This window comes from Podarcis pityusensis (genome assembly GCF_964106645.2).
Source record: "Podarcis pityusensis genome assembly, chromosome: 10".
Classification (NCBI taxonomy): Eukaryota; Metazoa; Chordata; class Lepidosauria; order Squamata; family Lacertidae; genus Podarcis; species Podarcis pityusensis.
Genome location: NC_138035.1, coordinates 50,368,339 through 50,439,893, shown reverse-complemented (window position 1 = coordinate 50,439,893; position 71,555 = coordinate 50,368,339). Strand labels below are relative to the sequence as shown.

Below are 71,555 nucleotides of genomic sequence, written 5' to 3'. Positions count from 1 at the left end.
AAGGAGTCTCAAAACGGCTAACATTCTCCTTTCCCTTCCTCCCCCACAACAAACACTCTGTGAGGTGAGTGGGGCTGAGAGACTTCAAAGAAGTGTGACTAGCCCAAGGTCACGCAGCAGCTGCATGTGGAGGAGTGGAGACGCGAACTCGGTTCACCAGATTACGAATCTACTGACTTAACCACTACACCACACTGGCAGAGCAATACCTTTGGCACCAGCTTGGCTGCAGCAGTTGCCAGAAGGGTTTTACCTACTGGCATATGACAGACAGAACAAATGGGATGCAATTTAGCAACAAGAAGCATAATAATAATAATAATAATAATAATAATAATAATAATAATACCCCACCCATTTGGGTAGCTTACAGCATATACAAAAACATAGTAAAACACCAAACATAAAAAACCTTCCTGATACAGGACTGCCTTCAGATGTCTTCTGAAAGTGGGGTACTTCTTTATCTTCTTGACCTCTAAAGAGACGGTGTTACACAGCGAGGGTGCCACTGCCGAGAAGGCCCTCTGCTTGGCTCCCTGTAACTTCGCTTCTCACAGTGAGGGAACCAGCAGAAGACTCTTGGAGGAGGACCTCAGTGTCTGGGCTGAGCGAAGGAAGCTCCTTCACACAGGCTGTGAAATTTGGGTCACACCAGGATAGGTAAAACCAGGCTGAGTAAAAATTGCCCACCTGCGCACCCACACTGTGTTGAAGGAACATATAGTCACAAGCCACCCCAGTCTCCAAGCCCTGCGAGATTCCAGGGATTCCAGGCAGTTACCTAGGGTTCACATTTCCTTCCCCCATAGCTGCAGCCTTGGATTCAAACAGAAATCAAGCATTGTTCTCTCTCCCTTTCTCCAGCTTGCTGCTTTGCTTCTAGCCTCTAGCTCACATCACTCAACTCTCAGCTCCCAACTCTTGTCTTTGTCCTTCTAACTACCTCGAATTGAGTGAGGCAGCCCTTCCCATTTGCCATCTCACACAGAGCCCCTTCCTTTGTTCTCTTAACGACCCATTACCTCACCAGGAAGCTAGCTTGGCTATTCCAAGAATTAGAAGGGGGCTTAGGCATTCAGCCTAACCCCACTTTTCCTCTCCCCCCCTCACCAAAAAACCCCCCTCATAACAATATGATGACGGGTTCTCTGGCAGGTTTTTTTAAATTATTATTAGCTATGAGCACAAAAGCAAATAGCTGAGGACAGTCATATTGGTGTTCACATGCCCACCCCCACCCAACCTCTTATTTGGATATACTAGCCAAAGAAAGGACAAACAAAACCCCACACCTGTTTTCAAAAGACAAAGGGTTTGGTTTCCAGGACTGCTAAACCACCTTGTATGCTGACAGATCCATTTTAAGTGTGCATAGTATGATACATTTCCCTTTGTTATCTGTTCCCTATAGTCATGGCAGGAACAGCTTGTACCAAAACTGTCAGTTTTCGAACAAAAAACTGTCAACGTGCAACACATTTCCTGTGCAAATATGTCACCGTGCATTTTCCTGATACGCACGTCATGCTTTTTTTTTTTCATCAATCATTTATGGTTAGAAGAAAGTGGGGAAATAAAGTTATTATTTTCAGGTGGGGGGGGGGGAAGAAGCAAGGATTTAGTTGGCATTCCACATTCCTCCAGGAATACAGGCTGTTGTTTTAAGACTGTCTTAGTCGTTTAATATACATTATGCATTTCATGCGGCTGTCTAAAATTTGGTTAAGGTATTACATTATCAAACGTCAAGTGACACATTTCTGGAACTGTCTACCCAACAAAGCACTGCATCCGAAAATGAAATAACTCCATGCAAAAAGGGCCTTAAGGCTATAATCTTAAAACACTTATCACTTGGTGTGGCGGTGGTGGCACTGACCGTTCATTTAATACGAATTGCTCTGCGGGAGTGGGACACATAAAAATGGGGGCCGAGGAGGGTGAGTTGGGGGAGAGTGAGAAATGTCCCTCTTTTCATCTGAGGAATGTTGGAGGAGATGATATTCTAGGGCAATGGTTTTCAACCAGAGTGCTGTGGCACCCTGGGGTGACTTGAATGATGGCCAGGGGTGCTGTGGGCAACACTGGCCTCTGTCCCTGATTCCTTCCCTCCCTCTTCTGATGCCCTCTTGTGTCCTCCCCTCCCAAAGTCCTGCTCAGCTTTTTGTTGCAGCAGTCCTGGCTACATTCCCTAGGTGAATGACACCTCTCTTGGGGCAGCAAGGGTTGCAGCTCAGAGACCAGGGATGGTAGCAGCAGCCGCTGGGAAGACTCCCAAGGAGAGGGGAGAGGAGGCTGAGGGAACGCTTCACAAGGAGGGGTGTTCAAAAAAGTGTGAGGGGCTGTGTGGCGATCACACAGGGTCCCCGGATGTTTGACGGTCTATTGATCCCTGTGCCACCACTGTGCTCGCTTCCCCACTGCCACCAACACGTTACTCTCGGGTACACACTGAGTCCAGACAGTTATTAAAATTGAACCAAATAAACAAGTTTATTTTATAAGCGTTAACAAGTTTATGGTTTCTCAGATAATATTCTTGTCAGTTTCTTAACTTTAGTTTCTTTACCGGCCTATACCTTCCTAATACCTTCTGACTGATTATATCAACTGTTTGACTGACTCCTCTTAACAGATTCTCTCACTCTCTCACATCAGTCTAGCCCAACCCACAGACTTATCCTCTCTGTCTCTTCTCTAACTCCAGACTGACTTCTTAACAACTCTAACTTTAACTCCTTCCCTTGGGTTCCTATTGGTTAGTCATTTTACACCAGAAGGTCAGCGGTTCGAATCCCAGCAACGGGGTGAGCTCCGTCCCAGCTCCTGCCAACCTAGCAGTTCAAAAGCACGTCAAAGTGCAAGTAGATAAATAGGTACCACTCCGGTGGGAAGGTAAACGGCGTATCCATGCGCTGCTCTGGTTTGCCAGAAGTGGCTTAGTCTGCTGGCCACATGACGCTGTATGCTGGCTCCCTCGGCCAATAAAGCGAGATGAGCGCCGCAACCCCAGAGTCGGTCACAACTGGACCTAATGGTCAGGGGTCCCTTTACCTTTACCGTAACCCTTTCCTTATGACCCAGTATGATGTCACACACCTAGGAGGGCAAACGCCATAGGTTGTCAGCTCTACAAGCAAGGAGTGACATAACTGGGCTCCTGAGCCCCACAGGAGTGCCACAGAAAGAATGTAGTTAGTTAAGGGAGCAGTAGACTCAAAAAGGTTGAAAACCTCTGTTCTAGGGCACATGTGGGTTGACTGAGCAGATGTTTGGGGCTTCCTTGTTGTCTTGTTTGAACGGAAGGTATATCTAGAAGACCCAACACACTCCTGCCCCTTCACTTTGCAAAGGAACATCGAGAGTGGCACAGGCAAGCTATCTTTCCACCAAGCGCATTCATCACGTACCGCTTAACCAGGAACTTCTGACAAAACCGTCTAACAGCTTGAAAGCCACCATCTGAAATGTGTGAGGTGCAAGAGGAAGATTCTGTGTTTCATTTGTTTACAATTTGCAAGCACTTGGGGGGGATTGGCTGGCACATTTTTTAGACATACAGGTTTCAAAACCTTTTTTAATGCCAGCAGTATATATTTTTTAATGTATTCAGTTTGGGCAGGATAAGCACCGGTATATATGATCCCTGTTAATCTCTGCATCCTGACCACCAGCATCTTTGCAAACACCTTTCCTTCTGCATCTGAAAGGTGTCGCCTTTCCAGGTGTTAAGCACAAATCATCATCTCTGTCTGCTCTCCAAGTCCTCTTCTTTTTCATCACGAAGAAAGCCCATGTTGGCGATATAATAAAGTACCAATCCTAATTTTGTACAGTACATTGAATCAATTGCCTTTTGGGGAGTAATAAAGTAATGGAAAGGAAATCTTGGTTTGCAGAAATCCCCCCAGGGAAGGGGAACAAAGCCTAAAGCTCTCACCTATAAGCCAGTGGCTGTGAATGGGACTATCTTAGTTCCATTCACTTCAGTGGGAATAAGCCACATTAATGGAAAATAACTCTGGAAATGTGGTGCAGGGGTGACCTCAGGACTGAATTATTGCAAAGCTCAATCAGTAGAGCATGAGATTCTTAATCTCAGGGCCGTGGATTTGAGCCCCATGGACAAAATATTGCAAGGGTTAGACTAGATGACCCTCGGGGTCCCTTCCAGCTCTACAGTTCAATGATTCTGTGAAATGTTCTCTGTGTGGAGCTACCCTCAGGCCTACTTTGGTGCAAAATATTGTGGCTAGATTGTGGGTGGGGACTGATCACTTCCAACACATAGCTCCAGCACTTAAAAGCTGGCACTAGCTGCCCATCTAGAAATATAGCCTTATTGGAATTCACCTATTGGGTCTGCGTTGCTCTGGGACAGGAGAAAGGAAGTCAAATGACACCAAGGTTGGTTCAAAGAAAGAGTTTATTCTGCTCTCCGGATAGCAGAAGGCACTTGCGTGATCAAGTCCACAGCAAGTCCAAAGAAATGAGAAGTTTCATGCAGTATATATATCCTCCAGGCACCCTCTCCCTCCTTCCCCAGGAATCCAACCACGTCAGCCTATGTACGCAGGTTGACATCACGTATGTTCTTGCTTTGGTATTCTTAACCATAAAAGGGAATTCCTTCCTGTACTTCTGACCATAAAAGGATCTTCCTCTTCCTACTCTTATCTTGGAGGAAGAGGTCATCATCTCAGAAGACACGCTTCTGGCGTTGTTCCCGGACTTAGGTCTGTGTGTCTTTTGTGGTCAGGACATAAGATAAGCTACTGACGTGTCTTCTCTGTTCTACTGGTGCAGTCAGGGTCATCCCTGCTGTCACAAACTGATAAAGGAGAGGGCTCTGAGCACAGATGGCTTTTTGTTTATACATTGACTCAGAGCTCAAGTTGGTGGATTTTAGCTAAGTAAAAATAGGGATTTTGGTGCAGTTTCAAACTGCCTGCACAGTCAGTTTTGGGTTTGGGAAACCCATTCCTTCAGTCAGAGGGCAAATTCAAGCTCTCCTAAAAAGTGAGAGACTTAAGAACGAAAAGCCTTCTGCGGAAAAATGGGATAGTTATAGACGATATGTTCAAAAATACAATAATAGTTTTCACTACGTGCTAGCATTCGAGTGATAAAGGAACTAAAAGGAGGTGGCCAACAATTAAGGATTTATTATGTTTTCAGAATGTATTGGAAAATGTATATAGAAAGGTTTATTGTTTTGTGTACATTCGATTGTAAGATAAAATATGTTGAAAGGGACTTGACAGGAAGTCAAAGTTGAAGAAAATCCTTTGTAAAATAAAAGGGGGGAAATAATTATTTTCATTATTATCATTTTGTGTGTGTGTGTCTGTACATATGTGTGTTTTTGTATGGAATGTTTGGGAGGAAATAAGACGGTAAATAACAAATAAACTAAATATTGATGTATGTAATTTTTATTTCTCAATTATATTTAGTGATAGTATGGTTGTAGTGTTTTTTGTAACATAAAATCATTCAATAAAAAATATTTTTTAACAAAGAAAAGAACGAAAAGCCTTCTTATGGAGTTGCTAATCCGTAGCTTTGTGATTGTTATGGGACTCCAACTCCCAGCGGCCCCAGCCAGCAGTTGCCATATTTTGAAGAGCAAAAAAGAAGACACATTTGCCGACTTCTACTTTTAACTATGGATCACTATGATGACTCTCATTTTACATACCCATGAAAAAGAGGACGTGTCCCGAAAAAGAGGACATATACTCGGCCTCGGCCCAGTATACCTGAAGGAGTGTCTCCACCCCCATCGTTCTGCCCGGACGCTGAGGTCCAGCGCCGAGGGCCTTCTGGCGGTTCCCTCATTGCGAGAACCAAAGCTACAGGGAACCAGGCAGAGGGCCTTCTCGGTAGTGGCGCCCGCCCTGTGGAACGCCCTCCCATCAGATGTCAAAGCGATAAACAACTACCCGACATTCAGAAGACATCTTAAGGCAGCCCTGTTCAGGGAAGTTTTTAATGTGTAATATTTTAGTGTATTTTTTGTTTCTATGGAAGCCGCCCAGAGTGGCTGGGGAAACCCAGCCAGATGGGCGGGGTACAAATAATAAATTATTATTATTATTATTATTATTATTATTATTATTAGGCAACCTTTAAATAGTCAGGAATTAATAGAGTTGTAGTCAACATCTGGAGGGCCACAGATTAGGCATCCCAGCTTTAAAGCATGAATGAACACAAGAAGGGGCCAGTGGGGACGAGCAGGCTAGCTCCACCCTCTTCGGCCGCCATGTTGTTTACCTACCAACTGGTGGAAGATGAGTTATTGTGGCAAACTCTCCCCAAGCGGGTTTTGTTAGTGGCACATCCAGTTGCAATTCAGGGCAGCAGTAGAGTCTTCACATGATCTGCTCACGCTGTAAGCAAATTGGTGGGGAAAGGGCGAGAAAATCTGACCGTGTTGAGGCTGTTATTTGCTGGATTTTTGTGTGTGCGTGTCCCACAGCCCTTCTCTTTTCGTACCATCTGTGACTTGAAAAGTGATCAATGATGCATGCTGCTCTAACAGGGACGGCATCTGATTATTTGTTTTATGGTGTTTGCTTACTGGGACTCACTGTGAAAATGCAATTGGCGAGAGCTCGAAAAGGTTACGTGAGCATATTTGGCAGCAGCTTTTACTAAGGTGATAAACATGGACCTTCTTAAAGTTTATCAGCTATAAACTCAAACGGAAATTCCTTATTCAGCTGATCCATGGATGTTCCAAGTACTGAGGCGGGTAAGAGATTTTAAAAAATGAGATTACCAACTGATTAAAGTACCTTACGGTCAAGGAACTCTACTGCTTCAACAGTTTTGTTTTTGCTGATAACATTGCTTCTGCAGAAGTGTCAATAAAACCACAGGAGTGATTTGACCATCCTCACTAAACTTCCACAGCTCTGTGTGTGAACATCTCAGGGGCTAGGTGGGAAGAAGACAGGGTAGGAGAATGTCTCTACTCATAGTACAGGGGTGGAATGACTTCTTATTGTAGTGGATGATCACTATGCTAATCTTCTATGCTGTTAGCATTTGTCTGTCTGGAAAGACAGTGGAGTGTACTTCTGGGGGGTGAAGTCAAACTACTGCAGAATCACAGCCAATTTATTAACCTGTGGCCCTAAAATTCAGGATCCCCCCCCCAACTGATGCCAAAGTTTTGTGCTAGTTTTGTGGCTTCCAAATGTTGGCATCAGATTGGGGGGGATCCTGAATTTCAGGGTCACAGGTTAATTAACCTAATTACTGTTAAATAGTGGGTAGACATAGCAGACGACGCGGCAATTTCTCCAAAGCAGCTCTTTATTTGTAAGCTGGAACAGAACTGCAGCCAGCCTTCTTTTATAGGCAGCCGGCTGTCAACATTGTAGCAACAACAACCCAGGGTTTCCCACCTAAAGTAACTGACGTGGACCTGAGTGAAAACTATATACAGTGGTACCTTGGGTTAAGTACTTAATTTGTTCCGGAGGTCCTTTCTTAACCTGAAACTGTTCTTAAGCTGAAGCACCACTTTAGCTAATGGGGCCTCCTGCTGCTGCCGTGCCGCTGGAGCACAATTTCTGTTCTCATCCTGAAGCAAAGTTCTTAACCTGAAGCACTATTTATGGGTTAGCGGAGTCTGTAACCTGAAGCATATGTAACCTGAAGCATCTGTAACCCAAGGTACCATTGTACACAATACTTCTGGTGGCCAGGGTGAGAACTTCAATACATAACAATTACAGCACCCACTGCGGCTGCAGAGACCGCATTGTAACTGCTGCCTCCCATGTTGTTTTTGCTGCATTAGCAGCATCAAAGTAACATCTCCAGGGTGCAAACCTGGGCAGGGTGTATGGAGGTCCTGGGGCTGCCCAGATGACAAGGTAGACCCCCCAGCCTCGCTGATTGTGGTCCAAAGGAAAGCAGAGCAATAGCTTTGTCAACAGCTTGGCTGTAGGAGTCACCAGAAGAAGATGTACATTATTATGGACTCCACTTTGGATTTGTGTAGGGTTGACACAGTAGCCTTTTCTTGTCTTGAAGATATGCCGCAAGACAGTGGGTATGGATTTTCCCTTGGGGTTTAGTCGCAAAGCCATTCTCACTGATGTGTTTTCCTTCTCCTAGGTCTGCCAGAGCCTGTCTTCGCATGCAGGGCAAGTCCCTAACTCACTTAAGGTTTGAGACCCATTGGCTACCCTCACCTGGTTTAGCCAGCCAGTCAAAGTCATTTCCCAGGATGTGACCACTGTCACATGCTGTCAGCATCTAGGAGCCACAAGTGATTGCTGAGTACAGGGTAGGGACCAAAGGTGGACAAACTACCCCAGGAGCATGATGTGTTCCCCACCAGAGGTACTACCCTGCCCCTAACACGCCATACACACTCCCCCAAAAAGCCTATGACACTCGATATTCCCAAGTGGTCTCCCATCCAAGTTCTAACCAGGCCTGACCCTGCTTAGCTTCCAGAGTGTTCAGGGTGGTATGGCCATAGACTACCTAGAATATACCACTTGCCTATTGTGACCTTGTATCCTGCTGTTGTTTCCATACCTAAGCATATGAAGACAATGCTTGAGATGAGTGAGGTACAAAAAGCTTATTTCAAGTCTCTTATTCTTTGAGGTGCCACAACAAGCACCTTGGACGTTTGGGTTGAATTATTGTTTACTGGCAATTTTCCATGTCTTGCAAGGAGGACCTACCTATCATTTGGATCATCATTAGTATAGTAGTAGGGGAAATTTATTGGTCGCTTGCCACATAAATAGTCTCCAAGTGACACGCAATGTTCTAAGAGCATAATACTTAAACATAAAATCAGAAAAAGAACAATACATTACAATAAAAGTCCTACAGTAACCTATAAAATAGACCAAATAAAACAGCAGCAAACAATTCGGCAACAAAAGCATGCCATCAACATGACAGCAAAATCATTTACATCCATTTTCTTCAAGCATCTGGAAGCGGCAAATACTGAAATATCGAAATTTCCTTATTGCAAATCATGACATATTCGCCTAACAGCTTATTGACTGTCCAGCTTAAATCTCGCTGCGAGTAAATAAGTGTACACAGTTTCCATTGAACTCAGTGGAACCTACTGTGTACACAGAGGGGCAGAGAAGTGTGTGCTTGATTGCAGCAGTATGTATTCTTCCATCTTTGACACCCGCTGATACATTTATATGGGAATTCTAGATTGTCACGGCTTTTCCTTTCTCACACTACTACTGTGAGCAATATTGCACCACAAAAATGTTCCTTCCAATATTTTTATAGGATCATAGAATTGTAAAGTTGGAAGAGATCCTGAGGCCCATCTAGTCCAATTCCCTGCCATGCAAAAATTTGCAGCTGTCCGATACAGGGATCAAACCTGCAACCTTGTCATTATCAGCACCACACTCTCATTTATTATTCTGAAGATGACTTTGAGGCATATATCCAGTGATTGAGGAGACCAATCTGTAAGTCAAGTACACACACACACACACACACACAGAGAGAGAGAGAGAGAGAGAGACAGAGAGAGAGAGAGAGAGAGAGAGAGAGAGAGAGAGAGAAGACTTTGATTATCCAGGATTTACCATAGTTTTGTGTACATTTCTAAAACAGGTGCTCCTCTCCTCCAGTATTTAAAGGGGTTCTGAAAAGCTCTTTTCAAATCAAGGGATGGGATTCCATTTCATAATTATTATCTAAAGGTTTACAGTGCCATCTTGTGGGAGAAATCCGATGTTAAAATTGTAGGTAACGTCATCTATGAAGGCTTTATGAGCAATGGCATGAAGGGAACAAAGTGAAGTTAGTAGAACAGTTTGAAACTAAATATCACAAACCTGGTATAATGCCCTATAAAATTATAATCCTTTGAAAGTATATTCTATGCAACATTTGGGCAAGCATTGGGACTATTAGTATTACTTATTACATTGACGTCACACCTTTCCTCTGAGGAGCTTAGGGTGGTAGACATACTTTCGCTCCCCAATTTACTCTCACAACAACCTGTGAGGTAGATTAGGCTGACTGGCCCAAGATCACCCCACAAACTTCTCAGCTGAGTGGGAACTTGACCAAGTTCCTTTTTAAATAAAATACCTGATTTTCCTCTCTTTCTTCACCTCAACAATCACCCACATAACAGGCTTTGTTTCTGGCCTGAAATCTTATCTTGGCTCCAATCCTTCTCATTGAGTTAGTGGATTTTCAGCTGCATTGAGAACTACTTCTTGAAGATAGGCTTTCACCTTTTAAGATTCATCCTGCAACACCTCCATTTTTACAGCTCTGGACACCAGTATCTTCTGGAGGACCTCTCCAGACCCTTCTGGAGGACCTACCTAGACCCTTAGATTTTCTTTTGAAGCCCTTTTCCAGGTCTCCAATCTGAGGAAGATTTGGAGAGCGGTGGCAAGAAAGGGTCTTTTCAGCTGTGGCTCCCCATCTGTGGAATGCTCTCCCCAGCCAGCGCCCTGGCAAGGCCTTAGCTCTCCTGACAGATGATTTAGTCTGGAACCACAGTGTGGAAATAAAGGATGAGATTGCCCACCAGATACCAAGCACTCTACTATTCAAATTAGGCCCCAGTGTTTTTCTTACAATCCCCTTCTCGATGTGCCTGATTTGAATTAATCCATTTTAGTCTAGCATGTAAATTCTCGAAACTTTCTTATTTTAACATTCAACCATTTTTGTAACATCTTGTTTGTTCTCAGTAACCAAAATTGCATTAGTAACATATACAAGCAGAAAAGTTATTCTCCCATTTTGTTGCTTTTTCCATGAGACATCAGTTGAATTGGACCACATATATCAGTATGAATAAGTTGCCAAGGCTCTGCTGAACTTTTCTCGCTTTCCTTCCCTAACAAACAACTTCCACATATTTCACTATTCAGGCCAACTTTACAAGGCTTCATTTCCATTCCTCTCACCAAACCTTTCTTTGGCCTACTTATAAATCCTGAAGCCTCTATGTCTAAACCTTCTGTGCCACAGATGAACACAGGTTGCACTTGAATTTTTCTTGACCATATTCACTTGTTCTTGACCTGTATCTAGCACAAAGACTCCATTATTTTCAAAACCTTGTGCATACAAAACTCCATCTTTGGTAACTGCACATTTGCTGTGATTAAAATTTACATTAAAACCATGCTTGGTCAGGGTTGGCACGCTCAGCAAACTGTCAATTCAGGCAAGTAAACTACATCTCTCACTTCATTACAAACAAAATAAAAAAAATCCTTCCAGTAGCACCTTTAAGACCAACTAAGTTAGTTCTTGGTATGAGCTTTCGTGTGCAAGCACCCTTCTTCAGATACACATTACAAACAGTTCATTACAAACAGTATTTCTACCTGCAACACACTTGAGCAAACCTGCTCCTTTTCCTTGCACAGATATTTTGTTGCCGTTTGCAACTGTACCTGTCTCTGATGAGTTTTCATTTAACACTCTGGAAAAATTAGCATCACACATCATGTGCATGGAAGCTGCTGAATCAATTAACCAACTAGAAGGGTTACTGTTAATACCACCAGTTTTCCTATAACTTGATATTGCTAGATAGTTAAGATAAACTGCAAAAGCATTTTTCATTTGCTTTCTGTTGCCACCCTGGAACGTTTCTTTATCAGTGCCACTTTGTTTTGTACAATTCCTTGCAAAATGTCTTATTTTTCCACATGAGAAGCATCTAGTTTTGTCATTTTTGTCTGTACCTTGAAAAGCGGTTTTATTTCTAAAGCGCAAGCCCCACCCACCAGATACCAAGCACTCTACTATTCATATTAGGCCCCAGTGTTTTTCTTACAGTAGCACCCTCAGGAGTGCCTCTTTTCATGCCCCCACCTCTGCCAGAGAAGCGGTACCAGTATAGGCGCTGATTTCCTGCTGGTTTTCTGCACGATCTTGTGGGATCTCATCAACATCTTGCAAGATATCAAGGAGAGCAAAAGATCTCAAGAGATTTGGGTGAGATCTTGAAAGCTCTTTCAGGGAATCGGCACCAAAGTCAGCATTTCAGCGCTGGTACAGCAGCCCCTCTAAGTGTCCCTGTTTTCCAGTGATGCACATGATTTAGAGAAGCTGTCCCAGTTTATGATTTCATCCCGGAATGTCCTGCTTTTCCTTAAAGGTAAAGGTAAAGGGACCCCTGACCATTAGGTCCAGTCGTGGCCGACTCTGGGGTTGCGGCGCTCATGTCGCTTTATTGGCCGAGGGAGCCGGCAAACCAGAACAGCGCATGGAAATGCCGTTTACCTTCCCGCCGGAGCGGTACCTATTTATCTACTTGCACTTTGACGTGCTTTCGAACTGCTAGGTTGGCAGGAGCAGGGACCAAGCAACCGGAGCTCACCCCGTCACGGGGATTCGAACCGCCGACCTTCTGATCGGCAAGTCCTAGGCTCTGTGGTTTAACCTACAGCGCCACCCGCGTCCCTGCTTTTCCTTAGGATGTCCCTATTTTCATTGGAGAAATGTTGGAGGGTATGGAGTTGTCTGACCCCCCCCCCCCAAGCGGTCTGAAGGCAATCTTGTATAGGGAAGTTTTTGGTTTTTTAAAGTGTTTTATTGTGTTTTTGTTGGAAGCTGCCCAGAGTGCTGGGGCAACCCAATAAGATATGTGGGTATAAGTAGTAAAATTATCATTATGCAATGGAATGTCCCTGTTTTCATCAGAGAAATGTTGGAGGGTATGGTACAGCTCAAGTGCCACCGGCAGATGGTGGTGAGTGTCCTATGGGTGGTGATGTGGCAGAGCAGGGTGGCAAAATGGGACCCCTGACCTCAGGATTCCAGAATTTACAGCTTACACTTCTGACAGAAGGCAGGCAAGGACCCACAGCGCAGGTGGGGCTTGTTAGCTTGGGGAGGAGGTGTGTGATTCCTCAGCTGGAGAAGGCTCCTCCAGCTTCTCCTCAGCTGGAGAAGGCTCAGGTGAGGGTCAGATGCCTTGTCAAGCCAGAAGGTATAGCAGGAAAGCCGTCCTGGCCAGGCCTGCATCTTCTGGTCAGGCCCCACAGGTAAATTATCTACCGAAGAAAATTCCATGAAGAAGGCACTCCCACCGGAAAGGTCCTGCCATTTGTCCCAGACTAGTTGCCCTGACATCAGATTACTTGGAAGAAAGAAAGAAAAAGGTATATCTGATTACTGTAGTTTACAGGTTGACTCACAGAATTGTAGAGTTGGAAGGGGCTTGCAAGGCTCATCTAATCCAACCCGCTGCAGAAATCTCAGCTAAAGTATCCATGACAGGTGATTCATATGGGAAGAGTATTATTTCCAATATAGACAAAAGTAGCAACTCGGACAGAATTAGGTCCTCACCTATCAAGGTCACTGGCAAAATGCCACATTCATAGCATTTCATTATCGTATCCGGGACCTTGGAAGTCCTTGAAAATAATAATCTCCCCCCAATCTACAGCAATCTACCATCATGAGAAGAGATGGTTGGATGCCTAGTCTCTCTATTTATATCAGGACCTTTAATAATAGCCCCATCATCTTTTTCTTCCACATCTGCAACCTTCTATCTGATTCTTTTGCTATTCGATACATATTAATATTATCATTCTCACCAGTAATTTCCTTAACCAGTGCCAGCATCAACACTTTTATTAAAATGTTCCACAGTCTGTCTCCCAAATTACATTTTAGCATCTCTTCCAACTCGTAACCAATCATCTGACCTCTGCTTTCTTAATCCTCCCAAAGGCTTCCAGTTTCAATGTTAAATGTAACCTTTTTATCTTTCTAGTATCGGTAGGAATACATAATTGGACTCGTCGGATTTGTTATGGCTGTGGCACCAGATTCTCAGAAATGATACCTTAATCTAAGATTTTTGAGGGAACAGGCACAGGGGCAAAGAGTGTTGATCCTTTCCATTTTTAAAAAATGCGAGTGTCATGAATCATTTATTGCAGATGGAAAGGACTCTGACCTACATGATGAAAATGCATTTTCCACTTCAAGATGAAATTTTGACTCGTGCCAAGAGATCCATCACCCAGAGAAAAATATATATGATGCTGTTTGTCTGCAGTGTAAGCCTGAAGGAATTTTATTTTGCACAGCCAAGTAGTAGAACAGTTTTCATTTAGAGGCAGAAACAACGTGAGTGGAACTTCTATCAGAGCAGGAAAACAAAAGACAACAATTAAGTAGTTGGTTGTAGTTCTGGTTCAGTAGTGATTGAAAATATTCTGGTTTAGCAGGCCACAATCGGTTCTGCAAATGAGCAATCAATCAATCAAATCAGTGAAATGGGTCTGGCATTCCTGAACTGATTCAGTTCAGGTTCATACGGGAACTGATGAGCATTTGTTGTTCTTTTCCATCTTACTTTCAAATAATTATTCAATCTCTATTCTGTTCCAGTTGAAATATATACGGATTCATCACTGTAAGCCTTTATGAGGGTTCTAGTAACCCACTTGTAAAAACCTGTATCCTATGTAAAACAGGATTCTATTGTGTTGCCACATGATAGGGTGTGTCTTAAATTGTAATTATGTACATGATTTCATTGATCTCACTGACTAAGGACTTATCCACACCTCCGTTTGCCCCACTGCTTTCCCTTGGGGAAACCCAATCTTTAGTGCTGCACTGGAACAAACAGCAACCAGGTTTTCTGCAGATTGCCATTTGTTCCAATATATTGCTAAAGAGTGGGTTTTCCAGGGGAAAGCTGTGGGACAAAGGCAAAACCGCCCCAGCCCATGCTTCTAGGCACAGGACAAGTGGAAGTGTGTACCACCTCTCGATATTGTTTGTGATCAGCATTATTCTGAGTTTTTTATTATTAATAATGCTATTGTTCATGGCATCTTAGGGCTTTAAATTGATTATTCTATACAGTGGAAGCTCAAGTTAAGTACTTAATTCGTTCCGAAGGTCCGTTCTTAACCTGAAACTGTTCTTAACCTGAAGCCGCCGCCGAAGCACGATTTCTGTTCTCATCCTGAAGCAAAGTTCTTAACTCGAGGTACTATTTCTGGGTTAGCGGAGTCTGTAACCTGAAGCGTATGTAACCTGAAGCATATGTAACCCGAGGTACCAATGTATTGTGAATGTGTATGTTGGATCCCACTTTCAGAGGATTAGGCCCTAAAAGCTAGCCTTTAAATAATGTAAATAATAAAATAACAGTAACTATTTATCCTTGGGTATCAGGTGACAAAAGATCACTATCCCTTTCTTTGCCTGTTAGCAAGTGCCTCTCTTGCTGTTTATTTCTGATTACTCTGCCCAAACAGATATGGACCCAGCTCTCTTCCAACAGTCCCATAACCATCAATTTCAAGCCACAGTGGATGCAAAAACCACCCACAAAGTATTGATTGGCCACTTGCCATGCTATGAGACCTGAGCTGCAAGGCTAAAGCTGTTTGCTCAAGGCACTCTTGTCTTCCGTGTAAGATCAATAGCCTCTTTGGGGTGTAATGTATTCAGCTGCCGAGATCTCTTCAATAAAGTGAGCCTCTGCATGCAAAACATAACATAGGAAGAAGCTCTGTAGTCCACACCCACTTTTCATTTGCCCCTGTTCTGCTTATAGCCCTGCTCTGATTGCTTTTTTCATTCTCACGCCATGTTCCAGTTCCTTCCTTATTCCCTTTGACTGAAATGCCAGCTTCTTAACTGTTAGGAGCTGCTGGACTTTGAACTGGAAGCCTTTGAGGTTTGATGACCCAATGAACTGCGTGTGGCAGTCTTTACACAGGTGGTTTAATATCCTCATGCCCTGAACTGTTGCTGCTCCACCAATGATGGTCGTCGGATCTTTGTCGACAAGAAGGGATATAAGAGGGCTTCCTGCTCGAGTTAAGTTTTGCTTAAGCAGCAGGATCTTCCTGAGTGCCGATATATTCCTGTATCCTTTGTCCTGATGGGGCAGAAGTGCAAGACTAGCCGTCTGGCAGTAGTGTGCGTCACTGCCACTTACCAAAAAGGGGTGAGGCAACAGAGAGGTCAAGGGGTTGAAGGTTTTGACTTGATATTCAGTCCTATCTATTGCAAATATTAATATTGCATCACTTGAAGCAACTGGGTACATAAAAAACAGACTCCTTTTGGAATAAAACATTGTCCAGACCCATCAGTGTCATTCAAAACTTTACTTCCAGAACTTTCTTCAAAACAGAACAAAAACATCAAAGATGCATCCAAATAATTCCATTAAAAAAGGTTAAGGTAAAGGACCACAGACAGTTAAGTCCAGTTGCTTTACTGGCTGAGGGAGCCGATGTTTGTCCGCAGACAGTTTTTCCGGGTCATGGTGGCCAGCATGACTAAGCCGCTTCTGGTGAAACCAGAGAAGTGCACAGAAACACCGTTTACCTTCCCGCCATTTATCTACTTGCTCTTTGACATGCTTTCTAACCACTAGGTTGGCAGGAGCTGGGACCAAACAATGGGAGCTCACCCCATCGCAGGATTCGAACGGCTGACCTTCTGATCGGCAAGCCCAAGGCTCAGTGGTTTACACCACAGTGCCACCATACCATATATGCATTGTGCATGTCCAGCACAGGTGCATGACAGAGCAGAGAACAACAACGGTTAATTATCAAGCCACCGAGATACTTAAAAGAGCTCTTCTTTAGCTTCAATGGAATCTTCCAATTAAACTCTTTCCGCAGTAAACACAGGCATTCCTCCACTTCATAACACTGCTGTCAGGAGTGCATGCAGGAGCCAGGCCCTATGACCAGTAGGACTTTGCAGGACTAGGGCCTTCCTAAGTTTGTTCTGAAGAGGCAAGGCGCAGCCGCACAGGTGAGGCCAATTGGTAACTCACAGCACCTGGTGGCAAGAGCTGGGAAGGGATATAAGGTCAGCATTTCCCTTCGGCTCTTTGCCACAGCAACACGTTCCCTGCCTTGTCGCATTTGGCTCCTTGACTCTTTGCTTCTTGATCCTCGGACCCTTGACTTCGTGACTCCTTCCTTCCTGACCCTCAGACTCTTGGTTTCTTGACTCCCGGCTCTCTGACCGTCGGAGTCTTGGCTTCCTGACTCCTGGCTCCTGGACTCCTGTTCCTACTCCCACCCTGTCATCTTGTGCCCGGTCCCAACGTCCCCAGCCAGGACTTCGATTGCCCATGAACCGGACCATGACAACTGCCAGTTGGCTTCTTCCACTGCTCATGGCTCAGTTTAGATTGCTGACCATAGTGCAGCCCAGCCCTGATATTACCCTTTAAGTGGTTTTCTTTCTCAGTAAAGGTAAAGGGACCCCTGACCATTAGGTCCAGTTGTGGCCGACTCTCGGGTTGCGGTGCTCATCTCGCTTTATCGGCCAAGGGAGCCGGCGTACAGCTTCCGGGTCATGTGACCAGCATGACTAAGCCGCTTCTGGTGAACCAGAGCAGCGCACGGAAACACCGTTTACCTTCCCGCCAGAGTGGTACCTATTTGTCTACTTGCACTTTGACGTGCTTTCAAACTGCTAGGTTGCCAAGAGCAGGGACCGAACAATGGGAAGCTCACCCCGTTGTGCGGATTCAAACCTCCGACCTTCTGATCGGCAAGTCCTAGGCTCTGTGGTTTTACCCACAGTGCCACCCGCATCCCTGTCTCAGTAGGAGTTCTCAAATCACCAGCTTCTTCACTTTGTCCAACCTGGACTTGAGTTTAGGCAGAGCCATAGATACCAGTTGTAGTTTCTTGCCCTGGGTGAAGCCTGTATGTGTATGTACAGTATGCAAATGCGCAAAGTTTTATTTTCCCCTAACTGGGTCTTTGACCCGGGTGAAATAAAAGCTGCTTTCACCCTGGTTCAGGTATCACCTTCTCTCATCCCACCTCAGCTCTAGTCTCTCACATCTGCCAGCCCAGGTTTGATTCCATTACAATGAAATCTCTGCCATAAAATATACATCTCTCTCTCTTTCTCTCTCTCTCTCTCTCTGTGTGTGTAGATAGATAGATAGATAGATGATAGATAGATAGATTAGATAGATAGATAGATAGATAGATAGATAGATAGAGCCATTCTTATTAAATATATACTCTATCTAAGGGTAGGGTTTTAAACAGCACATTTAATTATTCTTTCTGATTAGCCATCTAAACTTGTTATACTTGGTAGCTGCAAATACTGGATGAGCCGCATAGCCACCAAAGGGGTCCCAGAGTTTAATGAATAGGAGCTAAAATATCTACAGATCCATCTGGTCAAGGTTAAGATCAATTTATTGAACAGGAGATAGTCATGCCTCTTCTGTGACCCCCCTCTCCCCCCCCCCACTTGCTAAAGCTGATTACAATGACCTTTAATCGTCTTTAATTTTACACTGCATTGTGACATCCGCTAACCTCTGCCTCCTGGACATCGAAAGCCAATCACATGGTGGGGCTAGTAGTCAAAAATTAGCTGCACATATGCCTCCATTCAGCTCGGAGCAGAATTTTAATGACTTGTTCCATGAGTCACACATTTGCGAATGGGTGAAAATGACAATATTAACTTGTTGAACAGCAAACTCAGACTTCAGACCATATTTGTACAGCGAACACCAAGCACAGAGGGTGATCAAGGGATATGAAAGCTGAAAGTTCAAAATGAGCAGAACTCTGACATTTGGACTTAATCAGTGTGCATTTCTGAATAAACATATTTAGGATCAGGGTGCTAGTTTATTGACGTGCTGCTTATGTCCACTTACTCTCACATTCATTTCCTCCTTTAATTATAAGGTAATTAAGCAGCAGCAAGAGGCTATGCATACTGGTATGCTCACTCCTGGCCTACAACTTGAACAAAATTCTTCACTTTTGGATGATGGTTGTTGGAGTTGCAACCTTTGGGTCAAACTCAAATGTCTAAGTGTATATAGAAGAATCACACTTAGCAGGACTAACATATTGCTGAAAGGAAGAAAAAATTGAGGCAATAAGGAGCAATTCCCCAGTTTGATTCTGAAGAAGCATGAAACGAGATGTAATACTGTAAATCGCTTCATTATGTGTATTATTTGGAGAAGTTCATTGTGTCTTATGTAGCGGCTATAGTCTGGAGAATTCATGTTTTATAACACTGTAATATGCATACATATAATTCCATATGTTTACATGTATAGTTGTTTGTGTTTAAATAATTAATTCTTTGGTATCATTTCATTGTCGCTTGGGTTCCTGTGACTTTGTGTTTTTCTTACTCAAATCCCTGCTTAGTCGTGAAGCTTACTGGGTCACCTTGGACATGTCATAGTCTAATTACCTCACAGGGTTAGTGTGAGGATAAAATGTGGAGAAGAGACATTCACACTTCCTTGAGCAGCTTGGAGGAAAGGTAGGAACCAAATGTAATGATAAAATAAACAGCAAGCACAGTGAAATTAAAACATGACCAAGCAAAAAGCACACTGAAATTAAGGAGGAGAAAGTAAATTGAGTTGGAGAAATGCCTTCTTAAAATCTGGCTATCGTTTATATAATTGTCAGAAGGATTGCATAGAATAGCTAACGCAAAATAAGTACGGGGGGAGGAGATACTTCCCTACAAAAGCCTTGCCTCCTCCTCACTTGGTTCAATAATTCTTGACAATTAAGTTTCTTCGTCAGCATGTTCAGTCTGTAATTTAAAGAAATGAGTATTGGTAATAAGTCTGCCTTTAATGGCTCATTCCATTAACAAGTCTGTGGCTATTTCTGCTGATAGGAATCATCTATTCTTAAAGCTCACTGGTATCTGATGTACAATGATTGCTTATTTCTGCATACCAGACAATTATGGCTCTGCCTGATCCCCAAATGAGCCACTCAATTATATATGCGTGCATATAAATGTTAACACTTCGAAGAGTAATCAAGTTATTTATCCGACCATGATGCTGCCATTGTAGGTTGAAAGAAAGTGAAAATATGTGGAAATATAGGACCATAGCAAACTTCCAGCCAGTATTCTACCTGTGATCCACATACAAAATGCAAATTCGTCAGACTCTTCTTGCTGCTCAGAGATTGTTTTACTGAAGAAGGTTCAAGACTTAAGGGTATCTACAAATGAGAAAGTTCTAAATGGTTAGTAATTGTTGTTAGTAATTAAATCTGTGTACCACCATCATCTCAGGGCAGTTCACAATATTACTTTTGGTTTGTCTGTCCCCAGATCTGAGATAAAATGGAATACAACTCGCCAAATGACTTTCCCTCTGTATTTTTGTTTTTACATCACAAAGCGCCCTTGCAGAAACACAGGCGACCTCTTCTTGACAAATGTAGTACAAAACCATGAAACCCCTTCGTCTCTCATATAGATACGTTTACTTTCTCTAAGCCCTCTTACACGTTGAAAACCATAATAGAAGAAATAAATCAGTAGCCACCTCAACAGAAACAAAAAGTCCTCAGCAAGGACAAAGGGAAAGCAACACGTTCAGTCAAAAATACGAGTACAAGGAAAGTTAAATTGCTAAATGATGCCTTCTTTAGGTCAAATATCTCACATATTTCACCAGGGTTTCACTTACTCCCCCACACCTTATGCTGTATTCTGAGAAGACATTCAGAGGCCAAGAAATATGCGTACAAAGATTCGCAAAATGTTTAGGGGTATGTGTCCCCCTGCAAACCCCCCCCCCCGAAAAAAAGCACTGAGTAAACCCTACACAAATCTGGCATGGAGTCCCTAAGACAGTTAAATGGTGCCTTGCACGCCCCTTTCTGGCAACTCCTGCAGCCAAGCTGGTGACAAATGGATTGCTCTGCTTTCCTTTGGACCACATCAGCAAGGCCAAGACTGGGGTCTTGTTGTCTGGGCAGCCCAAGACCACCATGCACAATGCCCAGGCTTGTGTCCTGGGGAGGTCATTTCGGTGCTGCTAATGCAGCGAATTGACTTCACCCCTGGAAGTGCACTCCATTGTCTTTAAAGACAAGCAAGGGGCCAACAACTACATCAAGGAAGGGTGGCAAAACCCTTCACCAATGCTCCTGCGAAACTCTGCCACCAAACTTCCTTCTATAGCACCAGTTGTTTGGGTAACTTACTAACACCTTGCTTGGTTTATTGTCCTCACTGTTAAATAAAACTGATAGAAGTGGAAGCAGATCCATGTGTCACGCTGCTTTGGGGCATTTTCAAGCCAACTTGTCATCCATGTGACTGACAAAAAATTAGGAGAAAGCTGCCTCTGTTAGTCATCTGTGCGCATCACATTAAGGGAGGGAGGGAGGGAGGGCAACTTGGTCCATTTATTCCAGTTTCAACACTGGTTTGTAAGAAAGCCTGGAGGCTTCCTCACTACAATCAAGTTGTCATCTAGTGGAAGTCAGGGAATTAAAAACAACACCAACATGTGCATCTAAATGGAAGCATATGGTAGTGACCTAAAAACAAATACCCCAAGTAGGATGGAAAGATAAAAAGACTTGCCATAAAAATAAAAGTGGCTATTTAAATGCAGTTTCAAAATGATGGGGCATAATATTTCAATAATGCAATTAGGGCTTGGAAAGCAAAAACCAGGTTTGAGGGGGCCATGGGCAATGTGTTCTCTGGTGGGCCCCCTCCCCTGACAATCTTACTTGGCTGTGGCGACAGCAATGCAAGCAGTTTGGGAACACTGGATTGTCAGAAGCAGATTGATGTGACCTTGATGAAGGACTTTGAGATTGAGTCACATTCTGCCTTGGGACTAGCACGTTTGACTGTACTTTTCATTCTGTCTTAACCTGCAAATAACATAGCATTTTCACAAAGGAACCACCATGGTGGTGCAGTGCATTCTCCTCCAGGGCAGACCTGTGTGCTATAACCGAGGGATGAGAAACCTCAATCCCAGAGGCTGAAAGTAACCCTTCAGCCCTATCAGACTCCTGGAATTCTCCCCAGGCCACGCCCTCTCTCCTCAAGCCACGCCCCTTGCTGGTCCAGCTCCACACCCCAAGTGTTTTTGCCTGGCTGGAATTTGTCCTAAACTCTCATAATACCTCTTGCCTGTTTGGATCATCGAGAAGGATTTGTGAGTTGGAACTAGGTCTCTGCCCTGGATTTGTGGTGTTCCCCGAAAATCTGATCAGTTAAAAGGGCCACACTTTCCCCATCCCTGACCTATATCCTAGCCAAAATTTAATGATAAATTGTTGTGATGATAAATTGGGGAAGGAAAAACCTCCTTGGTACAGCATCTTGGACTCCTTATGGGTGGGGAACAGAGGTGGCAGATAAAACATAATAAACAAACAAGAGGGGATTGTAGGGAAAGACCTGCCAAAAAAGCTGAAAAACATCTTCATGTATGCAACAACGGCCGCGAGAGTTCTGGTAGCACAAGGACGGAAGACTGAAGAAACCCCAACTAAAGAATCATGGCAAGAAAAATTGACGGACTATGCAGAACTGGCAAAACTGACATATAAGCTACGGGGCAAGGATAACTGTGACTTTAAGGATGAATGGGAACCCTTTACAAAGTATCTGAAGACGCAACAAAGTGAACTGGACTCCTTGGCAGGTTTTGAATAAACATTCACAAACTTTTTATTGATAATAATCAGCTAAATAGTTTGAGGATCTATACAACTTTGTAACATGCAGAAAACAGCAGTCTCAGAGAAACCAAAGACTGGAACTGAGGGAAGTCGGAGGGTGGGGGCGGGTGGGTTTTGTGTGGGAGGGGGAGGGAGGAAAAATGGGGGGGGGACAAGGATAATATGTTTTTGGATAATATGTCTTGTTTTAATTTTGAATAAAAAAAATTTAAAACAAACAAACAAACAAGAGTTCAAATCAAATGCCTCTTTAGTGGAAGAGCTTCGTGGGTGGCACTGTGGGTTAAACCACAGAACCTAGGACTTGCCGATCAGAAGGTTGGCGGTTCAAAGCCCCGTGATGGGGTGAGCTCCCATTGCTCGGTCCCTGTTCCTGCCAACCTAGCAGTTCAAAAGCACATCAAAGTGCAAGTAGATAAATAGGTACCGCTCCGGCAGGAAGGTAAACGGCGTTTCCGTGCACTGCTCTGGTTCGCCAGAAGCGGCTTAGTCATGCTGGCCACATGACCCGGAAGCTGTCTGCGGACAAACGCCGGCTCCCTCGGCCAATAAAGCGAGATGAGCGCCGCAACCCCAGAGTCAGTCAAGACTGGACCTAATGGTCAGGGGTACCTTTACCTTTACCTTTTCCGCTTAGTGGCAGGGCATCTGCTTTGCATGAAAGGCACATGTTCAATCCCTAGAATCTGCAGGCAGGGCTGGGAACATCTCCTGCCTGAAACCGCAGACAGCAGCTCCCAGTCAGTGTAGACAAGGCTGACTTTGATAGAGCAGTGATCCGGCATGGTACATAAGGCAGCTGTCTATGTGAAAATGCGGGTGTTTGTGCACAGTTCTTCCTCATCGACAGATAGGACAACATGGGCGTAGCCAGGGGATTCACCAAATCAAGTAAATAAATAAAAATACTTAACTAAAAGTAGAAATTGTAGAAAGGTTTTGACAGGTTTTTCTGAACACTTGGTGTCAAAAGAAAGTAATTTAAAGCAACTGTTGTTGAGACATTTCATTCTGAATCTGCTAGACAGAGGACGTTGAAAGGTCGGTGTCCTGCCCTCCTAACACTAATCCTGGCTATGCCCATGGAGGACAATATCTAGCATCATAAGGATGCCGAGGGGTCCCTTTGGTTCCCCCCCCCATATTTTTTTGGAGGGGGCCAGTCTCCCCAAAGTTAACGGGTATTGCCATTCAAATGGTGTGCATGCACAGCATCAAGTGATCAATTATGTGAGGAATGGGGGAAATTAACTTAAAGACGACTGTAAACAGTTAAAATCGTTAGTAGGATTGGAATAGCACTTGTCGTTTAAGGTTGATTCTGGACATAATGGAAGAAGTAAAGGGTTTGGATTATGGTAAAAGATGCGGGAGGAACTGATTGATAGGACCTACATAGGGGAGGATGGAGAATCCATTGAATCTTGTTTTTATGATTTATGTTTGATATATCTGTAAAATTTGAAGTTGAAAAATCAAATAAATAAATTTAATTAAGTTGTTAATTATGCAGGCCGGGGCTTACCTGCCGCTCCCTCCATATTTTATTCAACTTTTTTTTTATTTTCACAAAATTATAAACAAACAAAACTCACAAACATAAATCATAACCTTATTAAAATTACACTTATTAACGTCGTTAAGTGACTTCCTCGCTTCCCCTTGGTTGAATTTCCATGCATATCCTTACATCGGCTTTCCAAGTCCATCTTTTATTCAAGTTAGCGCCCCTGCTCAGCGTGCATTTTGCGTTTGCGCAACCAGCAGATCACCTCCGAGGCGCCCCTTTCCCTCGCCCGCGTTTCTTTTACGCGCAGCCCAGAGTTCCTTTAAGGACTGCCGCTCTGCTTGCTCTGCCCTGGAGCCAACGCTCCGCACGATCGGGTAAATCTTCGCTGCCAGCTTTGCAAATTCGACGGAAGGAAGAGGGAGAGCGAGGAATGACTAAGCGAGCTCCCGGCGCCTCCGCTCCGCTCGCTCGTACCGTATAAAGGGCCTCTCCACCAGCAAGGGGGTCGCAATGGACCGCCACCGCCCGCGTCCAAGTCGGCAGGAGCAGCAGCATGTGGCCCGCGCAAGACGCCGCCAAGGAAGGTAACTGGGCACTGGGCACTGGGAAGGTAACTGGGCACTGGGCAGGCGGGCCGAGCTGCGATTGGTGCGTCTCCGGCGGCGGCGCTGCGCGATTGGCCCGCCCACGCTCTCCGCTCTGCTCCCTCCAGGTGTCGCTTGGCCTGTGCTGCTCTTGCTGTGGGCGCTCGAAAAGCCGCTGGGAGGAGGCTGCTCCGTGGCCGAGTGTGCCGGGGAAGACGCCGACTGCCGCTTCTTAGCTGTGGCTGATCTCTTCGACCGGGTCATCCTGCACTCCAGCAGGATCTACAGGCTCTCCACAGCCCTCCACTTAGATCTGGTGGTGAGTTTCTGGGCTTGTCCCAACTTCCCCCTTACTTCCATTCTCGAGCTGCGGTGGGTTGATTTTAAAATATGTGGCGGAAGGAGGGGAAAAATTATGGCGTTGTTCTTGTTTTTATATATTTTTTTATTATGTATTATGTGTTTTTATATTGTAATTTTATGGTGTGAAACACCCTGAGACCTGCGGCTATAGGGTTGCCATATTTCAAGAAGTAAAAAAATCCAGACACCCCCAAAGTTGTTGAGGTGCTTTTTTTCAGGAAAACTCCAAAATTCCACCTTCCAGAAATTCCTCCCCGGACGTCGCTTCTGCCTTTGAAATCCTGGTAACGTCCAGAAAATCCCGGACTTATGGCAGCACTGGGTATAAAAATACAATAGTCAAACACAGAAGACTAACTGCCCAATTGTGTGCATATTTATGGTATTCAAATGTTCTTTCCCACCCCATATATTGTTGTTGTTGTTGTTGTTGTTGTTGTTGTTGTGTGTGTGTGTACACACACACATATACACAAATAGACACCTACTCATATCTTCCTTTCAGAAGTTTAAAAGCCATTGTGATGTAGTGGTTAGAGACCTGGGGAAGAACCAGCTTCAAATTGCCACTCTTACTTAAAGCTCATTGCTGTGGTTTAGGGGGGAGGTCATTTTTTCCCAGCCTAACCCACCTTGCAGGGCTGTTGTGAGAGTTAAAGTGAGGGCAGGGGAGAACTATGTAGACTGCCTTGAGCTCCTTGGAGGACAGGTGGGATTAAAATGTAAAGATGGATGGGTGGATAATGCTAGGATAGCAGTCTTTATTTCATAACCCCATCTTCCTGAACATGAAGCCTACGTGTGCACCTCTTGCAAACCTGTGAGTTCAATAGCTATTTCCTCATATGTATTTTGGGAGCCGTAGCTGTTAGGTGCAATACGGTACCTTTGGATGCACACGGTACCAGACAACATCTGGTTTTGTTGCGCCATCAGGGAAGTATTAGGTGCTGTCCTATCCATGCAGCCTCCTCAAGTTGTTGACTGTGGAAAAGATCTATGCTCTGACAAATTAACTCCTGAGACCTTCTTCTTTCATTTGCAGGGAAAATATTTTCTACCCGGTGGGAACGAGCTGACCAAATCTGTTGGCAAATGCCACACCTCCTGGTTGTTGACTCCCAATGCCAAAGAATATGTTCAGAAAATGCCAGTAAGTACAACATGGCATGATCTACATTGCTGATGTAGCCAGTTACCCAGTTTGGGGGCAAGGGACTTGGCCACAAGACAACCAGTGGATCCTTCCAGCATAATTTCTCTGACAAACATCACTTCCATACAACTTTTTAGTGATTATTCAACTTGATTTGTTTGCCCAATTTTGGGGGGAGGTTCTATGATGCCCACGTTTTATTGGGGACCCATTTGGATTTGCTTAAGAAAGCTTTTGTGGAGGTGACACTATGTCTAACATTTGGTGGGGAGGTTCTACAACATTGTGTCAATCAAATGCTCCACTCTTTCCAGTGCACTTTCATTATCGCAAAATGTGGTTGTTGGTTGGTTTTTTTAAGTAAGTGAATTCATTGCACTAGAATGCCAAAACCGCTCATGTTCTGGAGGAAGAGTTGGCTGCCTGCATCCACATTAAATTTATGCTCCCTCTTCCTTCTCCTCTGCCATTAACATGGTCAAGTTGTATTACAACATGCACCTCTCTGATCTACACCAACCTTTGGGAATCCCCAGTGGCTCTCCTCTACCTTTGCTGCTCTGCTGATGTCTGGCACACCACCTCTCTCCTCTTTGCACTCTGCCCATGTCTTTGCTTCTTTCCGCAGAGCCATATGCTCTAATCTCTTGTTCTTCCTCTCCCTACTTCCCCTTCTCTACCTCCTTCTCTACCTCCCTTCTCTCTCCTCCTGCAGCTCTCTGTAAATTTTCATAATTTCTCTGTCTAGCTTGAAGAGTTCAGGGCTGTGCTAGTCCCCTTCTAACCTCCCTTCCTCTTCATCTCATCCCTTCCTCTTTCCTGTTTACCATCTCCCTTGCCCTCTTCCTCCTTTGAGTCACAAAACCGTCTCTTTTTTCTCCCACTAGAGTCAGTCAGCATGGTGCCCTCCAGATATTGCCGGACTGCAACTCCCATCATCTCTGACCATTGGTAACGCTGGCTATGGCTGATGGGAATTGCAGTCCAACACCTGGAAGCCACCATGTTGGCCATGCTTGCACCAGAGGAAGAAGGAAGCAGTTTTCACTGACCACCATCCCTGTGCCCTCGCCCCCAAAAAAGCTGCCATGGAAGATCAGGCGTTTGGAACAGCATGGGAGGTGGCGTTGGGAGGTGCAAGGTGAAGGAGGAATTGGGGCATGGAGGGGGGATCACTTCCTCAGCTTCCTTCAGCAGAGCACCCCATGAGCAGAATTTTCACTCATGAGGGAGTCTTGATCCAACTCACAATGCTGAATATGCTGGAAGGGAACAGGGATGGAAAGGACAGCCAAGGCAAATTGATATTTGTCTTCTTTTATCTGTCTCTCTTGCACACTCAGAGAGAAGAGCTAACGCAATTGATCCTAAGGCTTTTGCAAGCCTGGAAAGAGCCTCTGTCCCACTTTGACCAGAGCAGAGTCCATCGTCCTAAATTGTCGGATGGGAACCTGCACAAAGCCAAGGAAATCAGCAACATGGTGCAGGAGCTGGAGACAGGAGTGGAAAAAATCACGGAGAAGGCTAGTTTGGTTAAATTCAGGCAGAACCGAACTTTGCTTGTGACTTGTATGTTGTGCCCTGTGGGAAACAAGCCTTACAACAGGGCTTAGGGATCTTTTTCAGCCTTTTCCCAGCCCTCATTCCCTTCTAAGCAGCCTTTTAAGAACCACATGCCCTTACCAGAGTTCAAGGACAAATTCCAGGCAGGCAAACAGCAGTCAAGGAGAGTATGAAGCAGGCTGGAGAGGGGTGTGGCCTGGGAAGAGGAGGTGTGGCTAAGGAGGGGTGGAGCCTCAGGAGACTCTCAAGAGCTCAACAGACAAGCAAAGGGTGCTTAGTGAAGAGATCCCATTGGTATAAGTTTTCTAAAGTATCCCTGTGAGATAGAATGCTCTTTGTCCATAGCTGTAAGCCTGACATCACTTACCTAGGAACAAGCCCCATTGAGTTCAATAGCACTTACTTCTGAGGCTTTCAGCCCAAGTTAACATCCTATAAACCTGCCTTTCTCCACCTTGAAATTTCCAATGAAAGCCCCAAGTGGCAGAAGTGTAGTATCAAAAAGTCAGCTATGAATGGATTTTTACATGGGATTCAAGGAATATTTATTCTCCTTCCGTGATCACTAGAAGAGGCAAAGAACTATGCTGCAATCTTGGCCTCCTAACTATTGGAAATCCTTCTCAGTTCTCCCTGCCCAATCAACCATTTCTATAATCTGTAAGGACTAGAAACTTGTGCTGTTTTAAATGAATGCTGAGATTACCACGGTATTTCTTTTAATAAAAAATAAAATTCTGTGCTTCTGCAGTTAAGTCACAGCCTATGTAAATCCCTGGTACTACTTCCACATTTCTAGTTTAATGCTAAAATGCTAGTGTTGAAAGTTTAGAATAATGCCATGTCAGTTATTTCTGAGCACATTGGTTAAAACTATTCATTACTGAATATTTCACGAACTCTGATTCTGATATTTTTAACTCTAGTCCTATCATTATTTTTTTCAGGAATGTAGGTTTGTTTTTGTGTACATCCTGTCTTCATTTCATTTCATTTTTCTTTCTTTTATTCAGATGCAATCAATGGGGATTTTCAGCAATTCGCTCAGCGGCGTGGGATCATCCGAAGCAGCTGGTTTATCCATTAATAATGAAGGCAATTTAATGAGTGACTATGAGTTTATCCATTGCTTCAGGAGAGACTCCAACAAAGTACAAAACTACTTAAAAGTTCTCAAATGTAGGATTGTGCCAGCAAATAGTTGCTGAATTTTTTAAATCTGCAATGGCAAGGCAGTTTCCAGGACTAGCATTGTGTATTGTCTGTGGACGGTGAGCAAAATAATTTATAAAGGTCTTTATCATGCCTGCGGTCTCATTGAATTATTAACTGAAAAGCTGGATTCAGATAGCTTTGCCCCCGATTTCTTTTCCATTGTAATCGGCTGAAAAATTAAAGAGGACAAATTATGACTATGTGGCTTAACACAGCAGACAAAATGCACTTTGGTGATAGCTCACAAATCAAATGCTGCATGAAATTGCATTTTAAATAGTTCATTTTTTTAATGTGAGCATGGGACTAGTAAAACGATCACTAGCCGGAAAAGCACACCTGGTTCTTCGATAATGATTATTATAAGTTTGTGGGGACAAGGATCCCTTAAACTCCTGGGTGCTAGATCTTCCCCTTATAGTAAATGTTAGAATTAATCAAGGTTTGAGTAAGCTGTGCCAAACACTTGTGCCAGCCTTGAAAGACCAGCATAACATAACAAAATATGAGCCATCAAGACATTCAGTACCAGACACCAAGGGCAGAGACAAAAAGGTTTGAAAAAGGTTTAGGGTTTTCGTTGGGCCTGATGTAAGCTAGCAGGAAGGTCAGTTTGCAAGCTGGATCAGAACTCCTTATGGGCTGACTATGACAGACTGTAACAGCGAAAGAGAGCGCATGGCTGATATCTGCGTTTTGCAGCCAAATGCTGTTGCAACTATGGGAGAAGCAGGACAATCTCTTGGAAGTGTGATGCTGGGAATTCCCTCCAGCTAGACACAGGTTGTATATATGTGTAAATAAACTATAGATCATAAAGTCACCACATTTCTCCATGGTATCTCATTGCCCAGAATGGAAAAGAAAATAATAAACCCTGGCAAGCAAACCTAGTACCCCCGGAATCTCACACCGCACATAGATTGGGATGGTGTGTAATAGTATTATTTCTCTCTCTCTCTTGTATTTATTTCCCATAACATCAGATGGACTAGCTCCTTACTTTGATTTCAAGGTTTTAAAATGGTTTCGCTTCAGTACACTCCTGGCCTAGAGTGGAACACACCCAGAGATGTGGTGGAGCGAAGGCTGCTCATTCACTTCAATGGAAGAGGCAGCTCTCCTTGGTTTTTCTTGGCTTCTGCCTCATTTCTTGTTTGGGCACAATTCCACCACAGATATGCCACCAATCCGATGTTCATTTACTTGCAAGTAAGCTCTGTGTCACTCAATGGAACGTGCTGCCGCGTGAGCTTACTTGGGGCTGGAGCCTAAAATTGGCTTAAAAGTGACATTTCTTCATCCCAAAAAGCTGGTTTTATAAAAGGTTAGGTAAACCTCCAAAATGTATTTTGTATAGTTAGGTTTTTACCTCTATCTTCAGTACATTTTATTGCTATGGCTAGTGGCTGATGCAAATAAAGATTATTCTTATCTAAAGGGTTAGGAATCTCTTTATAGAGGATTCTCTGTGTATCCACCAAACCACAGTTTCCAGGGTTCTTTGGGGAAGACAGGACAGGAACTTGGTACAAAACTGATATAAAATTGTAGCATAAATAGGCTCTCAGGTTCTTTTTTGTTGTTGTTGTTTTGTCTCATCTACCATTGCTTGACTCTCTGGTATCTTCTTAGCCATGACTGAGTTTACTGCCAGGACTTAGATTCTACCACCATATCTCACCTTAGCCCCACGACATCTACCACATTATCTATGACAAGTAAAGACGATAAGCTGATATCATCATGCATTATAGGTTTTATCGCTTCCCTAATGACCTTTAGAGGAGGTATGGGGTATGGAACACTTCGTCACATGGCGGCTTCTACTTCTAAGATGGTCATATTGCACTTATAAAATTGACCTCCTCATATGGCAGTGCAGTAAGGCATTCTTAAAACAGGCAGCCACAACATGGCTGACTTTTTCAACATGCAGAGAATGCCAGGGCCATACCTCCTGCCACTCTGTGGTCTAAATCTCTTGGGCTTGCTGATTGGGTCGGCAGTTTGAATCCCCACGACGGGGTAAGCTCCTGTTGCTCTGTCCCAGCTCCTGCCAACCTAGCAGTTCGAAAGCATGCCAGTGCAAGTAGATAACTAGGTACTATTGCGTCAGGAAGGTAGACAGTGTTTTCGTGTGCTCTGGTTTCCGTCACAGTGTCCTGTTGTGCCAGATACTGTTTAGTCATGCTGGCTACATGACCCAAAAAGCTGTCTGTGGACAAATGCTGGCTCCCATGGCCTGAAAAGTGAGATGAGCGCTGCAACCCCATAGTCGCCTTTGACTGGACTTAACCGTGCAGGGGTCCTTTACCTTTACTTTTCACCTGCTTTATAAATGATTTGATCCTCTGTCCCAGGAATGGGGAACCTGTGGCTGTCCTGATGATGTTGGGACTACAGATCCCCTCATCCCTAACCACTGGCCATGCTGACAGGCGCTGATGGGAGTTTGAGTCCAACAACACATGGAAGGAAGGCCTCAGATCCCAGCATCCCAGCTTTAGAGAGGACATTAGTGTTGTGAAATGTTGAATTAATTGGTCTGGAGGGAATGACCACAAACACTCCAGTTGCATGTTGTGTGTACCACCATGTATTCTGAACTTCACATTCAACCTTTAAAGTTCACTTACCATCAGTTCCTTCCTACTTCACTTACAAGTACTGTTCAAGGCCAGAAGGCACATATGAGGGAAGAAGACTGACTAGGGAATCTTTCTTATAGCATTAGTTTTTGCCAACATGAACGTGTTACATTTTTCTTTTAGCAAATGGCGGAGTATAGAAACTAATTCAGTGTCCATATAAAATACAGTTAGTCTTGTGGGAGGAATCATCCTCAATCAATGGTCAGTTATCATTTTGCTCCATCAGTTCCCCCCACCCCATATGATACAACGTCCTTCTCTGTGCTGTCTTGTTCTCGATACAAATGTAATGTATCAGGAGAGGAGTTTGCTCTTGTAGGTATCTGCAAGCTGCTTCTGCCATTCTGTCTCTCAGAATGTTCCGGGAGGCTCTGCCATCTTGGACCTGACTGCTGTTGAGCTATTTCCCAAACAGGACATGACGAGGAGGTAAAATTCAAAGATTTGGAAAGGTAGGTCTCTTGAAGACCTTCCTCTGGCAGGCACCTGTTTGACAGCACTTCTTTTTCTTTGGAGTTTCGCCATTTCATCCTTCGATTTTGAAACCAGATTTTGACCTGTTGGTGGGGTAATTCAACACTATTATTGTTGGTTTCTTAAGATAATTCCACCTACCATATGCACCTTAATAATATAATAACAACTCTGGGCAGCTTCCAACAAAATATTAAAATATCGTAATACATCAAACATTAAAAGCTTCCCTAAAAAGGGCTGCCTTCAGATGTCTTCTAAAAGTCTGGTAGTTGTTGTTCTCTTTGACATCTGGTGGGAAGGAGTTCCACAGGGCGGGTGCCACTACCAAGAAGGCCCTCTGCCTAGTTCCCTGTAACTTGGCTTCTCGCAGTGAGGGAACCGCCAGAAGGCCCTCGGCGCTGGACCTCAGTGTCCAGGCAGAATGATGGGGGTGGAGACACGCCTTCAGATATACTGGACCGAGGCCTTAAGTTTTTCATTCCCCTCTCTGAGCCTAACCAAAAGCCACCCTTACGTACCAAGATGAACTCCACTTTAGGAGGTTAACAAAACCCTGTTATACTTCTGCTCAAACAAGGAACAGAGCAGAGGCACTGGCGGAGGAACAGGAGTGCAGAGGGAGCAGACCGCCCCCCAGTACCACTATTCCTGTAGGGTGCTATTGTGGTGCCCCCCCCGACACACGTTGCGCACCTCCCCGTGCGCGCACCAGGCGCCACGCCCCCCAGGGCACGCTACGCCCTTGCAGACGGATGCCACGCCCCCGGGGACGCCAGCCACGCCCCCGCCTGCTCTCCACCCCTGGTAGCAGAGCAGTGCAGCTTCGCCACTGAGCAGAGGTTCAGAACACAGCTGACGAGGTACCAAACCTCTCTGTACCTGTGACTCTTTGAGACCCAGACTGAGGGCCAGTTTCTTCCTGTCTGTTTTGCTGATGTATTTCTGCTTCTGGAACATTTTCTCCAAAGCTTTTCTTTGATCTTCAGAAAAAACAGCTCTTCTTAAAATGCCTCTCCGGGATCGGGAATCCTGGGTTAGAAGAGGCAGAACACTTTCCTGTCCTGCAGCAAAAAAAACGGAGCAGCGCACATTAGTGTCATTGATCCAATTAGCCAGATTTTAGGGGTGGGAATCTTGCATATAACCTGGCAGGCCAATTTCAAAGAGTTCCCATACGGCTATGTTTCAGAGATGCTGTTGCAGCACAATAAACTGCTGCAGCTAAAGCCCATGCAACATATCTGTCCTTAAATATTACACCTCATTCTACAGCAATTGAACCCAGATGTTCTATGCGAAAAGGACATGATCTGCCATTCAGTTACATCCCTTTCCTAAGTGTGTGTGATCAGAATGCTGGCCAAGTAAAGTTATTTGAATTAGGCCCCAGTCTTCTGGAAAACTCCGGATAACTCACAAGATTCCTATAATCTCTGATTGGTTCAGATTAGTTCAGACAAACAGAAAATCTAACCTGTTTTAACAGGAGGTATAGAGCTAACCACTACAAAAAATAAAATAAAACCACAAGTTTAAATCAGATCTTACATTCTGAGCAATGTCCTCATTGTGATAAAGAACTTTATGGATTCCCACCCCTCACCCCCGATCTACTGTAGGCAGAAGGATAAGTTCACCTATAGATTACAATGGTTTTGTCAGGACAAATCAGCTGCAACAAGCTTGCAGTCCTGTGCAGCTGAACTCCACCCTTGAAGGATGTAATACCATGTTGACACAAACGCTAATATGGTACCAAATACTTTGGGGGGGGAAAGCTTCTCCTCTGCATTCTAGTATATGGTGATAAATGTCTCCTTAATCTGTGGAACAATCTTCATTTGCCTTTGTGGCAGAGACCACCTTGAAGGAGCGAGTAAAGGCTTTCGTCATGGTTTCCATTTTTTCCATTGCAATTCAATACACTCTAGTTAAATGGACAATTAATAGGTCACTTCCAAAATAGTAGTGTATCAGTCCTGGTTAATAAACAATTGCCGCAGTTGATAATGGGCCCAGTGTATTCAGTGGGTGCCTGTATGCGCTCGGCTCAGCTCACTAAATCCCTTTTCAGGTAGACAGGGTTATATGGGAAGATGAGCTAGAATGAGTCTATAAAAGTCAGTTTCATTCACTGCTTTATTTTTCAGTCAAGTGCTTTAAATGGTGTCCAGAAATCCTCGCGGAATGTGAGACAGGAGAAAAGATCTGCGCACAGAACCCCGCTTTATGGCCACACAAAAGGGCAAGTGACCCCTGGCCCGGCCCTTTCAGCCCAAAATGGTTCCTAAAGTTCATCGGCACAGTGAAAAATGGTGGTGAGGTCGCGTGTGGATGAGTAAAGTGAAAGTGGCAATTGGTCACGGCGCTGTTGCCCATTGTGAGGTAGCTGGGCCCATGTAAAACGCTCTGTGGGAAAGTGTCAGCTCCCTAAAGAGCGGCTCTGAAACTTGCAGCTCATTAAACTGGCAGCATTTACTGCCTCACTTGTCAAGAATCATTCGACTTAGCAACTAGCCTCCTGAAACATTCATAAAGAAGCCTCTTCTACCATCGCCCCCCCCCAACCACCTAGGCAGCCGCCTCCTAGAAATCTGTCACTAGCACAAGGAGATCCTTCCAGCAGCCATATCTTCCAGCATGCATTTAGATTATTGTTTGGGGTCTTCCCGTAGGCATCGGGATGTTGAACTGGATTTATCTGGCTTATTTGATTTATTTTCAATATTCAAGGGCAGCTTTCCACCATAGGCGGTGACAAAGCAGTTTACAGAGCGATCAGTAAAACAACTCATCAATCAAAACAGAGAAGTGTTCAAAACAAACAGAAAGCTCATCAGCCCCATTAAGAGTCAAAGCATAACTTACTTTAAAATGACAAGGAAAGGTCTTTGTCAAGTACCTTGAAGTTCAACAGGAAGAGGGTCTTTCTGATCATATCCGGGAGGGATTGCCAAAGAATCAGACCCACAGTACTGATAGCAGTGCTATTTTTCTAGAAAAAGAGGTGCCGGAACTCACTCTCCCTTGTTCTCTTATAATGGCAATGGTGTCCACCTGAGAGGTGCTGGAACTGAGTTCTGGCAAGCTCCAATTGAAAAAATAGGACTTTGGACTAGAGCCAGCAGGGCTCTGATGTTATTATTTCACTGTATTCATTCTTTTTCAGAGCATTTGACCCCAGTTTCACTTCCTTCAGATATTCCAGTTACTATCAACAAGAATTTTTGTTGTTGTTGTGAGGATGGAAGCTTTTGGGTTCCTAACATCTGCAACCTAAACAGATGTGTCAAGAAAGGGGATCCTACCTAAATCTACTGTACTAGCCTACCTAAATCTACTGGACTAGCGTAGGTGGCGCTGTCATCTAAACCACTGAGCTTCTTGGGCTTGCCGATCAGAAGGTCAATGGTTCTAATCCCTCTGATGGGGTGAGCTCCTGCTGCTCTGCCCCAACTTCTGCCAACCTAGCAGTTCAAAACTGCACCAGTGCAAGTAGATAAATAGGTACTGCTGCAGCGGGAAGGTAAACAACGTTTCTGTGTGCTCTGGTTTCTGTCACAGTGTTCCATTGCGCCAGAAGAAGTTTAGTCATGCTGGCCACATGACCCGGAAACCTGTCTGTGGACAAACACTGGCTCCCTCGGCCTGAAAGCAAGATGTGCGCCGCAACCCCATAGTCGCCTTTGACTGAACTTAACCATCCAGGGGTCCTTTACCTTTACCTTTTCACCTTGCTGGATCTAAATCTACTGGACTAGCCTGAAAATTATGTCATCAAAATGGTATAACATGAATTAAACTCATAGAAAGTACCTCTTCAGATAAAAGACTTGGGTGGGGCGGAATAGTACGGTCAAGTTAGTTTGCAGTTAGTATGTGGGAATAGTTTCAGAAAAACCATGGGCCATGTTCACACCATACATTTGAAGCGCTATGATACCACTTCAAATAGTCATGGCATTTCTCAAATAATTTTGGGAGTTGTAGTTTGCTAAAGGTGCTCAGAGTTTTAAGAGACCCCCTCCCCCGCCCATCTATTCCCAAAGTGGTTTAATGATTAACCCCTTTCACAGGGAACTCTAGGAACACTACCTACCTAGAAGCACATATCTAAAGCACTGGAAATGCTTAACAAAACCAGCAAAATCTGAATAGCTTTGAAATAGGGATGGGATTCAATCAGATGAGTGAAACAAACTCTTATACTGAGCAAACGACCATTTACTTCACCCCCACCTCCAAAAACCCTATTATCTGCTGGTACATGCTATTTCAGGAATCCTAACAGTACAAACAGTCATGGTAATGATGACGACTTTAATTTGGTGTGAAATTTCTTCTAAATTTCTCTGCTGCCTTTGTGAGCTGTAATTTGTAATTTTGTATACACACCTATTTGCGTGTTTTCATATTTGACCAAACGGAAAGAAAACTTTTTAAAAAGGTATTATGCATACATTTTCAAGTCCTCCCGACTTTAATAAGGAGATTTATCCATATGTAGAACTCTTCCACTGATAACTGTGGGACTTAAAAATATTTGGCGCTATAATACCCCAAGTTTAAAATGTGGAAAGAATGTCCCTTTTCAAAAACAGAATCCTTATGTTTCCCAAGAGTTAGGTTTTGGCTTGTTTGTTTGTTTTTTTAATAATAAAAAAAGACTGGCATTTTGTTTTTGCATTTCCCATTTACGAATGACCATTGATTCAGGCCTTGAAAGCAAATTGTGGATCTTTTCCCAATTCTCTGAAAGCCAGATGCCTCCCTTGGTTGGCACTTTCTCTCAATGGGGTTTAAAATCTCTCACAATTACTCAGTGTACTGAAGTCTGATAAATCTTTGGAACCCTTCTGAATGGAATTGCTGTGATTTTTACAGAGGCATGAGCTCTTTGCCATTGCATCACCAATTAGGTTTTTTTTTTCCCCTCTTCCCAGCGCACATTAAATCCTGCTGCTTTGGTTTACAGAATAACTCAAGCATTACTGATGAAGCATAAAAACTTACTTGGAAAAGCAGTGGGAGACGCAGGGTGTTGACAGGACCCACCGCAGCACGTCGAATAAACTGGCGGGGCTCTCAAGAAAAAGGGCTTCAGAAGAGCTGCAAACACAGGGTTGAGTCCAATGAATGTTGCTGGCATTCACAACACTTTTAAGTATAGATAATGCTACAATAGAAATCTATTAAAGCCAATTAGCGTTTCACCGTTGCTTTCTTGGTAAAAAGTGGATTCTGTTAGGCATCCACTGTGACGGGAGCAGCATTTTTTTCTGCCTAAATGCAAACACTGAGAAATGATAAGCCATCTCCTTGTGCAAGAAACTTCATCAAAACTTCATCTCATTAATTGCTTAAAAATGTAACCAGATAAACCCTCCATGCACATTTATTTGCTGGCAGTTATTTTGTCAATTGTACACTTGCTTAGGTTAAGTTCCATGATTCATTAATGCTTCTAACTTCTGGAAACATTGGCTGACATTATCTCCAGTTTGATAACTAATTTTGCAGAATAGCCAAGCAACGGCTGTTTTAAGCCGCCGTGCTATTTACTCTGAATAATTTTGGTGGCTCTAAAATGCCAGCGTTGTAGGTTAGCAAATGTGTTGCTCCAACCACACAAAGGTTGTTTGAATACCCACCAAGCGCATTTTAAATCTCAACCCTAATACAGAATGCCTAGAAACAATAGTTCGCTCCAGTGAAAGGGGCTATTTGCATGCCAGTCGTTTGTGCAGTGTGACTTGCCACGTGGATCAGGAAATGTTCTCCATGGCACTGCGAAGTGCAACCCTTTCTTGGATGATTGCCCTACCTGCACAGCAAGCTGTTGCATGCTAATGGCTCACTGCAGACAGATTGAAGGGGTCTCTGCTCAGCTGCTTCACAGGCACCAGCCCAGAAATCTCACTGTGTTCCCTTCATCTGACTCCCAAAATAAGGATGCTTTAGGATGAGGCACCAAATTGTTGGAATTGATTGCAGGAGCACAAGTGGTGCTTCCTTGCCTCTTCCAAATACCCTCCCCCGCTGTATTCACCACATTTCAAAAGCAGTTTGAGCTCCAGTGTGGGAAGGCAGCTGACGAGATATTTGCCAAGAGTGACTTCTCTGAGTTCTGCTGATTTGAGTTTCCATTTTGGTCCTCTTCCCTTTGTCACGCATATAGAAGCCACTCAAGAAGATGCCTGTTACCAATGTAATGATCAGCATAATGGAATTATGGCTGACTGTGTTGGCAGTAAATAAATACTCCAGCAGTTGTTTAAAGCTAAACTTCCATAGAAGAAATAACATTGGCGCGTGCACCTGGAATAAAAGGTTAGGGCACATAGTGAAGGTAAACCAGGGCAGATAACTTTATTAGCCATTATCAGCAAGAGATCTCCAGCGTGAATTATCATCAAGCAGGAACCACCTTATGATCTCCTTTGGGAATCCTAATGACAAACCTGGCCCTGCCTGCTTCTGCCACACCTTTCAGATGTTGAAGGAGTACTTCCTGAATCAATACTTTTCCCACCCACCCCAAGGGTCAAGACTCAGGACACTGAGGGCTCGTGCACATTTGCATTCGTCCCATGATTTTCTACATATGGGAATGAGATTGTTTTATTTAATCCCACTGCTGCCCCTAGGACAAGTGTCAATCCGCAGAAAACCCGATTGATGTCTGTTCCAATTCAGCAATAAATGGCAGGTTTTCCCAGGGAAAGAAAAACCTCTCAGACCTGTTTCTAGAAATCGTGAGACAAATGGAAGTGCACATTGTGGGAATGTTCAGGGTGGCAGGAGAGGATATATTGTTTATTAATATCCTTCCTAACTTGCGCTAGCAAGTTCCTTCATATAGCAGAGTTACACTCCCCATTCTTACATGCACAGCAGATAGCTGGTTGCAAGCTTGTGTAAGCCTCTCACTATTATACAATTCAGTCTGTCTAAGATTGAATTGTGCGTTTCTGGTAAGGTAAAGGTAAAGGTACCCCTGCCCGTACGGGCCAGTCGTGACCGACTCTAGGGTTGCGCGCTCATCTCGCTCAAGAGGCCGGGAGCCAGCGCCGTCCGAAGACACTTCCGGGTCACGTGGCCAGTGTGACGAAGCTGCAACTGGCGAGCCAGCACCAGTGCCGCACACAGAAATGCCGTTTACCTTCCCACTATAAAGTGGTACCTATTTACCTACTTGCACTGAGGGGTGCTTTCGAACTGCTAGGTGGGCAGGAGCTGGGACCGAACGATGGGAACTCACCCCGCCGCGGGGATTCGAACCGCCGACCTTACGATCAGCAAGTCCTAGGCACTGAGGTTTTACCCACAGTGCCACCCGCGTTTCTGGTAAATTCCCTTTAATCCCTCTTAAAAGAATAAAGATACGACAATCTTATTTAAAGTCAATAAAAGAAGTTTACTCACATCAGTTCACAGTTGGATTCCTGAAGGCAGACTTAGTTACAAAGATGTACATGTGGATCTACCCTATATGGGGAATAGTCCCAGTGCTTCTGCTAGCTGAGAGCTAGCAGAACACTCCTAGCTAAAAAGCTGGTCCAACGAAGAAGGAAGGGGAAAAGAGAGAGAGTACTGCCTGACTCGTCCTTTTGTTACCTGGACAGGTAAGGTCACACCCACCTCTAGTCACATGCAAGGAAGGATGCTCCAGCCCAGGAAGAACAGGAAGTTTCAACTGGCTGGACCAACATCCCCTTGCATGTCCACTCTAGGAAAACAAGAAATGTTGTATTGACTGCTCCCAACGGATTACATCCCACACAGATGAGCCTTGAGCATAGGATAGAAAAGCTATTTGCCACATGGTTCCTGGAACCTAGCCTGTGGGCAGAAAAAAGGAAGAGGACTTGTTGCCCTTTTTGCAAGGGTGACTCATGCTGTGGCAGGGGAAGTGGCAAAAAGACTTCTCAAAGTGCTCACATTCTGACAATTCCCAGTCACAAAATACGCCTGGCACCTGGCTAATTTCGAAAGCTGACCCTTAGCGCATACTTCCAGCAATCCGCAGAGTGGTTCCTTTCCCTGACCCAGGCCCTAAGATCTGATTGGCAAGCCTAAGGACCCCTCCCCCTTTCATAATGATACTTCTGAGCATGATCTACATGCACTGCACTGATGCTGTGACCAATCTACTTCACTGTGTGATGCCACCTTGTCTCAAACTCCCCTTCTGATAGGATCAGTGCAGAGCTAGAAGAAGAAGAGCAAGTCACTCTCCATCAATTTGTTCTGCAGGCAAAACCTTCCTCCTTGCAGATGAAACATCCCTTAAGCAATTGGTTGTACCACAGCCCTGTATTGGGCAGGTGCCTGTCAAGCCAATCCAGGGAGGGCTGGCAAAATGGCAGTGCAGACTTCCATGTAGCCCTTTCTGGCCTCGCCCCCTGCCAGTGTGTGCTCAGCCTGATGTCCTGACTCCTTTTGGTGCAGATGCAATGCCATCCCACGACCTCATGCATCTCACATTAGCTTTAAGATGGTGGGAAGCCTATAGCCTCAGAGGCATTCTTGGACTCTTATCACCAAATGACCACATGTTCCCTCAGCCTTGCTCTATACAGATGCCAAAGGAGTAGACCCGGATTTTTTGACCTGGATCCTAATCTCTTGGGTGGGGAGAGTTGTGGAAATCCTTTATGGAGTGAAGCTCCTTCATGGGGTGAAGAGTTAGAATGGATGGATTTAAACTCATTGGAGACTCTTGAGAGTCCCATGGACTGCAAGAAGATCAAACCTATCCATTCTTAAGGAAATCAGCCCTGAGTGCTCACTGGAAGGACAAATCCTGAAGCTGAGCCTCCAATACTTTGGCCACCTCATGAGAAGAGAAGACTCCCTGGAAAAGACCCTAATGTTGGGAAAGATGGAGGGCACAAGGAGAAGGGGACAACAGAGGACAAGATGGTTGGATAGTGTTCTCGAAGCTACCAGCATGAGTTTGCCAAACTGTGGGAGGCAGTGGAAGACAGGAGTGCCTGGCGTGCTCTGGTCCATGGGGTCACGAAGAGTCGGACACAACTAAATGACTAAACAACAACAAGCAGGAGTTGGAGAACCTGTGGCCCTCCAGATGTTGGAGGCTGGTCCATTGGAGCAAGTGGGACACTATCTGAACCAACCACAGTCTGCCCTCATCCAGCCCCTGCCTGCCTGCCTTCTTACTTACAATGAGTCTAGGCCCTGGCAATCTGTGTCCTCCTCCTTAGTCTCAGCTCTTACCAAGTAAAACTCAACGGGGGGGAGAGCATTAACAAAACTAGAAACAGTTGGCTCCACCCGTCGTTGACTCTGGTGCCATCTACTGTTGGCCTCCCTGCTTTCTTCGCTGCTTGCCTCCAGATATTGCTGAACTAGAAGTCCCATGATTCCTGACCACTGCCCATGCTGGCTGGTGTTGATGGGGATTCAACAGCCTGGAGGGCACTGTGTTCCCTACTCCTGATGCACTGAGTAAAGAAGTCCACGGCCATTGAAAAGTATGCCATGCCCAGTGGAAAACCCAGGGTAAGACTTGGCAATGTTTAAAAAAACGCTCCCCCAAACTGCACCCACAAAGAGCCCATTCTCCTCTCATCTAATTGGCAGTTGGACTCTCATGGAAGCCAATTGCTTGCAGGCTTGAGAACAGAAATAGATGAGAATCAACAACTAAGACAGGCTGCAAGTCCCATGACATTTATTATACAGCAGATCTGCCAAAAGCCATTTCGCAGTTCCAAGTGACTAAACCTGAAGTAGGGCATGCATTTCCACAGATGCTTCTGACAGGGCCTTTCGGCTTCTGCAAGCTTGAGAGTCTGTTCTTATTTAAACACACACACCAGTTCTCCAAGCGCCTCTACCAAAGGATTCTAAGGATTCAGTTGTTATCTATCACCACAACAGCCTCCAAGTCTTTCTGGTTGGCACTTCTGAAGAGTTAAGCTCAGGAACAGGCAGAAGAAATTACGTTGGAACTGTCCCAGATAGACAGGTTTGTACTCGGACAGCTGCTTCCTGACATATCAGCTCTCAACGTGGGCCTCTGAATACATTTATGAAATGTGGCCTGCCATGGAATGAGCTACCACTGGATTCCTTTCAGTGGAGGACAACTTCCACAGCAAAGTTGCACGTCTAGGTGAAGCCATCCAAGCCCTCTATGTTGCCATTATAATGGTGGCAGAGGGTCCCGTCGTACCTACCTCCCAGCAGTGGTGGGGGGTGTGCTGCCCTTCCCCGCAGCAGCAGATGGTATGGCGATTTATAGCACAGCCCTGCAACCCCCTCATCTCCATGGCTAGGATGATCTAGGTGACAAAGCATCATGCCTGGTCTGGTCCCAAGAAACACAAACCAGCTGGCTGGGGTGACATGCCTAGTGCAAGCACTTCTGTAGGGATGCGTTCATCCTGAATGAATAACCAGAGTCCTGAATACAGTGGTACCTCGGGTTAAGAACTTAATTCATTCTGGAGGTCCGTTCTGAACCTGAAACTGTTCTTAACCTGAGGTACCATTTTAGCTAATGGGGCCTCCTGCTGCCGCAGCACCGTCGCCACACAATTTCTGTTCTCATCCTGAAGCAAAGTTCTTAACCTGAGGTACTATTTCTGGGTTAGCGGAGTCTGTAACCTGAAGCATATGTAACCTGAAGCATCTGTAACCCTAGGTACCACTGTACTAGCTAGAGCAAGGGGAAAGTGGAAGGGTCCATAAACTGGTAGATCCACAGGGAAAGTTGCTGCTTACTGGTGGAAAGCAGGTGGATCAGACAGGCCTGCTGCTCCCAAGTTGCATGGCATCCCGAAGAGATCACCCCACAAATACTACAGATAATACACATTTAAACCCCAGTGCTCACCACCAACGCACATGGAACAACTACCACCCCCTATTTACTTACTCACGTTCGCTAATATTACTGGGTTTTTAAATATATTTGGGGGAGGGGTGTGGGTATTGGCATAGTTATTTTACTGAAGCTACCTGAAATCGTTGGATCAAATAGCCCAAGGAAATACACTGCTTTTAAAAAAATAAAATTATTCTATCAAGCGGTGTATAAATTTTATGAAATCAATAAAACAGAAATCGATCGATAGAGATCGATCTTCTAAGACGGAAGGGGGCAAAAAGAGACGATTAAGGCGGCGCGTTTCCGCGTCGTTTCAGAGCGCAGACGTAACAAGTGCGAAGTCGAGAACAGGATCCGGTTCGGATCCCGGGAGCGGCTTTTCGCTCTTGCGCAGCTGACGCGGAGCGTGCGGCGGGGATCGGGAGCGCGAAAGCCTCTTGCACTTCGCGGAGAGCGAGCAAGCGGGACTCCGGATTCTGCGCCAGCGAGACGCGAAAGTTCGAGTCCGGGCTTTGCGCTCCCGCGCGCCGCTTCCAACCGCAGAACCTGAAATGAGCAAGGGAGGAGGAAGCGCGTGGATCTGCAGCTAGCCCAAGATCGAGCAAGGGGATCCTGAGCAGCCGGGATCGCTTTAGGCGGAGAGCGGGTTGGGGAGCGGGGAAGCCTGCCTGGCTGCCAGCTCGCCTGCTGGCTTGGCTCACCTGTGGCTGCGGGCGCAAAGCTGCCTTCTCTGTCCGCCGTCGAGGCGCCCGGAGCGAGGAAGGGCCAGGGGCTGCTGATCTGGGCGGCGGCTGCCGGGCACAGCTTGAGCGGGACGGGCGCGGCGGGCAGGTCGGCAGGACCCTGCTGCGGAGCCGCCCCGCCGCCGGCCCGCAGCAAGTTCTCGATCAGGAAACTTTTGCCGAAGTTGCCGAAGCCCGGCGGGGCGGGCAGGCTGAGCAGGCCAGCCGAGCTGCCGCAGGGCCAAGCCAGGGCACCGGGAAGCATCGCCGGGGACGGGAGGCGGCAGGAGGGGGAGCCTGGCCCGGATCCGACGCCTTGACACACAACCCCCCTCCCCCCGACGATCAGCCTCCTGCCGGCACCTCAGACGGGATCCGTAGAGGGGGCCGCGCGTGTCCCCATTCCACGCACCCACTTTCTCGTCCTTGGAGGGGGGTGGGGGTCCGAGAGAGGGGTGCTCCTTTCGTGCGCAATCGACGTGTCCCTCTCGCGCTCTGCGGAGATCCGACGCGGCGGACGAGAAGGTGTGTCCGGCCTCATTAATTACGTCCAGGAGACTTAAGGAGTGATGGACAAGGGCGACAAAGCAAGCGCGGATGGGGGCGAAGAGCTGGGCGGGGGCGTCCTCCGCCATTGGATGGGCATGGAGCCTCCTCGAAACCATTGGATCGCCGGGTGCCCCTTCTTGGCCGGCGCTGCAGGGGCTTCCCGGTTCCTTATGCGTGCCCCTCAAATGCTCACCCCTGGCAGAGAGGCTGTGTCCCCTTTCCAGATATTGCCCAAATTGAGCCGGTGGGGAAAAGGGAGCTGTGGCTACTCACTGATTGCTCTCCCCCACTCTGGGCCCAGCCACACCTTGGCTTAATGTGGATTGTGAACCCCATAGGCATGGGCGTAGCCAGGATTTATCATTTATCAAGAGTCAGGACACCCACCTGTCATCATTCTCAGATTCAGAACGAAATAGCTCAACAACAGTTGTTTTTTAAATTACGCTCAGAAAAAACTGTCCAAATCTTTCTACAATTTCTACTTTTAGTTAAGTGTTTTTATTTACTTACTTAATTTAGGGGGTGCAGCTGCTTCCCCCTTGGCTATATCCATGCCTTTAGGGCTCCTTTAATGCCCCCTTCCGTTTGCTAATGCCCCCCACTTTCTCTTCCCTGTATTCGGATTGTCTATGAAATCGGTGGAGCTCTCCCAGACAGATTGTCAAAGGGATCTCCGAATTTAGGGAGGGGAAAGTGTGGGACAGCCGTGGGTGGGGGGCAAATGCCCTGCGGCTGAGCTGGGGTGTCTCGCAGAAGTGTAAGTGTATGCTCCAAGCTTATTGTGGGATGCACAATGGAGTCATCACATGTAAAAAGGTGTTGCGAAAAAACAATACCTTTTATTGGGGAGAATTCTAGCAAATCTCTAAAGGGACAGTTATTAAAACAAAAACAAAAACAAAAAAAACCCCATCTGTTTATTAGTTCCTTCAGCTCCTTATTGAGTCTGCTTGTGGGGAAGCGATAACCAAATTCTGACTGTCTTCCAGGTTCCTCAGAGGACTTTCAAGCCCTTTATCCAATATGGGCCATCACTGGCTCCCAGTTTTGAAGCTGATTAGAATCGCCGTTGGCATCTGTGCCAACTATTGCGCATTCTGCGCTATTTGCCAACACCAATGCATTAAAAAAATCAAACCTGATCTATTGGGAAGGATAACATTAACCATGGTTGTGTTACAACAAAAGTTGTTAAATTGCTCTGAAAATATCAGACATAATTATCATTATGCTGCACTATGTAAAACTTCTGTTGAGAAAACTATTTAGGAGATGTTGCAGTTATTTTTTTAAAGCTATATGTGTGGTATATATTTTTTCATCTCACTGCTCCTTAAAAGTGCAAGTATTTTATGGTGTGGGCTCTGGTACCAAAGTAAGATATCGTATAATCTCCTAATCATGCTTTTGTAAGAGAACTAGGTGGTGTTTTGTTTTGTTTTTAATACATTTGCTTGTTATTAAATAACGTGTTAGAAAATCTGATTTTAAAAAAGAAGCTAGTCACAGCCAAAGCCTGTATCTGTGGAATATTTGTGGAGGGGTTGAGGGAAAGGAATAACTTTTTTTATTTTATTGCATTGCATTTATTGCTTTTATATCCTCCCTTTTCTCCAAGGAGTTCAATGTGGTGTACATGGTTTGCCCCCTCCTCATCGAATCCCTACAACAACCCTGTGAGGTAGATTAGGCTGAGAGGCAGCAGCTGGAGCAAAGTCACTCAGTGAGCGTCATGACTGAGAGGGGATTTGAACCCGTGTCTTTCAGGTCCGAGTCTGACACTCTAACCACCACATGACTCTCGTTTCATCTATTTTATCAGCTCTTTACTGAAGGTAGTTTTCGGCGTTAAGTCCAGATTGAAATTCTGATTGCATCCTAACACACAGCAATTCCGCTTTTTTATAGCTCAGTTCCCTCAGTCAAATTCTGTGGCATTTTGCTAATGCGGCACGTCATCCAAATCTGCAAAGCTCGTCAAGAGGAATTTGCCAGAGAAGGTCTTTTTTTGATGTTTTGTTTTTCACAAAGAGCTTGTTGAGTTATATCAAACTGAGAAGGGAGCTAGGGCATGACCATGCCATCTATTCAATCTTTTTTAATTGTTGTTTAAATAAAAGTTCAGCCTTTACACACAGAGCCAACTAAATCAGGGTTCCCCTGCATGCCTAAGATTGGACAGCACCCTTTATAACAGGATCCCAATTGGAATAAAGCAATGTAGATGTGAATGTGCATTCACAAAGCACCACAGGATGCTGTTACAACAAGCTAACAAGCCACTCAGTGGGCCACTGCAGTATCACCCACCCACAGACAGACAGACACAAGAGTAAGAGACTGATCAGGCATTTCCTTTCCAAGTAATCATAAAGGTAAAGGTAAAGGGACCCCTGACCATTAGGTCCAGTCGTGGCCGACTCTGGGGTTGTGGTGCTCATCTCACTTTATTTGCCGAGGCGAGGGAGCCGGCGTACAGCTTCCGGGTCATGTGGCCAGCATGACTAAGCCACTTCTGGTGAACCAGAGCAGCGCACAGAAACGCCGTTTACCTTCCCGCCGGAGCAGTACCTATTTATCTACTTGCACTTTGACATGCTTTCGAACTGCTAGGTTGGCAGGAGCAGGGACCGAGCAACAGGAGCTCACCCCGTCGCGGGGATTCGAACCGCCGACCTTCTGATTGGCAAGTCCTAGGCTCTGTGGTTTAACCCACAGTGCCACCCGCATCCCTGTCTCAGTAGGAGTTCTCAAATCACCAGCTTCTTCACTTTGTCCAACCTGGACTTGAGTTTACACCTTCCCCTCTTTCCTGTTCAGCATAAAAGTTTAAGGGACACTAATCTGAAACAGTATACTCTGCATTATAATTCCTTCCAATTTGTCACAGTTTCTGTCCCCTTCAGATACCTCATCCCACTTTTTTTGCAAAGTCCGCTACCAAACAGCCCTTTCCTACTGTTTATTTCTTCTCTAATCCTTCATTTTGACTGCAGTGCTAAGCATGCTTGCCTTGGCGTAAGCCCCATTCAACACAATGGGACTGGCCTGCATCACTGAGACCCGAGTGGGTAAGCAGGGTGGAGTTGGTCTCAGCCCAGCCATGCCCACCTGGGTACTCGGAGCAGCATCAGGGCAGACTTGAAGGTCGGGGAGAGTGAGTTTCTGTGGTCTATAGAAATTCCCTTTCTCCAGGCTCTCTGTCTATAATTCCATGATTCTGTGATGAAGATTACCTCAATTTTCTAAGCATTTGAGTAGCCTTGTCTAAACAAGAATGTTTTTAGCAGGCACTGAAAAGTATACAGTGGTACCTTGGGTTACATATGCTTCAGGTTACATACCCTTCAGGTTACATGCGCTTCAGGTTACAGACTCCGCTAACCCAGATATAGTGCTTCAGGTTAAGAACTTTGCTTCAGGATGAGAACAGACCTCTGGAACAAATTAAGTACGTAACCAGAGGTACCACTGTACAATGAAGGCAGGGATTTCCAAAATTGTGGTTGCTGCTACACTACACGACTTGAATTCTTACAAATGTGGAACGGGTATTATGTGACACTTGTCAGCAGTCCACTGAAGCATATCTTTTTATTCTGGCTTTCAAATTTAAATATTTCCGCTTTCAATACAGACCTGAGAACTGTGTGCCATTAAATTTACTATTCGCTTCTGGAATTGTCCTGTGAATCACTTTGCATCACTCACTTGTCCTTGGCTTCCTCTCACTCTTTACTTAATGCTCCACCGATATACCTGTAACTGCTTGTCTACAGAGACAGCTTTGCAAACACTCGCCAGGCAGGAACTAGGTCATCTCTTTCAGCCCATTTAAGAGACTCGAAGTTCCAGGAGTTAATGGTAGGTTCTAGTGCTGGATTTATGTATAGGCTAAGTAGGCTGGAGCCTAGGGCCTCTAAATCTAGGGGGCCTCACCAGCCCTCCCACTCTGCAGTGGGCAATCTCCCCTCTCCCAAAACTGCAACCCCAAGACTTCATGCGAGGACAGGGCAACTCGGGCCTCTAAGTCTAGGGGGCCTCACCAGCCTGCCCTCTCCCCAGTGCTGCAGTCTCCCCTCTCCTAAAATTGCAAACCCAAGACTTCATGCAAGAGCAGGGCAACTCAGACCCAACAACTATGAGACTCAGGGCTAGCCAGTGGGGCCCAATTTGAAGCATTGGGGCACAACCTGAATTAATTTTTCTTGTAGGGCCCCAGTTCACAGCCAAAGTCTGCAAAATCTTATAGATATAAATAAAATCCATCTAGATTGCCTTGGTGCGGGGGCCTCCTTAGGAGCAGCACGCAGGGCCCAATTTGGCCAAATTGCTCCAATTGCCTTAAGGTCAGCCCTGATGAGACTGTGCAGGGGTTGGACTGACAAGCCCTGCACCTTCTGGGTCCCTGGTGTCACCATTCAGAGTACAGACTCAAGGACTTGTTATGGAAATAAGGGGGGCACTTATTGGAAATCTGTTTTGTCACCTCTCCCCCTCCAAACCCCAAGACAATGAGCCCAGCTACCTTTTATTCATAGTTGCATAAGCACTACACTACAGCATGGCCATAAATTTCTACGTTCAATCGCTGAAATATACACCTAATATGTAGCAATGGAGATTTATGTTACTGCTTTATGAATGAATACTGTGTTTTATGAATGGACTCTGTATTTTATGAATTACCTAAGAGCCACCAATAGGGAGCTCTAGAATCTGACAGCTAACTAATTGGGTACTACAAAACTGTGACCCTTATTGCTGAAAGCAGGTAACCAGCAGGGAATGCTTCAGCTCAGCCTTTGCACTGTTGACTGAATACCCCTGCTGTGCAGATAATGGAGAAAGCTTGTAAATTGTATCCCTTCTGGCATCCTGGCCAACTCTATTACACTGGTGTAAACCCTGGTGCGCCAGAAGCCCAGAATAGCAGCAAATAAAATCCGCTCATATGTCAGCAGCTGATAAGACTTGTCAAAGTCTTATCCAAAGTCTTCCTAAATTATAAAGATCCAAAATACAGGCCAAAAGAGAGCAGGTCTGGGAAGAGCGAGCCATACAATGGGCACCACCAGTGAAAAGGCACTGCTCCGTGTAACTTCTGCCCTGTCATTTGATAGAGTGCCCACTTGCCCTCCTTCTTGACATGGAATGCTCTCTATTGGAGTCTCCAGGTCCGGTACAAAGACCATAAGAAGGGAGAGCAGGGACCTTGAAGTTCCCAACAGCTTTTAAGCAAGCAAGCAAGCACATAGGTTACCTTTGTCACAGTCAGGATGCCTATGTCCTGGCCAGGCTTGCACCCAACCTTGTTTTTGTACAATCTTGTTTGTCCTCAGTAACCAAAATTATATTATCAACATATACAAGCAGAAAAGTTGTTTTCCTTCATTTGCAAGGAATCGTACAAAACAAAGTGGCACTCACTAATAAAGAAAAGTTCCAGGGTGGCAACAGAAAGCAAACTAAAAATGCTTTTGCAGTTCATCAAAACTATCCAGCAATATCAAATTACAGGAAAACTGGTGCTATTAACAGTAATCCTTCTAGTTGGTTAATTGGTCCAGCAACTTCCATGCACATGACGTGTGATGCTAATTATTTCCCCCAAGAGTTAAATGATAACTAATCAGAGGCAGCTACAGGAGAGCTATGAGATTCAGATGAGGGTCAGATGCCTTGTCAATCCCAGCAGGTATATTAGAGGACAACTCAGCATCTCTTAAAGAGGAGAAGCCTAGCATGGAATCCACCCTAAAGGTATGCTGAAGAGTTTGCTAAAACAGTCAAAGCAGATACAGCTGTTGTTAGTAACTCAGATAAGGTTCGAGAACCTTCAAGCTTCCAAGAGGTCCAAAGTTTAACCTCAGAGGATGCTGAGCCATGGTTAAATGCTAGGCCACAAAAGGTTTACAAAGTTCAGTTACTGCAAAAGTTTTTCAGTGTTAACTGTATGCATTTTTTAAAAAATCACCATGGTATTTAACAATAATATCTTATGTCCTTTAGAGGAGAAATTGTGAATTGTAGAATTTTAAATGCCCGTCATCATCCTCGGCTTCACTCAATTTTGTTTATAACACTCTTCCATTTTCTTCTAGCTGTAAGGGTGGGGGATGGGGAGGGGCCTCACAAGTAGAGTAGCCTAGGGCCTCTCTTCATCTAAATCCGGCCCTGGTAGGTTCCCATTGTGAAATCATCCTTGCAAGGACTGAATTTAAAGTCCGGTCCCTGCAGCTTAAGAAAAAGCCACTGGAAGAAAATGTGGGAGGGGAGGGCATTAAAAAGCCATGCACCTAATGATCATTTCATTGACTCCATCAACCTTTGATTTTTATTTTCATATCCACCAAGCCCCAAAAGCACTAAACACTGGGAATGCAAGAAAGGAGCTGGAGAGGGTGAAAGCAAGAAACCAAGCACAACAGTTCTTGCTTTGGAACATCCACTTGGAGGTGATTTATTAAGCCTTGCTGAATAAGCCTGATTAAAATGCATAAACAGTTCTGAACAGTAAACAACCATGTCTAAGGATGAAAAAATGGGACCCGCATGCTGTGCATGGAAATTGCCCTTAACACCAGGGCCTATTGTTCAACAGATAGGAAGCCAAAGGTTGCTTGTAATCAAATTTGAAGTTTCCCATCACTTCCAAAAGAGCTGCTTCCTTGGGTAAATGTTTCAATTTGTTGTTGCTCAAAAGTGTTTCCTGACTTCTCCTCGCAGAAGCCCAGATTCCTTTTGATTGTCAGGTGGAAAGACAATTAGGGACTAGCAGAGAGTTTGCTGGGCTTTTCTCTCTCTTCCCTAAAAGGTGAAGCAAATGCGCTGAAGACAAAGGTTCCCACAGGAATAAAAGACAAATAGCTGTGAAAGAAGAAGAAAGCAGACACTTGGAAAAGTTTAGCCTTTTCTTACTATTTAAAAACCTAAAACGTAGGAAGAATACAATCTGCTTCTATATTATAGAGCCTCACGATTAAATTCTTACACTTAGATGAATGAGCAAAGAAAGACTTTGGAGGGGGAGGTAATAAACCTAAGCCAGAAACCATGTAGACAGGAATGCCTTTGTAGATAACCGGCTGGTAGAATATTTAAGGCTGGATAATTAAATAGCAATATGTATGTAAAAAGATCTGTTTATGGCCCCTTGGAAATTATTTTAACATTTGTGTGGAATTTGGCAAGTAAGCCAAAAACTGAGACTTGTTAACACTGTGATCATAGGCATGTTTACTCAGAAGTAAGTCCCGCTGCATTTAGTGGATCTTACTCCAAAGTAACTGCACACAGGAAATGGAGCACGTGCTGGAACCCTAGCCATTCTCAGACTTTTGCATTCCAAGTTCTGTGTTGCCTTTGTCAGCAAGTGGCAAAACAGGAACCACAGGCCTCCCTTGCCAGGATTATAATTTCCGCCTGTTCTCCATTTAAGATTACCACATTTTGATATTCAACAAGCAAGCATTCCTTGAAATAGGGAACAGGTTGCAAGCCTAAGCAGGGCCCAACCCGCTGAACTTCACAGGGCACAAGACCATATGCTCTCATCTTCAGGTTGGTCCAAGCAATGTCAACACTTGCTAGGCTAACAGGCCTTTGTGTTGGTTTCTGCTTTCCTTCACTGTGCAGCAAAAGGGCTTGTCACGAGACAGGTGTTTACATTCCACAGTCTGTACTGTTGGAGTTTCTCACGGGAAAGGGAGACTGGATGTGACGTACACTGGTTTCCTGTTTTTCACTGTACTTTGCAGTTTCACTGTGTGATTCTCTCCGAGCTGTCGAGGAGAGAGGATGCATTTTCTGCTCCGGCAGAGGCAAGATGTCTTTCTGTAATATACCAGCTTTGAACTGTAAATAAAGCAATATAGAGTATGCAGCACGTACTCCTCATCCTTCCGCTGGGCACGAGACTCTGCTTTAAATCAACACGTGGTTATGGGCTCCAGAAGTCGAATCGGAGTGCCGGCAAAGGATCGGAATGCAGAGGGACAGATCGGAACGGAATCTGCTCTGCGCGTAAAAGTGATTGATGAGGTATGTGCTACTGCTCCGGGCAGCCTGCCAGCTTCTAGTTAATGGCTTTATGGCTTTATGGCTGGACTTTGAACCTTTAAAGCCGGTTTTGCCGGGAATAGGCAAAAGGCTCCCAGGCACAAGTTACTATGCTGGGGAAATCGAAAGTAACTTTTAAGTGCGCTTTTGGAATAAGGCAGCTGCAGCAGTGACGCAGCAAGATTTAAAGCAGCATAAATGACGCTGAAGGCTAATGCCAGAGTCATGATGGCCCTTCAGGATGCTTGTGGGATTCCTAAGCTCAACAAGAAAAATTACGCGGACTGGGTTCTGTATGCAGAGGCAATTCTGCGGAAAGAGGGTTTGTTTGAGGTGATTACAGAAACCCCCCCAGCTCCAGTTACAGATGCATGAGAAGCTAAGGATTCCAAAGCAAGGGGAACTCTTACATTGATAGTATCCCCAGAAGAGCTCTGTCTATTGCGTGATAAGACCTCAGCCAGAGAAATTTGGGACGCTTTGAGAGAAGCTCACTTAAGGACAAAAGCTGGGTCCACTATGTTTTACTTTAACAAGCTGCATAATATGGCTCTTGCTGAAGGTGGAGATGTGCGTTTACATCTGATGGAGATGCAAAACCTGAGACATGAGCTGCAACAGAGAGGACTCAACTTTCCAGAGGCTGTGTATTCTTTCATGATACTACAATCTTTGGGTTCAGGTTGGGAGTCTGTTGCAACCCAGATTGCTGTGCAGCCAACCGCTCAGCTAACAGTGGACTATGTAACTGCCGTGATTTTAAATGAAGCAGATCGCCGGGGTGCTAGCTGCATGGGCAAGGGGGAGTCTTCACAGACGTCATCCCATAGTGCAGTGGAACCACCAGATGGCGCCAAAGCTTTGAAGGCAGTGAAATGCTACTCGTGTGGACGTCTAGGCCATATGAAGAGGGAATGCAGATATCCCAGGGCCAAGACAGAGCAGCGCAGCGAAAGCTCATCGCGCGGAAAAGGCCGAGGCAAAGGCAAAGGTCCGGTGTCTAGGACAACGCAGCACAAGGCTATGGTTTCACGCTTCACTCCAAAGGTTGCAGAGGTCCAGAAGACGTCTAGATCTTTCTTCGTTGTTGATTCAGCGGCAACCCACCACATGTGCAATGATAAGAGACTGTTTGTGTCTTTTACACCGCAGGAAGGTGCGATTCACCAGGCGGATGACCACACTATTCCCAGTAAAGGCTACGGAACTGTTGTTCTTCACAGTTTGGACTTATCGATACAGAATGTGCTTTACGTGCCAGACGCCAAACATAATCTGCTCAGCGTTGGACAGCTGAATGAGCGGAACATTGACGTTTCCTTCAAGAACAGGAAGTGCATCATCACAAAGAAAAATGATTATGTATTGCATGCTGAATATGTTGATCGTTTGTTTGTTTTGTATTATGATGATGTTGAAAAGGATGACACTTGTTGCATTGCAGGTTCTAACAAAAGTTTGCATGCAGAATGTATTCATGATTTTCACCGAAAATTTGGTCATTTGCATTTTGAGGCAGTATCTAAAATGCCTGCCTTGGTTGAAGGTATGACTATTAAACCCTGCAGGTACCACATGAAGTGCAAAGCATGCGCAGCAAACAAGGTGAAAATGGCTGCGAAAGGTAAGGTGTCTAGTAGGCAAGCTACAGAACCATACCAGGTTGTTCATGCTGATTTGGTTGGACCACTAGCGCCCTCTTTGGGTGGAAATAGATACTTCATGGTTCTCATTGATGCATTTTCTAGATATATTTTTGTGTACAATCTCAAGCACAAATCAGAGGCTTTTCCTAGGTTCAAGGAATTCTGTGCTTGGTTGGAAAATGTGCATGGTAAGAAGATAAAGACTCTTTTCACTGATCGCGGGGGGGAATTCACTTCTCAGCAGTTTGAAGCTTTTCTGACTGAGAAAGGAATTCAACACGATTTGTCTAGTCCTCGCTCGCCATGGCAGAATGGACTTGCGGAACGGGCAAATCAGACATTGCTTCAAGGGTTAAAAACCTTGCTGCATGATGCCAATCTTCCAGAGAGTTATTGGGCCGAATCTCTCTCGTGTTTTGTTTACAGTTACAATCGCAGGTTATCTTCAGCGATTGGTTGTACCCCCTATGAGAAGATGTTTGGCAAGAAGCCATACATCAAACACATGAAGATTTTTGGTTCTGACATGTGGGTTCACTCACCACAAAATTCCAAGTTAGACAAGCGTGGATTGCATGGTATCTTTCTAGGTTATCAGAAAGGGTCTTACAGAATAATGATGACTGACTCTAAGACAATTAAGCTCACGAGAAGTGTTGAGTACAATGCAAAGTGGGGGGAGAATGTGGGAATTTTCCAATGTTATCCTGATGACAGTGATGAGACTGAGGATAGTCAAAAGCAACCACAACAACCCACACCCACTGATGAAGGTTCTGAGTCTGAATCTGAAACTGAATCGGGTGATTCAGGGGATTTCAAGAGTGCGAAAGCCTCTATGCGACCCTCTGAAAGCTCTGATCAAGAATTGGAGGAACCATTGTTCACAGTAGGTCGTTTTTCTCCTAAGAAGGAAGAGGAGAGTGTTGAAGACTTAAGGCTAATTCGTAGGTCACAGAGAGCCACAAAAGGCAGACCTCCAAAGAGATTTGCTGATGAGTTTGCTACGATAGCAGTAACAGCTGTTAAAAGCTCCAAGAAGGTATTTGAACCTTCAAGTTTCCAAGACATCCAGGGTTTGGATTCAAAGGAAGCTGAGCCATGGTTAAATGCCATGAAGGCTGAGCTTGATTCCTTAGAAAGGAACAAAACATGGGAGCTAGTTCCAGTAGTTCCAGGAATGAAACTGCTTGGAAGCAAATGGGTCTTCAAAGCGAAGACAGATCAAAATGGCAAGATAGTCAGACACAAAGCCAGATTGGTAGCCAGAGGTTTTGCACAGGTACCAGGTGAAGACTATCACGAGACCTACTCACCGACAGTGAGATATGAAAGCATTAGGCTTATGCTCAAGCTAGCTGCAGAGGAAAATCTACACATTAGTCACCATGATATTAACACAGCTTTTCTGTACGGATCTCTGGATGAATCACTTTATATGCTTCCACCTGATGGCGTACAGGTAAAACAGGGATTTGTTTGTGCTCTGAAGAAATCCCTTTATGGTCTCAAACAAAGTGCACGGTGTTGGCACACAAAACTCACTGAAGTATTGTTTTCTCTAGGTTTTCAGCAAGGAAAAGCTGATCCATGTGTATTTGTCAAAGAGGAGGGGCAAAAGAAACTGTACTGTTTGTTTTATGTTGATGATTTGTTATTCTTTTGGAAAGATGTCGCAATGTACAATAACGCCCTAGCTCAACTGAAAGAGCACTTTGACATGAAAGATCTTGGTGAGGTAAACAACTACCTATCTCTGGAAATAGAGAGAGATCAAGATGGTAACATTCTAGTACACCAGTCACGGAAAATTGCTGATGTGTTAAGCAAACTAAATCTGATGGATGCTAACCCTGTAGACACACCGATGACAACAGGTTATCAGGTAGATGACACTGAAGAAGCATTTTCTGACACTACACTGTACAGAAGTGTGCTAGGCAAGCTAAACTTCATTGCCAGATGTTCAAGACCAGACATTGCTGTTAGCTGTAATTTGCTAAGCAGACAAGTCAACAATCCTAGTGTCAAGGATTGGAAAGCTCTGAAACGCATAGCGCGGTATTTGAAAGGCACTATGCATTACAGACTGAGATTTAACAATCAGAAGTCTGGTGGTCTTGAGATATTTGCAGATGCAAGTTTTGGAAGTGACACTACAGACAAGAAAAGTACGTCTGGAGTTTGCTACATGTACAATCAGAGTCTGTTTGATTGGTCATGCAAGAAGCAAACAACAGTTAGTTTAAGTACTTGTGAAGCCGAACTGAATGCACTATCGTATTCACTTAAGGATTGTGAATGGTTAGTACAATTGTGCAAAGATATGAAAATTCCTGTCAAATGTCCAATCCAGGTTTACCAGGACAACAAAGCATGTTTGGCTTTGCTGAAGTCTGAAGGTTTTAAGCAAAGCATGAAGCACTTGCAATTAAAGTTGCAGCATGCTAGGGAATGTATTCAGAAGGGACTCGTAACGGTGTCCTATATGCCAGGTAATGAAATTCCTGCTGATGTATTGTCCAAGATTGTATCAAGGGATCAACACTGTACCTATGTGCAGAAGTTGGGTTTGTACTGATATTGTACGAACACGCTGCCCAGTGATGTTCACAGAAAGGGGGAGGATGTTGGTTTCTGCTTTCCTTCACTGTGCAGCAAAAGGGCTTGTCACGAGACAGGTGTTTACATTCCACAGTCTGTACTGTTGGAGTTTCTCACGGGAAAGGGAGACTGGATGTGACGTACACTGGTTTCCTGTTTTTCACTGTACTTTGCAGTTTCACTGTGTGATTCTCTCCGAGCTGTCGAGGAGAGAGGATGCATTTTCTGCTCCGGCAGAGGCAAGATGTCTTTCTGTAATATACCAGCTTTGAACTGTAAATAAAGCAATATAGAGTATGCAGCACGTACTCCTCATCCTTCCGCTGGGCACGAGACTCTGCTTTAAATCAACACTTTGGTGGAAGAGCATGTAGACATGGACACTTTCATCAGGTCTCTGGTGTGAGCAGGCAAAAGAAAAGTCCTTGGTACTGTTGGGTCAGGATTTGGGAAAGAATTCCCGTTTCCCATGTAGCAGAAGGAACAAGAGAGCAATGCAGGAGATCTGATTTAGCACATTCTGAAGTAGTGCACATTCCCATCTAATGCACATTCCCATCCCACAATAATACCATTACGTCTAGAATGTCAAATTACCCAACTGGCAGTTGGGTGTAAACCAGCTCCCTTTATCTGTTTTATGTACCATACGAATTTTGACTTAAATCAGTGACTTAAATATATCAAGTCACTGCTTTTGCCCTTTTTAAGGTCCTATTTCTGTGTCTTGCACAGCGGCAGCAATTAATTAGCATCAAGGCACTCTGATTAGTGCAAACAAAATTGCAGGGAGAAGTGAAGAACACCAACGATAAACCAAAGTTCTCATAAACCCAGTCTACTTTTGAGGTAAAGAGCTTACTTTCAGATTAGATTATTCTTTCTGTTTTTTAACGTTATCTAGTTTATTTGGCTGAAGTTTGCAAGCACAGAATGCAAGCTTTCTAAGACATGTATTGTATTAAATATGTATTGCTAAGCATAATGCTGTCTAGAATGTTACAGTACCAAACGTGTTTGCAAAGCCCTCTGTTGTATAGCCAAGAATACAAGGTGTACTTTTTCTTTGAACATCTCTCTCTCTCTCTCTCTCTCTCTCTCTCTCTCTCTCTGGATTTTGCATTGCTGCACACACACTGACAAACCCTTTTGGACTTTAATGGTTCAGTTCAAGGAGATATTAAAAGTTGTTTAATCAATCCATAGGTATATATATATTTTCTTTGGTCAGTATTGCATCTGTAAAAGAGCTTTTGACATACAGTAAAATGAAAGTGTAATATAATGATGATGATGATGATGGCAATGTTACCGTACATCAGGGACCTCAGACCCAGAGGTCAAATGTGACCTTCCAGGTGTCTCTCTTTGTTTTGTTGGACTCCCCGCAGGCCACACTGCCTTCACAGCCACTTCCCTCAGAAGCCTGATTTCATATTATTATTTATTAAATTTGTATGCCACCTTATACCTGCAGGTCTCAGGGCACTTCATACCCCACTTGAGTGCTGTTGCCAGGCTGAAATGTGTCCCTGAACTTCAATAATGCCTCTTGGCTCCCTGGAAACCAGCCTACTGTATGAAGGTAAAAATTATATTCATTGCTCTACCCTCATTTGTCTTCTGCCCTGCCTACTTCTGGCATGTGGTCCCTGGAAGGCTATCAGTATGGAATGTGGCCCTCCTAGACTGAAAAGGTTACTCCACCCAGTGGCGGAGCTTCATGCTCCGGCACCGGGGGGTGGGGCTGGCGTGTGTCCCAGGGGAGGGGCGCACATCCTGGGGGCGTGGTGCCCAGCGCAGGGGGGGGCGCAGCCACTATGGCACCCCACCGGGATCGCTCTGCTGGGGGCAGCGCGCTCCCCCCACACTCCTCTTCCTCCGCCAGTGACTCCACCCCTGTTCTAAATCATTCTTGGGACTCAGCTATACAGCTGCAAATAAAACATTTTAAGTGTGTTTTAAGTGCAATATACAATGTGACTCTGGGACGCGGGTAGCGCTGTGGTCTAAACCACAGAGCCTAGGGCTTGCCGATCAGAAGGTCGGCGGTTCAAATCCCCACGACGTGGTGAGCTCCCATTGCTCAGTCCCTGTTCCTGCCAACCTAGCAGTTCGAAAGCACACCAAAAAGTGCAAGTAGATAAATAGGTACCGCTCCAGTGGGAAGGTAAACGGTGTTTCCGTGCACTGCTCTGGTTCGCCAGAAGTGGCTTAGTCATGCTGGCCACATGACCCGGAAGCTGTACGCCGGCTCCCTCGGCCAATAAAGCGAGATGAGCGCCGCAACCCCAGAGTCGGTCACGACTGGATCTAATGGTCAGGGGTCCCTGTACCTTTTTACAATGTGACTCTACATGGGAATAGGGAGCCTTATGAAAAATCCAATGTATTTTTTAAAACGCTTCTTTTAAAAAAGCATTTTCAGAACGGTTTTTATATGTGTCTAGATTCCACCCTGTAAAAAGGAAGAGAAGCAAAGGTTGGTAGTGGAGGAAAGGATGATTCTCATGAGGGGTTGAGCCTCAGAACTGCTCCCTTTAGAAATAAGCCAATGACTCGTTACACTTTCTTGAGAAACTAAGGAGACCTGGTGGATGGAACTGTGAATGAGTGCTTCTTTCTTTCCTCTTTACTAAAGCTGGAGTGAATGGTTTGGTACTATTTAATAACCACATTGCTTTCATCTACAGTTACTACTTTATCCTAATTTAGTCAACTTGGCTGAAATAAGAGGAAGAAGCAGCATATTTTTGGCCCTAAATCTAATTCTGTATTTGGTATATTTGCATCATTCAATATAGGCACAAAGTGCTAAGCTAAAATGATTTCAAATATGCAGTGTTTAGAAGTGTGTTTTCATAACATCTCCATGTGAAAAGTAAAATTACAGATGGTTCCATGATGACTTTCATTAATGAATCAAAATAAAGTCTAATGTTCACAGAGAAGAGGATGAAATATCTTATTCTGGCAGGGGACAGAACATGCTTAGGGCACAATCCACTGGGAAGTTCCCCTACCCAAGAACAACTGAAATGTATTTTGTTTGGGTTTGCACAGATGGTCACAACCCAGCTCTCAGTCTGCAAACAAATTTTCAGAGCCTACCCAAATGGAACGTTGCAGGAAAGAAAGAAAGAAAGAAAGAAAGAAAGAAAGAAGAAACAAATCCCAAACACCATCGTTGGAAAAGGCCAGGTGTGATTCCCTCTTAAGCCCGTTTGATTCCTGAATGAAGCGGGAATTTCAGGAAGCTGAACTTCAGGACCAATGGAGATGCTGGTAAATGAATCTGGGTGACAAAGGATGAAATGGTGGATTACAAATGAGCACTCCCTTTAGTTAGCTTGCTAAATTGGTGTGCAGCGCTGGAAAAAGGAGAACAATGGCTGCCTCCTGACACCAGGCTGTTTGTCTGGTGAGTGCTCCTCATTGCAAATGTTGGTACTATGCGAGTATATTTTTTTTTTATTTTTTTTTTGGTCTTTCTATAAAGTCCTAATGAGCTCCTTGGGTGAGAGTGAAACCCGTTGCCTTTTCACACTGTGCTCAAGACCCCTAAACTTCACGGGGTCAGGCCTAAAGAAAGGTTAATGGACCATGAGGTGCTGCTTAATAGACCCGATATTAACACAGCAGCAAGAATGTCACCAAATGCAAAGTTTAGGGCATCCTCTGAATAAGGTATTTGTTACACTCGATAATATACACAGATGATAACAGAGTAGCAGCACTACATCAATGTCATCACAGCAGGACTTTGGAAATCTCCCAGGTATGAAATAACATTGGCAAATTTGCCCTCCCCACAAAGAACAAGGGCCTTCGTTTGCTTCCAAGCACGGCATCGTAAGCGATATCCATCTCTGTACGTATCAGGCCAATAATAAGTAATGTTGTTGTCCCCCCCCCCCCTTTTCAAATTGGTTGTGTATGTGGAATCTCTTTGTTAAAAACAAAACAAAACCAAAAACCTCCACTGGGGTGGACTCAAACAATAGAATATTTGCATATGAGAGGAATGAAAGCATGGCTGGGCCTGCTATGCTAGGAAGCTTAAATAAAAAAATAAAAAGAATCAGAGCTAACTGTTTAGACCTATTCCACAGAACACTAGGCCTGTGTCAAAACACACACTCTGGAAAGGATCTTTCTTTATAGGATTTTGCCCTGGGTCTTTTCTTTGCATTGTTCCAGAAAAAAATATAGTTTGCACACTAATCTCATTCAGCCATAACATAAACAGCTGTGTTGTGGGTGCCTTATAAGGACCCGCATTGAGTTCTTTTTTAAAAAAAAGTAATTGTCTTTGTTATTAAATGTCTTCTCCCAACCCTCCAATTGTGCATATTTAACAGGTGCAGTGCCTTTTTTAAAAAAACAACCTCCCCCCAAAAAATCTAGGGCTGCACAGTGCATCTCACTTAACCTTTCAGATCCCTTGCAGTGATCATGTTCCATATAACTGGCTCCCTCCTGTGCTTTGACATTTAATGTGCTCCCCCACCATGCTTCCATATTTATTTATTACTTGTAAGGTCTTTATAGAATTTCTTTTTATTTAAATATTTATAGGCCGCAAGGCGGCGTACAACATACAAAATTGCAATAAGACGATAAAAGTGAGGGCTGCATACACACCATACGTTTGAAGTACATTTTTTTGCCTGCCCACAAAGAATCCTGGGAACTTTAGTTTAAGGGTGTTGGGAATTGTAGCTCTGTGTGTTCACAGCCAAAGATTATGGCCAACAGTCCCCATGCACAGACAAAAGGCTGCTTATCTTTCACCTTATCAGTTTCAGATGACAAGAGGAGAGGAAACTTCAAAGGTGTACAGGAATCAAGGGTTATACATACTAAAGTCCTCTGAAATTCAGTGAGGCTTATTATCAAATAGATCATAGAACTGTAAAGTTGGAAGGGACCTCGGGGGTCATTTAGTCCAACCGCCTGCAAATGCTGGAATCTTTTGCCTAATGTGGGGCAAAAGACCCTGAGATTAAGAGTCTCATGCTCTACCAACTGGTGTGTAGGATTGCACCATTAATAAACTGATTTCTGCACACGGTTGATGCTTGTGTGTGTGTGTGTGTGTGTGTACAGTCATACCTCATGTTACGTCCGCTTCATGTTACATTCTTTCAAGTTACGTCCCCGGCAACCCGGAAGTACTGGAAAGGGTTACTTCCAGGTTTTGCCACTCGCGCATGCGCAGAAGCGCAAAATGACGTCACGCACATGCGCAGAAGCGGCAAATCACAACCCACCCGTGCGCAGACACACCGCTGCGGGTTGCGCTCTTTTCATGTTGTGATCGGGCATCCGGAACAGATCCCATTCGCAACCAGAGGTACCACTGTATATTCATGTTGTTGTTTATGAAACAAGATCATACAATTAGCACATTGTGTGACTCTTTGCAGTGACATTTCCCTGCAAGCACTTAACGAGCAATAGGTTTCACCCAAGGTGCACCATGGCAAACAAAGATTAATCGCTGCCATCTGGCTTTTTTTTTCTAGTGGCTGTAAAACTATGTTATGTAACTGTTTCATCCAAGTGAATGAAAGGAAGGCGTATGTGAGTTCTGCATTTGTCTGACTTTCTGCGCATTTACATCTCACCCCTTTTGACACTGATAGCTAGCTCATGTGCCAGACTAATATCAAAAGGAAACAAGAGCTTGCTGTCGATTGACCTTTCCCTCGTCTTTTAAAAATATGCTAAATCCAATTACTGCTCAAGACTTTTAATGTGGAAAAAGCGCAAGTGTGAAAAATGTTGGGCGAGACATCATGGAGTAGATAAGCGTCAGAAAATTATTGCCCAAGAGTACATGGTTTCTTGCCTTTGAACTTAAGCCAAATTGTTACTGGTTAAATTTTCCAAATAAAAGTATGTATGCATTTATTTTTTGAAAATATTTCTAACTTTCTAACCAACTGACATAAGAAAGTTAAAAGAATAAAAGATACAAATAACTCAAACTGTATAGAAACTTATTCATGTGTGCAACGACACATGAATGTCGTTGTTACTTGCTGAATGTTACTTGCCAAAAAATGGAAAGAAAAAGTCCCAACAAAGGAAGAATGGATACAAAAACTTATGGAACATGCAGATATGGCAAAACTTACCCGAAGAATAAGAAATCAAGATAACAAACTTTTTAAAAAAGAATGGAATTGGTTGATTCAATATTTACAGATAAAAACATTGGCAGGATTATTGTAATAACCTGCAGTTTCATAAGAGTATATATTTAAAGAAGATGAACAAATGAGCAAATTAAGTTAATTAGGATATGCAGGTGATATTAAAAATAAATTTAAGGAACCGCAGAAAGAGGGGGAAGGAAGTCAAGTTTTGAAATGTCAAAAAAATGTATAAACCTGAAAAGTATAAATAATTTTTTTAAAAAGGGGGAGGGGGAGATACAAATAACTCAAAGGTAAAAAAAAGAAAGCACAATTTCAACAATAGCAGTAAAATGATCATATTTCATCCTCTTCCTTCTCCAAATTCTTATCTAAATCATATAGATCAAGTGTGGGGAAACTTTGGCACTCCAGATGTTGAACTAAGGCTTTCCATCAACCCTGGTCATTGGCCATCCTTGCTGGGCCTGATGGGAGTTATTTCGCTTTGCTGTTATTTTGAAGCCAATTAATCCTGAGAACTGTGGTTTGTTAAAGGAGCTAAGAGTTGTTAGGAGACACCCCTGTTTCCTCCACAGAAATACAATTCTCAGAGTAGTTTCACAGTCAATGTCTCTTCCCAGGAAACTTTGGGAATTATAGCTTTGTGAAGAAAATAGGGGTTTCCTAACAATTCTCAGCACCTTCAGTTACCAAGATTTACTGGGGAAGCCATCATTGTATGTTCCTATGTTAAATGTATTGTGCAAATGAGCCACACATACACACACACAAACCCTATTGGATAGTCTGGCATGGAGGCCTTCCATACCTGGACTACTTGGATTTTCTGAAGTCTGGATCATAGCCATTGATTTCTGTTTAATTGAATGTCTCTTCATTGAATTTGTGTGTCCTGGTGCTGAACTGTCTGTCTTTTTTAATATCTACTATAAAATCAGGGCAAAAGCTTTTAAAAAGAAAGTAAGAATTTATATAAGCATAAAGGTAAAGGTAAAGGGACCCCTGACCATTATGTCCAGTCGTGGCCGACTCTGGGGTTGCAGCGCTCATCTCGCTTTATTGGCCGAGGGAGCCGGCATACAGCTTCCGGGTCATGTGGCCAGCATGACTAAGCCGCTTCTGGCAAACCAGAGCAGCACACAAAAACGCTGTTTACCTTCCCGCCGGAGCGGTACCTATTTATCTACTTGCACTTTGGCGTGCTTTCAAACTGCTAGGTTGGCAGGAGCAGGGACTGAGCAATGGGAGCTCACCCTGTCATGGGGATTCGAACCACCAACCTTCTGATCGGCAAGTCCTAGGCTCTGTGGTTTAACGCACAGCGCCACCCACATCCCTTATATAAGCGTAGACAGTTGCATAAGATTTGGCCCACATAAGGCCTCCTCCAACACCTGAAACATAAATTCAGGTAGGAGTGAACAATCTGATTGCAATTTAAAGCTTTAGTGCTGAAATATTTGACTGTACAGAATCACAGAATAGTATAGTTGGAAGGGACCACAAGAGTTGTCTAGTCCATCTTCCTGCAAAACAGGAATAAATAGGCTTTGGTTGCCATCTTGCTTTGTGAAGAAAACAGCTGTATACATACAGCTGTACAAATATTCCAGTTTCTGATCTCATCACCATCCGCAAAGCTTGGTAGATAATCAAATACCTGGGATTTTCTACATCTGTTTGTTTGGTGTTACTGTATATATGTCAGTTCTAGTAAGAGCGAAATGAAACCTTCCAAGCTAGGAGTTGTACAAATTTGCATTAGGATCACAGCATTGCTTCTTAAATCAAACCAAGCTTGTTCCTAGAACATAGGGTTTTTAGTCCGTTGCAGATGCAGCTTAGGTGGTAGCAGCTGCTGTTTCAGGCCACAAACCAAAACATGACTGCCTCCAGGAGGCCGTGGTGAACAAGGTGACCTGAAGTTTGTAGCTGAGCTACAAAAATTGTTGGCCCATTTGACAAAGCCCCAGGAGGAAATATAACAATGGAGGGTAGTTAGCTAGCCTGCATAGTTGTTGTTGTTTAGTCGTTTAGTCATGTCCGACTCTTCGTGACCCCATGGACCAGAGCACGCCGGGCACTCCTGTCCTCCACTGCCTCCCGCAGTTTGGTCAAACTCATGCTGGTAGCTTCGAGAACACTGTCCAACCATCTCATCCTCTGTCGTCCCCTTCTCCTTGTGCCCTCCATCTTTCCCAACATCAGGGTCTTTTCCAGGGAGTCTTCTCTTCTCATGAGGTGGCCAAAGTATTGGCGCCTCAGCTTCAGGATCTGTCCTTCCAGTGAGCACTCATGGCTGATTTCCTTCAGAATGGATAGGTTTGATCTTCTTGCAGTCCATGGGACTCTCAAGAGTCTCCTCCAGCACCATAATTCAAAAGCATCAATTCTTTGGCAATCAGCCTTCTTTATGGTCCAGCTTTCATTTCCATACATCACTACTGGGAAAACCATAGCTTTAACTGTATGGACCTTTGTTGGCAAGGTGATGTCTAGGCATCATCACCTAGCCTGTATAGTACTGATAGCCAAAAAGTTTGCATTGGTCAAGTGATTGTTAGCATATACCTTGGGCATGGATGGCAGAAGATCTTTTTAATTGGGGTGACATGGTTGCCACATAGCTGCCAAGGAAGAGGTGGTGCTGTGTGGTTGCTAAGAAACTGCTGCTCCCTGGAAGTCCCTGGTTCAAATCTTTCCTCTGACACAAAATCGCTAGCTGCCTTAGGCAAGGCACAGTCTCTCAGCCTCATTCCCTGGGGAAATAATCCCGAATCTGCCTTGTAGAGTTGTTGTAAGAATCACACCTAGATAATGCATGTGAAGTGCTTGAAAGTGCTATACAAAAGCCGAGCGTTAAACCAACTGAGGGTTCACTGGGACTCAACCCCTGGAATCTGCAGTAAATGGTGGAACTCGGTTCTATAATATGTGAATTAACGAAAGGGCAGAAAATGGCTTGCTTTCATCACTGAATAGTAACTAAGTGCAATCCTATTCCAAAATGGCAGGTTTTAAAGGCAGGGATTTTTGACTAGAAGTCGTTATTTCCAGCAATGTTTGACCTGGCACCCTGCTCCCATCAGATGGATAATTGGTGCAATTTTTCTAGCTTCTATAGGGAATGATTTTCTGTCTGGTGAAGTATTCTATTTAGTGGGGGCTTTTGTTATCCGGGCACACAGGGGGAAATGTAAATTGAAACTTTAAGACACGCTTCAAATAATATATTGACATTTCTACAGAAAATGAAGCAAGCATTTTATAAATGTGTTTTATGATTGTAGTTCTCTTAGAGAAATGGTTTTTGAGGGGTTGTTTTCTGTTTATGTAGTGTTTCCCCCCATTTTTTACTTGGGAAAAAGTGATAAAAGAAACACGCAGGCTGGGTTTTACTCATCTCGTCTCCTCCTGTGAGGAATTTTGATTTCTTTCATTTGGAGGAATTAGACATTGATGAAACATGCTGGCAAACCAATGGAAACCAATGGAAAATGTTCCTTAATATGACCTCAATATTTTGTAAGGCCCATGCTGGTATTTCTGAAAAGCAAAGGTTAAGGTTTTTTATTTATGGTGAGAAAAATGTTTCCTTAGTTAAAGGTTGTATAAATATGCCCTCCTGTGGCCAAATGATGGATTGCAAGTATTGAAAAATGCTCAGATGTTGCAGTTAAGGGGAAAACACACTGGTCAGACGGAACAATAGGATTTACATGCTCTAAGTACTAAGAATGGGAAGAAATGGCACTGCCTAAAAACAGGAGTTAAAATTTGCCTCCAAACACATGCATCACCTTGCCCTATTTCTTATAACCTTCGGCAGGATCAAAATACGGCTTCACAGTACAAAAAGGCAGACTTGCTTACATGGGCCTTGTCTATGCTACTAGCTGTGTAATCATCAGTATGTAGAAAGGAACAGGATTTCCCAGTTTTTCTCTCTTTGGCTCACTGTTAGCGGTTTGTACTGAACTATGGGCAGCGCCTCATCAAGTTATGTAAGGTCAAAGCATTCCTAGAACTCCGTTGTCGCAGCACAACAAGTTCTATGGCGTACGTGTTTGTTGTGTGACGACGACGCTGCCAGTTTTGCAGAAAGTTGAGTGGGCTAAATGAGGACAAGACCTATCCTTTCAGTACCCAATCCTTTGGAAAAACCCTCCTTCCCCTCCTGTGCTGATGTGCTGTGCAAGGAAGGGAACAGATGCTTAGCAGAGTGCCCATGGCAACCAGTCCTTGGGTTTCCTAGGTGATTCGCTGGCTGATAGCCAAAGGGAAGAACGGTGACAAAAGTTAAACACAAGGCAGAAGAAACACATTTGCACTCAGGTGAAACAGGGCTGCAAGCAACCACCCAAAAGTTGAAATGTTCAGGTCAACGTCCTGGCAGGATGGTTTTATTGATTCACAATATTTATATCCCAGCTTTTCACAGTTCTGTCTACTACAGGTTGGTGACAAAGTTGCTGGGGGCACAGTCTCTTTAAGTGACCCTCCATTTTTTACATTTATTACTACTAATAATAATTGTATTATTTATATTCTGCCCATCTGGCTGGGTTGCATTTAGACATGGGGCATACTGCATCAGTTACCCTGTTATCCTGCTAGTATTGCTGCCCCTTTTTCTAATAGGTATGTGGGTGGCGCTGTGGTCTAAACCACTGAGCCTCTTGGGCTTGCTGATCAGAAGGTCAGTAGTTCAAATCCCAGTGACAGGGTGAGCTCCCGTTGCTTGGTCCCAGCTCCTGCCAAACTAGCAGTTGAAAGCATGCCAGTGCAAGTAGAGTAAATGGGTAAAGCTGTGGCAGGAAGGTACCGTAAATGGTGTTTCTGTGTGCTCTGGTTTCCATCACAGTGTTCTGTTGCACCAGAAGTGGTTTAGTCATGCTGGCCACATGACCTGGAAAGCTGTCTGTGAACAAACACCGTCTGCCTCAGCCTGAAAGTGAGATGAGTGCCGCAACCCCATAGTCGCCTTTGACTGGACTTAACCGTTATGGGGTCCTTTACCTTTTAAAAAGGTAAAGGTAAAGGGACCCCTGACAGTTAAGTCAAGTCGCGAACGATTCTGGGGTTGCGGCACTCATCTCACTTTATAGACTGAGGGAGCCGGCATTTGTCCGCTTCTGCAGACAGTTTCTGGGTCATGTGGCCAGCATGACTAAGCCGCTTCTGGTGAAGCCAGAGCAACACATGGAAATGCCGTTTACCTTCCCGCTGGAGTGGTACCTATTTATCTACTTGCACTGTGTGCTTTCAAACTGCTAGGTTGGCAGGAACTAGGACCGAACAATTGAGGCTCACCCCATCTCGGGGCCTCGAACCGCTGACCTTCCGATCAGCAAGTCCAAGCGGCACGGTGGTTTAAACTACAGCGCCACCCACGTCCCTCACCTTTACCTTTACCTTACCCATTTTATAATGTTCCTTTCACAATGTGCAGTACCTGTTGTGTCAGGGGCCTGCGGAGCTTTGACTGGTATATTGGCACGTCAATCTACTTGAAGATACTTGTGAAGGAACACACACTTCCGCTCTCGGGATTCAGTTCTGCAGGGTGCTGTTTCCCAATCACCTTTCCTTGCTAAGCAGCACCCCACAGGATTGAAACTCTGCTGGTGGTGATCATCTGCCCACATCACCTCCTCCTTCTCCTGCCTGACTATATGTTTAATTAGTTAAAAAAAACAACAACCAACCCCTAAATAAACATTATTTCTGCCCCTAATTTATTTCAGGGCCGGATCTGGGTTAGGTGCTCCCTGGGTTAGATGGGTGTGACTCTGCAAGGCCTATTATCTATAAAAATGATTGCATTTATTTAGAAGGTCAGTGTTTTAAGTGGATGTCGGGTGCTTGTTGGGTTTGAGGACATTGCTCCCGTGCAGTGTCAGAAAAGGTTCTTAGTTGGCTGCACAGGGCCGGCTCTGCTGCTAGGCATGGTGAGACAGCTGCTTCAGACTAAAGATTCTGGGAGGCAGGCAGAGGCAGGAAGGTAGTAGAGGACAGAGCTGTGTGTGCCTTGCAACCCCTTGCTAACTTTAGGTGCAGTAAGGTTGCTGTCCCGCCACCAGTGCTGAACTAAGATTCAGCTGCCAGTTTAGTCTGTTTCTGTTAATGGGGTTGCAGGGTGTGGTCTTGTCCTTCACCTCAGGCAACAAAATACATTGGGTTGGCCCTGTGGCTGTGTTAGCATACAACTGGAAGTATAGGATGTACACACACCCATGATGAAAGCATGAATCCTGCAATGCACCTTTAGAGGACATGTTGGTTCAGCATTCTCCCTATATGATCAGCAGCAAATTTTATCGCCAGTTGTTATTACCAGTTCAGTTCAGTAGAGGGCAAAAGAGACTGTTGTCATTTCATACTGGAACTTGCACAGAGGCATGAAAATTAACAAGTCCTTGGAGGCTTATACACAACTGGAAACAATGCTAAATTGGGTTATGGCTGCTTCACACCGTTTTTCTATACACAGTCATTTTAATTTCCTCTAATACGTCGCTGCAGTGCCAATGAAAATACTGGGAATCAGTTTCTGACACTGGGAAATGTCACAGGAATGTTTTTTTCATCAGTCTCTTGGAAATCATGCTTTATCCACTGGAAAACGATTAACAAAAGTGCTCTTTTGATTTTCCATGAACTCAGCAGAATTCACAATCAGTCCTTATGTCCCTTTTTTGCTTAATTTTTGCTACCATGACTTGCTGAAGTCACCATTCCCCAGGGTTCAGCTGTTCTGCTCTACAGACTCTCTAGAATCTAATGTTACATTTTCAGGGTGGAGAGGGGACACATTTTGCCTCCCGCAATGTCTACCCCCTGCCAAAGCAGGCACCGTGTAAGACACAGGATGGTATTCATATGTTTATTAGATACGTAGTTTTTATACCCTCCAGGACAGATCGCAATATCAAATATGTAATAGAAATAAGACACATACACAGAGGGACAGTAAAAGCAACCTCACACCCAAAGCTGCAAAAATCAGCAGCGGTAAAGAATCAGCACCAACCGCTCCAGAGTCAGCATCAACTTCTGTGTACGTACCATACATTTTAAAACATTGCAGGGGGTTGGACTAGATGACCCTTGGGAACTGTAGTTTGTGAAGGGTGCTGGGAACTGTAGCTCTGTGAGGGGCAAACCTCAGTTACCAGGATTCTTGGGGAAATAATAACGTGCATTAAAGGCATGTGTGCAGCTATCATGTGCCTGTTTTTTTTTGTAGACAACTCTGTGCACTTCTGGTTTCCTCCTCACAAAGCGTTTCTTCAGAAATGGCTCTTCTTTAGAAAGCAGCCGGTTGGGAGCAAAGCAGAACAGCACATTTTGTGTAATAGTGGGGCGGAAGTTCAAATAGTGATCCTGAGATATCTTTATATTTTGGGGGGACAGTTGCCTATTCCTGCATTGCAGGGAGTTGGATGAGAATCCAGGGGTTCCCTGACCTTGGGTCTCCAGTTGCTGTTGGACTACAACTCCCATCATCCCTAGCTAGTGGGGACCCGCGGTCAGGGGTGATGGGAATTGTAGTCCAAAAAGCAACAACTGGCGACCCAAGGTTGGGAAACCCTGACTCTGATCCTCAGGGTCCCTTCCAAGTCGACAGTTCTGTGAAAGGTCCTATTGGACTACAGTGGTACCTCAGGTTAAGTACTTAATTCGTTCCGGAGGTCCGTACTTAACCTGAAACTGTTCTTAACCTGAAGCACCACTTTAGCTAATGGGGCTTCCTGCTGCCACTGCGCTGCTGGAGCACGATTTCTGTTCTCATGCTGAAGCAAAGTTCTTAACCTGAAGCACAATTTCTAGGTTAGCACAGTGTGTAACCTGAAGCGTATGTAACCTGAAGCGTATGTAACCCGAGGTACCACTGTATAGAGAATTTAATGGATTATGGAAGATCCTAAGGGATCTAAAGGGATGGAAGTGAAGAACAGAGGTAAAGGAGAATTAAACAACAAAAGAAGTGTGGTTTAGGCGGTGGAAGTTTTTTAAGATATTTTAATTAAGATTTGTATTTTATAATGTGTAATTTTGGAATTACTGTTTATGGAAAACAGCATTTTCTTTCCTTTTTTTCTTTTCCTTTGTTTTTTTTCTTTTTTCGTTTCTTCTTACTCTTTAGCTTCTTTCACAGTTTATGTGTGGCAAATATGTAAACAACTGCGTTTTTGCAGATATGTCTGGAAATTTGATTGTATTATTCAATAAAGTTATATTTTATTTTATTTTTATTTTTATTTTTTTAAAGGTCCTATTGGGAAGAGAGGGAGAGCCACCCCTTTCGAGCGGGTTGCTGGCTGCTGCTTCGCGCTCGACGAGCCCCCTGGCTGAGGTAACTTGAGGGGAACCACGCGCCCCTGAAGGAAAAAGCGGGACGTGGGGGGAAGCCCCGTCCCCCCAGCCCCGTCTCTATGGCAACCGGAGGAAACTCCCCGCTCGCTTTCCCGCCTCTTTCGCTCAGTCCGGGCGGGCTGCCAAGAGGGCGGCGCCTTCAGCCCAGCCCGCTGCTCTTGCTCAGGCCGCCCCGCCTTTCTCCTTTCCCCGCGGCTCTCGGAGAGGGGAAGGCGGGCTCTCTGTTCGCGGGAGCCCCGGGGCTGCTTTCCTCCTCCTCCTGGAGATTATTCCATATTATCTGCAGGAAAGGAGGAATGCAGCAGCAGCAGCAGCAGCAGCAGCGACGGACTTCTGGGGAGATGAATGCGGAGAAGGAGGGTGTGTTGCTGGAGCTGGAGGAAGATGACGAGGAAGAAGAGGGGGAGGAAGAAGAAGATGGGGAGATAGGTGAGTAAGGAGGAGTGTGTGTGTGTGTGTGTGTGTGTGTGTCGACACGTGTACATTCCGTGCATTTAAAGCGCCCC

The 71,555-nt window shown here is 44.6% G+C and overlaps 3 protein-coding genes across 3 annotated transcripts in view; 2 read left to right on the top strand and 1 right to left on the bottom strand.

Annotated features, from left to right (window-relative positions):
- The first annotated feature begins 24,593 nt into the window (after window positions 1-24,593).
- Window positions 24,594-29,352, top strand: LOC308486955 (prolactin-like). Its single transcript, XM_081024186.1, has 5 exons — window positions 24,594-24,632; window positions 24,761-24,951; window positions 26,041-26,148; window positions 27,495-27,674; window positions 28,728-29,352. Exons 1-5 carry the CDS (start codon window positions 24,602-24,604, stop codon window positions 28,920-28,922), a joined length of 705 nt encoding a protein of 234 aa, XP_080880312.1. The 5' UTR covers window positions 24,594-24,601; the 3' UTR covers window positions 28,923-29,352.
- Window positions 29,353-31,510: 2,158 nt separating this feature from the next.
- On the bottom strand, window positions 31,511-45,301 carry DBX2 (developing brain homeobox 2). The gene is made up of 4 exons (XM_081022408.1): window positions 43,620-45,301; window positions 37,074-37,169; window positions 32,940-33,121; window positions 31,511-32,140 (listed from the first exon to the last, which is right to left on the bottom strand). Exons 1-4 carry the CDS (start codon window positions 43,903-43,905, stop codon window positions 31,793-31,795), a joined length of 912 nt encoding a protein of 303 aa, XP_080878534.1. The 5' UTR covers window positions 43,906-45,301; the 3' UTR covers window positions 31,511-31,792.
- A 25,925-nt stretch (window positions 45,302-71,226) lies between these two features.
- ANO6 (anoctamin 6) overlaps window positions 71,227-71,555 on the top strand; it is a 66,871-nt gene continuing 66,542 nt past the window's right edge. The window contains exon 1 of the mRNA XM_081022325.1: window positions 71,227-71,478. Coding sequence (XP_080878451.1) covers window positions 71,346-71,478 — 133 coding nt within the window. The 5' untranslated portion in view covers window positions 71,227-71,345. The remainder of the gene's footprint in view (window positions 71,479-71,555) is intronic.

Excerpts from the sequence above, each read along its gene's own strand:
- DBX2 (XM_081022408.1), bottom strand. The coding sequence starts at position 43,905 with ATGCTTCCCGGTGCCCTGGCTTGGCCCTGCGGCAGCTCGGCTGGCCTG. Across the intron at positions 33,122-37,073 it reads GTCTCCCACTGCTTTTCCAA|GACAGGAAAGTGTTCTGCCT; the intron begins GTAAGTTTTTAT and ends TTTTTGCTGCAG. Across the intron at positions 32,141-32,939 it reads TGGGTCTCAAAGAGTCACAG|GTCAAAATCTGGTTTCAAAA; the intron begins GTACAGAGAGGT and ends CCCCACCAACAG.
- LOC308486955 (XM_081024186.1), top strand. The coding sequence starts at position 24,602 with ATGTGGCCCGCGCAAGACGCCGCCAAGGAAG. Across the intron at positions 24,633-24,760 it reads GCAAGACGCCGCCAAGGAAG|GTGTCGCTTGGCCTGTGCTG; the intron begins GTAACTGGGCAC and ends TGCTCCCTCCAG. Across the intron at positions 27,675-28,727 it reads TGGAAAAAATCACGGAGAAG|ATGCAATCAATGGGGATTTT; the intron begins GCTAGTTTGGTT and ends TCTTTTATTCAG.